The sequence below is a fragment of the Manis pentadactyla genome, chromosome 1 (assembly GCF_030020395.1).
Source record: "Manis pentadactyla isolate mManPen7 chromosome 1, mManPen7.hap1, whole genome shotgun sequence".
In the NCBI taxonomy this organism is placed as follows: domain Eukaryota; kingdom Metazoa; phylum Chordata; class Mammalia; order Pholidota; family Manidae; genus Manis; species Manis pentadactyla.
The window spans coordinates 95,262,757-95,334,845 of record NC_080019.1 but is presented as its reverse complement, the minus strand read 5'-3'; the positions used below and the strand labels follow the sequence as shown (position 1 = coordinate 95,334,845).

The window sequence follows — 72,089 nt, the reverse complement described above, 5'->3', positions numbered from 1 at the left end:
TAGTTTAAAACCTATACATGCTTAAGTAACTCTACAAGAAGATATGTCAAAGAAATAATCAATCTTCCCATGTTTTCTTCCGCCTGCTACTTCTATAGCTTTTCTTCTTCCTTCCTAATTACAACCCTTAAATAGAATTTGTGCCTCATATCGAATTTACCGAGTATCATAATTCCTCCATGTGGTAAAGATACCTCAAGACAAATGCTGGGCATAGAAGCCACAGGGCATAAATATGCAAAGAAGTAAAAAGCTAACCTTTTCAAACAATATGGCTTCTCTCTCACTTACCAACTTTACATTTCCCTGTATGGCCCCGGAAGATGACTGGTTAGCCAGAGACGGGTAAGATTCCTCAAGGGAGGAACTACCTAAGACAGGCACAGTCACAGGGGGGCCAACAGCTGAGAAATTGGGGATCAACAGAGGTGAGATTTAGAAACTCAGCCCCCCTGTTTTGAGAGAAATCTGCCTCCGTGGATGTTTTATTGCCCTTGTCTAGCTTGGATTAACACATAGTCTACAGGCACACACCTGATCATCTACATTTGCTCTCTTACAACACTAAACTATGTTTTCTACCTTTATCTTGCATCTACCTACCACTTCAGCATTTTATTAAAATAATAATAATAATAATAATAATAATAATAATAATAAACGGAGAAATGTGGGATCCACATATAAATCAAGTATAAAAATCAAACAGATATTCATATTTGACCTGATTGTTTATAGTTCATAATGTGTGATCAAAACCAAAAGTTTCTGTGATGACTGCCCTTGTACTGTTCACCATGTAAGAACTTATTCACTATGTAATAATTTGTTCACCATGTAAGAACTTGTTCGTCATGCTTCAGAAGATTGGAGACTGATGAGAATTAGGCTTGAGGTGGATTAATGATTGTGCATTGAGCTTTGTCTCCCCTATACTGAATTTTATTGTTGTTAACAACCATTTGATCAATAAATAGGAGAGATGCCCTCTCAAAAAAAGAAAATAGTTTCTTTCAAGAACAAGATTTAAAATTTAATTTTGTCTCTCTAGGTACGTAAAGACAGTAAAGTAGGTTACAAAGATGTCCAAGGTAACTAAGTCCGATAATGGCATAAATGGGATTGCCTCCATTCCTCTGACACCCACCAATACTCTTACCAGTATTCCATCATTGTCTTACGGCATGAACAGATAATGAATTTTTTTGCAGACATTGTCTGCGTCTATTGTCATCTTTCCCTTCTATTCTGTTAATGTGACAATTTTCATTGATTTTCAACTGTTTTACCAACTTGGCATTCTTTTTTAGTGCATCTTTGAGATTTTCTTTTTACCTTTGGTTTAAAATATTTTGTTCTGATTTTTCCTTCATGGATTTCTTTTTATTCAACACACTTAATGTTTGTTGAATTCCTAGAATTTGTCAATTGATTTCTTTCATCAGTTCAGGAGAATTTCAGCCATTATCTCTTTAAATATGACTTCTGTCCCATTTTCTCACTCTTTTTTCCTAAATCCATTTAAAAATATTTTATAGTTTTCAGTGTATTATCTACAAATCATGTCTATTTTCCAGCTATTTGACTCTGCATGTCTATGAATTTTCCCCTAACCTACTTAATGTTCACTGATTTCTTTCAGCATGTCACATCTACTATTAAAAGTATCTAATGAGTGTGTCTGTCAGATTCACATTCAGTAAAACACACACATTTTTAGTGTGTAGATTGATGAGATTTGTCAAACTTACATATCCTTAAAAATGAAAATCACTCATAAAAAATATCTTCCATGATCCTAGAAAATGTTCACATTCTCCCTTCCAATCCCTACTCTCATAGTCATTCAATTTCGATTTCTATCATACATTAGTTTTGCTCATTTCTGAATATTATATAAAATGAACCACATAGCAAACATTCACTTTTGTCTTCCTCCTTTTGCTGAAAATAGTTTTTGTGATTAATCCTTGCTGATGCATGATTGGTTTATTATATTTATTGCTTAATAGTGTTCCTTTGTATGACCACAACATATCCATTCTCCTGATTATGGGCAGTTGAGTGTTTTCCAGGTCTTAGCCATTCTGAAAGTATGTCTATAAAAGGTTTTAAGTCATGTTGTAGATATGGGTTTTCATTTCTCTTGAGAACTTGCTAGGTTATAGAGTAAGTGCATAGTTAAAGTTATAAGAGACAATTTTTCCCAAGGGGTCATAACATATGAAATTCCCTCCAATAATATTAAGAATTATAATTTTCCATCTCCTGGCCAGCGTTTGGTAGTGTAATTCACCTTGTGTCATCACGGTGGGTGTGAAGGGCTATGTCATCATGATGGTATCAGTTTGCACTTCTCTGATCAGCACTGATGGTGAGAACGTTCTCAAGTGCTTGCTGGCCATTCACATCTATTCTTCTGTGAAGGATTTGTTCAACTAGTTTGCCTATTTTTTCAGTTGGGGTGTTTGTCTTATTATAAAATTATGAAGGTTATTAGCATATTCTACATATAAGTCCTTTGTCAGACATAAACTTTGCAATTTTTTTTCCTCCCAAAGAGTGACTTGCCTTTTTATTTATGAAACAAATTAATTTTGTTTCAGAAAGGAGGAAGACAAAAATGAATTGTTTTTTGATTAGAAGTTTATAACTTTGATTAAGTCTGATTTTTTTTATGATAAATCCTTTTAGAGCCTGAGAAATTTTTATCTTTCCAGAAGTTTCAAAGATATTGTAAAATTTCATCGAGAAGTTTTAGATTTAATTTTGGATTTTAAATATAGAACTATAATGTATCTAGAATTAAAGATTAACATTTAGTATTTTTCTATTTAATTTTACTCCTCTAATTCATGAGAATGGTGTGTATCTCTTTGACTTTTTTAGTTACTTTCACCCAGGTTTTGTAGAGGTCTAAAAGCACACTTCATTTGTTTCTTAGAGTTTTGATGTGTTTGGTGATATTTTAAAGGTTATTTTTATTTTCCAATTGTTTGTGACTACTAAGGAAATAAATACAACTGTTAAAGTTGACTTTGGATCCTGCAAACATGTTAACTTCACTTAATTGTTTGTGTAATTTTCTATTTCTCTAACTTCACTTAACAATTTGTATAGTTTTCTTTTCCTCAGATTCCATAAGATATCCATGTTAACATTCTAGTCATTCTGAATAGAGTTTTCCTTTTTCCTAACATTTATGCCAGGTTTTTTTTGTTTTGCTTGCCTTCTTACATACATTAGAGCCTTTAGCACAATATTAAATAGATGAAAGTGGTTAGAGCTGTTGTTCTTGGTTTGTTGTTGACAGGCTTAGGGAGAAATTTCAACATTAAGTATAAAGTTAGATGTATGATTACTAAAGTCATACATTCACTCAATAAATCAATCACTCATTTAATATACAAAGCTCTTGTCTTAATGGAGCTTATACATAGTATAAGAGAAAGAAACAGGAGCACAGATGATGAACAAGTAAATGAATATGGAATAAATAATGTGGAATAAATAAATTTATGGAATTACTAGTGTGAACAGTAACTGTGTGCTTTTTACAAATTTATTACAATTTGTTTTGACAGTGGTATTTATTACCTGCCTAAATACTGCCCTTGTCATATAAGCTTCATGTGGACAAGTCTTTTCTATCTCTGTATCTGACTTGTTTATTTAATGAATGAATTAGTGACTGAGTTTTAGACTGATTTAATTAATGAGTGAATCATTTATTTTGCTTGGAAAATAATCTTATGACTTGAGAAATAATATTTTTTGAGAAATAAAGTATTTTCTATTTCTTTGGAAAGCTTTATCTGAGGAAGCATTACTAGTCACTTAATTATAAAAGTACTCAGTTTATAACATCCATCACATTTCATTACCATTTTGTGCATGTCTATTTACCATGAAACTGGACAATCTTTGAGAAATACTGGGTGCTCCATAAATGCATGTTTAATGAATGAGCAGATTAAAAACTATGGGCATTGTTGATCCACTGAACAAAATATTCAAGAAGTTCTGTGTATTATTGTGCTTATATCCCTGCAATTTACTATTTGTCAGGTTTGCTCTATTATGTCAGGATCTCATTTCATGGTAAAATGGAACTTTATGGTGTGTATGTCAGGGAACATGATTTTCTCTTTGATAAGGACACTTCTTGCATTTAGGGACAATAACTTTCTTTCTATTAGTGCCATCATTCCATCAAGACCCTAAGGCATCTGATATATATATATTACAAAACAGTAGTTCACAGAGAAAAGCATTTTAAAGTTTTCAGTGTGAATATATAAGTTAAATTGATTTATACCTACAAGTGACAACTTGTTGCTGAAATTAGATGAATGTATATGAAAGTCAATAGTTGAAATGGAAAGCTGTACTGTAACTCCGGGGGGAATATATTCTTCCAGCCCAGGGCAAAATACCTTCGAAACCAAAATCAGTCAAAGGGAGAAATAAAGTAGGAGAAACCCATTTACTGCTTACAAGCAGCCATCCACTTCTGCTGGCACATGTCCCTCACAACCCAGCTTCAAACAGGAACTCCACCCAACCTCTCTGGTCCAGATATGCCTTCACTTGCCCTTGTAATTACTTATTGATATGGAGATGAACTACTACTCTCCACCCCTGGGAAACACCTATTGATTTGGAGATGAACTAAGGCTAAACTGCAAATACTGCAATTTTACCCACATGGACCTACACTTAACATCTATACAATGACACACTGTTAGTTCACAAAGCTGTTGTGGTGGAAAGGACAGCTGTATAACCAAATGTCCAATATATCCAAAAATTAAGGATCTGCTAAAAACTGGATTGAAAAATAATAACAACCTACTTTTGTTCTGGACACTAGGAATTACATCAGGAATTATAGATTCATTTATGGTTTCTGTACATTTAAAAATAAGATGAAGTTAATACAATACAGAATCAATATAATTTTAGTTTGATTAAAAAAACTGTCATTATTTTTTAAAAATCTGTTCTTTTAACCCAATATTTTCCTACATACTCAGAATAAATTTTTGGATTAAATTCCGAATTAATAATTTCATCTCATATCTTCTCCTACATCCAAAATTAATTTCCAGGATAAATGGAAATTCAGAGATTTAGGATTTAGTCTAATCTGAAACTTAGTCAGTACCTAAATTTTCATTTATTCTGCCCACTTGTATTAATGACTACAATATTTACTCCTTACTTGTATGTATATGTTCTCTTTGAAATGCTATTGCTGGGCAGAATTTTTTATGAACATTTTTAATTAACAGTTTTTTAAAAACATACATAATTACAAACCTAAGAATTTAGGAATAAAAAGAGAAAATAAAACTTTATTGCTAATTGAAACAGTCACCTTTTAAAAAGTTAAATGTCTACAGAAAAACCTCTATACTGATGATTCATTTAAGCATTAGCAAGAATAGTTTCAGGTTCATGTTGAAAGAGAAAATATAGTCACTACTGATACAGTCATTCAGGATTGTTGGAAAGAGGGACAACAGTGAATGTCTTAAGCAACTCTTGGGTTGAATCTTAGGAAATTACTAATATTTGACTTTTTAAATCTAACAACACAGCAATTTCATGTGGTTCAAACTAATATTATTTGCCAGGGACTGTGGTAGTCATTTTGCATTTGTAACTTATTTATTATAAGTTACATCAATCTCTTAATACAAATGAGATCACATTAACATTTATCATTGATTTAAACTTTTCCCAGGGACGAAATTACTCAATTACCAATCCCCAGGAAAAAGCTAGGGGATTCTTTGGGAAGAGCATGCCAGGCGAAGAAGGGCAGAGCAGAGCAAGGCCAGTGTGGCTGGCGCTGCAATGATGTGACTCTTCAAATAGAGAGTCTTTATACCAAGTGTTGGAGACAAAGTAGATTCTTTCACATTGCTGATGGGAGTGTATTGGTTGAGTCTCTTAGGAAAAGCGTTTGGCATTATCATATAAAGTTGAGCATTTACATAACCTAAAACCCAGTAACTCTGTCCTCAGATACATGCACAAAGAAAACTCTTACACAAGTATTAAAGAAGAGGTAACAAAAAAGGTTTATCACAGCAAAATCTTTGAACCTGAACCTGAATGCACACTGACAGAATGGATTAATAAATTGTATATTTACAAGGAAATATCTTTTAGGAGTAAAAATAGAGCTCCATGCAAAAATATTGAGGAAATAGCAATATATATTTCTGTAAAAATATATATTTATATAATTTCACATTACATAGATTAACTTTATTAACTTTATTAAAAGGATATCATGAGTTTTCTTAAAGTTAAAATAGTAGTGATAAAATTACACATAAAAAAGCAGGGGAATGTTGAACACACGATTCAGAACAATGGTTAGTTTGGAATGTGGATTCGGTCGAGGTAGGGGCACATGGGTAGATGAAAGATGTCAACTGTTCAGATTTTGTTTTTATTCATCCCATGAGCATTGTATTTTTTATAAATAAGTAAATAAATCAATAAAAGATTAATTCCTGTGGACAAATTATGGGTCATAAAGGAAACGCAGTTAATCCAACTCATTGAATATGTGTTTCAAAATAAGAAAATGAATGAATAATAAAATAAAACCTCTGGGAGTTGAGTAGCATTCCCATTTTCAACTGAGAAAACCAAGATACAGGCAAGTGTATGAAGGTATCATTAATTAGATGTATTTATCATATAAACTTCTTTACAAAAGGAGTGCCAGGTGAAATATTTGATAGGTGACCAGAAATTGTGCCCCACCACACCATGTCTCATAAATCATTCAGGCATGATGTCAGGAATGTGTATCATTAGAGAAGATTTCTGCATTCCAGCTTTGCTTCAGGAAGAACCCTGACTTTGGTGAGTCAGTTGCCTGTGGAGGATAGTGTGGCACAACATTGCAGCGCGATCCACACTGGCTTTGCTCTGCTCTACCCTCCACCTGGCATGCTCTTCCCAAAGAATCCCCTAGCTTTTCTTCCATGAATTCTAATCTGCACCATATTTTCCTTAACAAAGTTTAACTGACCTGCCTCAACAAAATAGGAGCCCAACCCACCCCCACCTTGTTACTATCCATTCCCATTGCTCTGTTCTCCAGTTTTGTTTTTTTTTTTTAAATAATTATTTTTTATTGAAGGGTAGTTGACACACAGTATTACATTACATGAGTTTCAAGTGTACAACACAGTGGTAGAACATTTATATACATAATTCTAGGTTCCAGCTATCACCCTACCAGGCTGTTACAATATCTTGACTATATTCCTTATGCTATACATTACATCCCAGTTACTAATTTATTTTACCATTGGAAGTCTGTCCTTTTTTTTTTTTTTTTCTTTTTTTTTTTTTTTGTGAGGGCATCTCTCATATTTGTTGATCAAATGGTTGTTAACGACAATAAAATTCTGTATAGGGGAGTCAATGCTCAATGCACAATCATTAATCCACCCCAAGCCTAATTTTTGTCAGTCTCCAATCTTCTGAGGCATAACAAACAAGTTTTTACATGTAGAACAAATTCTTACATAATGAATAGGTTACATAGTGAACAGTACAAGGGCAGTCATCACAGAAACTATCGGTTTTGCTCATGCATTATGAACTCTAAACAGTCAGTTCAAATATGAATACTCATTTGGTTTTTACACTTGATTTATATGTGGATACCACATTTCTCTCTTTATTATTATTATTTTTAATAAAATGCTGAAGTGGAAGGTAGATACAAGATAAAGGTAGAAAACATAGTTTAGTGTTGTAAGAGAGCACATGTAGATGATCAGGTGTGTGCCTGTAGACTATGTGTTAATCCAAGCTAGACCAGGGCAATAAAACATCCACGTATGCAGAAGATTTCTCTCAGAACGGGGGGGTGAGGTTCTAAGCCTCACCTCTGTTGATCCCCAATTTCTCACCTGATGGCCCCCCTGCGACTGTGCCTGTCTTAGGTAGTTCCTCCCTTGAGGAATCTTACCCGTCTCTGGCTAACCAGTCATCTTCCGGGGCCATACAGGGAAATGTGAAGTTGGTAAGTGAGAGAGAAGCCTTATTTTTGAAAAAGTTAGCTTTTTACTTCTTTTCATATTTATGCCCTATGGCTTCTATGCCCAGCATTTGTCTTGAGGTATCTTTACCACTTGGAAGAATTATGATACTCGGTAAATTTGATATGAGGCACGAATTCTATTTAAGGGTTGTAATTAGGAAGGAAGAAGAAAAGCTATAGAAGTAGCAGGCGGAAGAAAACATGGGAAGATTGATTATTTCTTTGATATATCTTCTTGTAGAGTAACTTCAGCATGTACAGGTTTTAAGCTACTACTTAAATTGCACACACACATTAACATAATAGGAGTATAGTTACATAACCAAAGCATATCTGTAATTACCAGCCATCTGCAGTGAAACCAAGAAAACCAGTTAGGCACCTTAGGCATTTGTGAAAACTTATCTATGATATGGTGGATATTGTCCAACTGAACTTGAACAGTCTGAGAGAAATCAGACAAATTAAAACAACCCATTCCTGGGGACTGTTCACATGCCATATGTTCTTTTAACAGTAAATAGTTTGTAGTTGTAAGACTTTGGAGCGCTACAATTTGCACTTCTCCAAATTCTTGGTTGAGTTCCAACAGTATAGATCCAGTCCAATTTTGTTGTTTTACTGTATGCACAGGCCAGCTTAGATATCTCCTTCCTCATTCCCATGGCAAGTCCAGGAACTGGTGGGATGAGTGCATCTACAGCTGTAGCAGTGCGTGGATCTTTGTTGGGGTTTTTTGATGATCATCTTCTGGCATGAGTCTTCCAGAGAGTGCAGATGTTGGAAGTTCTTTTTCATATCGTATCTTAGTTCATTTTCGGGGTAGCCCAATTAGGCTTTGATCCTCTGTATAAACACAAACAGACCCTTTGCCTACACTTTTATATGCCCTTTATACCCTTGTGTAGAACTCGTTGGAGGTTACCACACAGGAACTGCCTTTTTTTTTTTTCTATCACTAATCTACACTTACATGACGAATATTATGTTTACTAGGCTCTCCCCTATAAACCCCTTTACAGTCACTGTCCATCAGCATAGCAAAATGTTGTAGAATCACTACTTGCCTTCTCTGTGTTGTACAGCCCTCCCTTTTCTCCTACCCCCCCATGCATGTTAATCTTAATACCCCCCTACTTCTCCCCCCTTATCCCTCCCTACCCACCCATCCACCCCAGTCCCTTTCCCTTTGGTACCTGTTAGTCCATTCTTGAGTTCTGTGATTCTGCTGCTGTTTTGTTCCTTCAGTTTTTCCTTTGTTCTTATATTCCACAGATAAGTGAAATCATTTGGTATTTCTCTTTCTCCGCTTGGCTTGTTTCACTGAGCATAATACCCTCCAGCTCCATCCATGTTGCTGCAAATGATTGGATTTGCCCTTTTCTTATGGCTGAGTAGTATTCCACTGTGTATATGTACCACATCTTCTTTATCCATTCATCTATTGATGGACATTTAGGTTGCTTCCAATTCTTGGCTATTGTAAATAGTGCTGCAATAAACATAGAGGTGCATCTGTCTTTCTCAAACTTGATTGCTGCGTTCTTAGGGTAAATTCCTAGGAGTGGAATTCCTGGGTCAAATGGTAAGTCTGTTTTGAGCATTTTGATGTACCTCCATACTGCTTTCCACAATGGTTGAACTAACTTACATTCCCACCAGCAGTGTAGGAGGGTTCCCCTTTCTCCACAGTCTCGCCAACATTTGTTGTTGTTTGTCTTTTGGATGGCAGCCATCCTTACTGGTGTGAGGTGATACCTCATTGTAGTTTTAATTTGCATTTCTCTGATAATTAGCGATGTGGAGCATCTTTTCATGTGTCTGTTGGCCATCTGTATTTCTTTTTTGGAGAACTGTCTCTTCAGTTCCTCTGCCCATTTTTTAATTGGGTTATTTGTTTTTTGTTTGTTGAGGCGTGAGAGCTCCTTATATATTCTGGACGTCAAGCCTTTATCGGATGTGTCATTTTCAAATATATTCTCCCATACTGTAGGTATCCTTCTTGTTCTATTGATGGTGTCTTTTGCTGTACAGAAGCTTTTCAGCTTAATATAGTCCCACTTACTCATTTTTGCTGTTGTTTTCCTTGCCCGGGGAGATATGTTCAAGAAGAGGTCACTCATGTTTATGTCTAAGAGGTTTGTGCCTATGTTTTCTTCCAAGAGTTTAATGGTTTCATGGCTTACATTCAGGTCTTTGATCCATTTTGAGTTTACTTTTGTATATGGGGTTAGACAATGGTCCAGTTTCATTCTCCTACATGTAGCTGTCCAGTTTTGCCAGCACCACCTGTTGAAGAGACTGTCATTTTGCCATTGTATGTCCATGGCTCCTTTATCAAATATTAATTGACCATATATGTCTGGGTTAAAATCGGGATTCTCTAGTCTGTTCCATTGGTCTGTGGCTCTGCTCTTGTGCCAGTACCAAATTGTCTTGATTAGTATGGCTTTATATTAGAGCTTGAAGTTGGGGAGTGAGATCCCACCTACTTTATTCTTCTTTCTCAGGATTGCTTTGGCTATTCGGGGTCTTTGGTGTTTCCATATGAATTTTTGAATTATTTGTTCCAGTTCATTGAAGAATGTTGCTGGTAGTTTCATAGGGATTGCATCAAATCTGTATATTGCTTTGGGCAGGATGGCCATTTTAACGATATTAATTCTTCCTAGCCACGAGCATGGGATGAGTTTCCATCTGTTAGTGTCCCCTTTAATTTCTCTTAAGAGTGACTTGTAGTTTTCAGAGTATAAGTCTTTCACTTCTTTGGTTAGGTTTATTCCTAGGTATTTTATTTTTTTTGATGCAATTGTGAATGGAGTTGTTTTCCTGATTTCTCTTTCTGTTGGTTCATTGTTAGTATATAGGAAAGCCACAGATTTCTGTGTGTTGATTTTGTATCCTGCAACTTTGCTGTATTCCGATATCAGTTCTAGTAGTTTTGGGGTGGAGTCTTTAGGGTTTTTTATGTACAGTATCATGTCATCTGCAAATAGTGACAGTTTAACTTCTTCTTTACCAATCTGGATTCCTTGTATTTCTTTATTTTGTCTGATTGCCGTAGCTAGGACTTCCAGTACTATGTTAAATAACAGTGGAGAGAGTGGGCATCCCTGTCTAGTTCCCGATCTCAGCGGAAATGCTTTCAGCTTCTCGCTGTTCAATATAATGTTGGCTGTGGGTTTATCTTAGATGGCCTTTATTATGTTGAGGTACTTGCCCTCTATTCCCATTTTGCTGAGAGTTTTTATCATGAATGGATGTTGAACTTTGTCAAATGCTTTTTCAGCATCTATGGAGATGATCATGTGGTTTTTGTCTTTCTTTTTGTTGATGTGGTGGATGATATTGATGGACTTTCGAATGTTGTGCCATCCTTGCATCCCTGGGATGAATCCCACTTGGTCATGGTGTACGATGGTTTTGACGTATTTTTGAATTCGGTTTGCTAAAATTTTGTTGAGTATTTTTGCGTCTACCTTCATCAGGGATATTGGTCTGTAGTTGTTTTTTTGGTGGTGTCTTTGCCTGGTTTTGGTATTAGGGTGATGTTAGCTTCATAGAATGAGTTTGGGAGTATCCCCTCCTCTTCTATTTCTTGGAAAACTTTAAGGAGACTGGGTATTATGTCTTCCCTGTATGTCTGATAAAATTCCGAGGTAAATCCATCTGGCCCGGGGGTTTTGTTCTTTGGTAGTTTTTTGATTACCGCCTCAATTTCGTTGCTGGTAATTGGTCTGTTTAGATTTTCTGTTTCTTCCTGGGTCAATCTTGGAAGGTTATATTTTTCTAGGAAGTTGTCCATTTCTCCTAGGTTTCCCAGCTTGTTAGCATATAGGTTTTCATAGTATTCTCCAATAATTCTTTGCATTTCCGTGGGGTCCGTCGTGATTTTTCCTTTCTCGTTTCTGATACTGTTGATTTGTGTTGACTCTCTTTTCTTCTTAATAAGTCTGGCTAGAGGCTTATCTATTTTGTTTCTTTTCTCGAAGAACCAGCTCTTGGTTTCATTGATTTTTGCTCTTGTTTTATTCTTCTCAATTTTATTTATTTCTTCTCTGATCTTTATTATGTCCCTCCTTCTGCTGACCTTAGGCCTCATCTGTTCTTCTTTTTCCAATTTCGATAATTGTGACATTAGACCATTCATTTGGGATTGCTCTTCCTTTTCTAAATATGCTTGGATTGCTATATACTTTCCTCTTAAGACTGCTTTTGCTGTGTCCCACAGAAGTTGGGGCTTAGTGTTGTTGTTGTCATTTGTTTCCATATATTGCTGGATCTCCATTTAGATTTGGTCATTGATCCATTGATTATTTAGGAGCGTGTTGTTAAGCCTCCATGTGTTTGTGAGCCTCTTTGCTTTCTTTGTACAGTTTATTTCTAGTTTTATGCCTTTGTGGTCTGAGAAGTTGGTTGGTAGGATTTCAATCTTTTGGAATTTTCTGAGGCTCTTTTTGTGGCCTAGTATGTGGTCTATTCTGGAGAATGTTCCATGTGCACTTGAGAAGAATGTATATCCCGGTGCTTTTGGATGTAGAGTTCTATAGATGTCTATTAGGTCCATCTGCTCTACTGTGTTGTTCAGTGCTTCCGTGTCCTTACTTATTTTCTGCCCAGTGGATCTATCCTTTGGGGTGAGTGGTGTGTTGAAGTCTCCTAGAATGAATGCATTGCAGTCTATATCCCCCTTTAGTTCTGTTAGTATTTGTTTCACATATGCTGGTCCTCCTGTGTTGGGTGCATATATATTTAGAATGGTTATATCCTCTTGTTTGACTGAGCCCTTTATCATTATGTAGTGTCCTTCTTTATCTCTTGTTACTTTCTTTGTTTTGAAGTCTATTTTGTCTGATATTAGTACTGCAACCCCTGCTTTCTTCTCACTGTTGTTTGCTTGAAATATGTTTTTCCATCCCTTGACTTTTAGTCTGTACATGTCTTTGGGTTTGAGGTGAGTTTCTTGTAAGCAGCATATAGATGGGTTTTGCTTTTTTATCCATTCTGTTACTCTGTGTCTTTTGATTGGTGCATTCAACCCATTAACATTTAGGGTGACTATTGAAAGATATGTACTTATTGCCATTGCAGGCTTTAAATTCGTGGTTACCAAAGGTTCAAGGTTAGCCTCTTTAGTATCTTACTGCCTAACTTAGCTCGCTTATTGAGCTGTTATATACACTGTCTGGAGATTCTTTTCTTCTCTCCCTTCTTGTTCCTCCTCCTCGATTCTTCATATGTTGGGTGTTTTGTGCTGTGCTCCTTCTAGGAGTGCTCCCATCTAGAGCAGTCCATGTAAGATGTTCTGTAGAGGTGGTTTGTGGAAAGCAAATTCCCTCAGCTTTTGTTTGTCTGGGAATTGTTTAATCCCACCGTCATATTTGAATGATAGTCGTGCTGGATACAGTATCCTTGGTTCAAGGCCCTTCTGTTTCATTGTATTAAATATATCATGCCATTCTCTTCTGGCCTGTAGGGTTTCTGTTGAGAAATCTGATGTTAGCCTGATGGGTTTCCCTTTATAGGTGACCTTTTTCTCTCTAGCTGCCTTTAACACTCTTTCCTTGTCCTTGATCTTTGCCATTTTAATTATTATGTATCTTGGTGTTGCCATTCTTGGATCCTTTCTGTTGGGGGTTCTGTGTATTTCCGTGGTCTGTTCATTACTTCCTCCCCCAGTGTGGGGAAGTTTTCAGCAATTATTTCTTCTAAGATACTTTCCATCTCTTTGCCTCTCTCTTCTTCTTCTGGGACCCCTATAATACGGATATTGTTCCTTTTGGATTGGTCACACAGTTCTCTTAATATTGTTTCATTCCTGGAGATCCTTTTGTCTCTCTCTCTGTCAGCTTCTATGCGTTCCTGTTCTCTGATTTCAATTCCATCAATGGCCTCTTGCATTCTATGCATTCTGCTTATAAACCCTTCCAGAGTTTGTTTCATTTCTGCGATCTCCTTTCTGGCATCTGTGATCTCTTTCCGGACTTCATCCCATTTTTCTTGTGTATTTCTCTGCATCTCTGTCAGCATGTTTATGATTCTTATTTTGAATTCTTTGTCAGGAAGACTGGTTAGGTCTGTCTCCTTCTCTGGTGTTGTCTCTGTGATCTTTGTCTGCCTGTAGCTTTGCTTTTTCGTGGTGATAGGAATAGTCTGCAGAACTGGGACGAGTGACGGCTGGAAGGACTTACTTTCTTGTTGGTTTGTGGCCCTCCTCTCCTGGTAGAACAGCGGCCTCTAGTGGCTTGTGCTGCGCACCTGCGCGCAGACAGGGTTTCTGCTTCCTGCCCGGCTGCTATGGAGTTAATCTCCGCTGTTGCTGTGGGCGTGGCCTGGCTCAGGCAGCTACTCCAAAATGGTGGAGTCGCGTTGGAGCAGGAGCGGCTGGGAGGCTATTTATCTCCGTAAGGGGCCTCCCTGCTCCCTGCAGCCCAGGGGTTAGGGTGCCCAGAGATCCCGGATTCCCTACCTCTGGATTAAGTGACCCGCCCTGCCCCTTTAAGACTTCCAAAAAGCACCCGCCAAAACAAAACAACGACCACAAAAAAAAACAAGAAAAAAAATTTTTTTAATTAAAAAAAAAAAAAAATTTTTATTTAAAAAAAAAAGGTGGTCGTTCGTTTTTCTTTATTCTCCGGTGCCAGCCTCAGGCCTCTGCTCACCGGTCTTTCTGCCCTGTTTCCCTAGTATTGGTGTCCCTGTCCCTTTAAGACTTCCAAAAAGCGCTCGCCAAAACAAAGCAGCAAAAAAGCAAAAAAAAAAAAAAAATGGTCGCGCGCTTTTCTTATGTCCTCTGTCGCCCAGCCTCCAGTGCCTGCTCACTGTTCTTGCTGCCCTGTTTTCCCAGTATCGAGGGCCCTGCACTCTGGCCCGGAAGGCTGGGGCTGGGTGTTCGGCAGCCCTGGGCTCCGTCTCCCTCCCGCTCTGCCTGCTCTTCTCCCGCCAGGAGCTGGGGGGAGGGGCGCTCGGCTCCCGCGGGGCCGGGGCTTGTATCTTACCCCCTTCGCGAGGCGCTGGGTTCTCTCAGGTGTGGATGTGGTCTGGATATTGTCCTGTGTCCTCTGATCTTTATTCTAGGAAGGGTTGTCTTTGTTATATTTTCATAGATATATGTTGTTTTGGGAGGAGATTTCCGCTTCCCTACTCACGCCACCATCTTCCGCCCCTCTGTTCTCCAGTTTTTAACTCCCTTTTTTTTTACTAAATTTTTTCAACTTCATATTTTATCTCCTATTTATATAACTGTTCAATTGTTTAATTTGTTTTTCACTTTTAATCCCATTGCTCTTTAAAGTGTAAATACCTTAACCTTCTATTTATCTTTGGAGGTAGTACCATTGTACTTCGGTTGGTTGTACTTTGAAAGTTGATAACAGAAGGCATTTTTTCTTTTCTTGTTACATTTTGTGACATTACTTTTGCCTTGTGGTCATGGAAATGTATAAAAAAATAGGGCTCTTCATCTTTAGCTTTCTGATAGGAAATTTATACTGTAAAGAATTCCAACAAGGGAAACTTAATACTTGTAAACTTGTATATTTAGCAGGGAAATCTTCATCATTGTCTTCCTTGAAAAGCATACCTACCTAGTGATTTGTAGATTTAATGAAAGTATCTTTGCTGTGTGGTGCCTTGTCTACAAATCATATCATAAAACTGCTATTTGCAGAAGCACTAAGAGAAGTAAGTAGCCCTACAAATAGCTTCTGTGTTATTTATATTAGTATCGGTTTGGCGCAAACATAGAAATATGTGTTGTCACCATCTACCATGTAAATTAAGATACTTGAAAGATTATTCTCTGGTTTCTCCCTTTTCTCCAAGTTTTCTCATCAAGTTCAATGCACTGCAGGAACTTAATCAAATATTTTATACTGACTTGAGTTTAGCTTTGCCTTGAAAAATGACATTGGCTAATAGAATAAAAATACTACAGAATAACAGCAGCAAGTTCTTCTATCCCTCAACCTGGTTGGGAAATAAACACTGTTTTAAGATTTTTACACACAAGAGGCTATCGTAATGCATTGGGTCATGTTTCTGCTGTTCTGTTTCTATTATTGCTAATGACAGCTTGCTATTCAAATTGTATTTTATACACTCAGCATTACTCCTTAATATAAATTGCCTAAATTTTAGTAGCTGAAATGTGTAGTGTATACTATAGATACAAAATATCAAATTCTTAGCCATGCTGAAAACTACTATGACTTTTCTTTCTGAGTTCTAGTTTCTCTTGAATAATACTGTCTTAGGAAATTAAGGAGATTGTTCATCTGACTGCAAAATATAGCTTGTTTTTGTGCAATCCATTGCCTTTTTCATCTCCTTTCAAAAAAAAAAAACCACAACACTGATTAGATTTGTAAGAATGCTAAGAGGGCTTTCATTAAAAAGTCATATCTAGAAGCAGAATTTTTGAGCTGGACACCTAAGATTTAATTCACCTCTCTTTTTACCGAGTGGAACTTTTATCAGTTTCGTTTTGAAAATGGAATTCTTCTGAAGTAGCAACTTTACGTGACTAGAAAATGTATTTTCTTTTCAGTCAAATGCATGCATGATCAAAGAAAACTGAGATATATTATATATTCTTAAGTTTAGCACCCCACTAAGATCTTCACAGGAGTACTTTAATTATAATAAGTTTTGTGATCATTACTTCTCAGCCCTTTCAACATTTATTTTGCTTCTCACATGCTTGGATAAGTGCCATGTAAATAGCATCTTTACAAGAAAGAAGTATGGAATAAGTTGACTGATTTCAGATCATAGGTGGAATATTGAAATCATTTAACAGCAATTTAAACTGTAATCAAATATAGTATGCCATCAATTTAATTGGCTCCAGTGAGTTTGAATGGATTTTCTGTACAGAATTGCTAAGCTGTAATACCAGCAATTGGTTGGTATTACTCCAGTTACAGGGAGGACTTTCCAAATGAAAAATGTGGAGGGGGCCTGTCAGGATTTACATAGAATTACAGTATAATTCTGGCTTTTGCTTTGTCTCTATGGTTTATTTATCAGAAATGTATGTATGTGGAGTGAATGACAGAATTTCCAGAATATCCCTCCTGGCCTTAGCCATTTACATATCAATAGGTATTTACCGCTGCAGCCTCCCACAGCTTCTGGATTAAGGGGTAGAAAGAAAATGGTCATTCTTGCCTCCCCTCTATTCCTTTTACACAATTGGCCTGGCATCTGTCAGTCACCACGGACCTGCCAATGGAGTTTCCTGGGAGGATTGGGTAGGAAGTAGTGCGCCATGGCTGCAGAGGCTAGAGGAGACAGACAGGAGCCCAACCTAGGGTAGTGAATTCGAGCAAGCTATGAGCAATAAAAACAGTTTCTTCCAACCGACCCTTAGCCTTGACTTGTTTCTTAAGTTTCAGCAGTTTCATGGGGATTCGCCCCAGGCTGGAAACACCCTTTCCTTTGGAACTACTGTATCTTTATAGAGCTTTATCAAACATTGTTCAACATGAATTACCCTAAAACATCTTGATCTCTTGAAGGCCTCCATAAAGACAAAGTAGGTAACAATTCGTATGTTCAAGTCTATGCATATTGCTAATAGAAGGGTTCCAGATATGTGCTTTACTTCAAAGAAGTATATAGACACCATTTTCAAGGATCTAGGCATTAGTAGTTAACAAAATGTAGCAATTGGCATTACTTGAACAAACTGTAAATAAAAATACATCTGTATACATACACACATATACAATGTGTATATGAACATTAGCTGATTAAAAACAGTATATTAATGCAAACCAAAAGGGTGAGGGATATGATTAGTTACTAGCAATGGAAATAAGTCTCAGACAAATTTAGAGATGCTGATAAATATTTAGTGAAGGGATGAATACAATTATGGGAGAAACAGAAAATTGTGAAACATTGCTATAAACTGTGTCAAAGAACTTCAAGACCATAGACCATGACAAAAGAGCAAGGGTTTCATTCAAACAGCCATAGGTTTGATTCCTGACTCAAGTGCTTAGTGTTGACATTTCTGACAAGTTTCAGAACCTTGGTATCCCTCTTAGCTTGGGCTGCCTTAACAAAATATCAGAGTTTGGATGGCTTATACAACAGAATTTGATTTCACTAGGTTCCAGAGACTGGGAAATCTAAGATCAAGGTGCTGGCCCAACTGGGGTTGGTGAGGGCTCCCTTGCTTACTTGCAGATGGTCTTTTACCTTTGGTGCAGGCATGTGAGGAGGAAAGAGTAAGCGAACTCTCTTCTCTTTATAAGGGTAGTAATGTCATCATAAAGGCCCCACTCTACCTGATCTAGCCCTAATTACCTCCCAAAAACATCATCTCCAAATACTGTTATATTAGGGGTTAGGCCTTTAGCATGGAATTTTGGGGAAAGGAGCACCAACATTCAGTCTGTAACAGATTCTTTTAGAAAATGGCATAAAACAGACCTTGATGGGATTTGTGAGGATCAGAAGACAGTAAACTGAGTGGTGCTATTATGAGGCTGCTGCTGTACTTTGTGACCAACCAGTGAGGGAGTCAGCAACTGATCCAAACATGATGGCCCCTATTGGCTGAAGTTCAAGGCCCATAACACTAAAATTTCAAAGGAATGTGCTAAAGATGTATTAGGAACTTGCAAAAAAGGAGCTAACAAATGGTTTCAAACTCAGCTTCTCATCTATTTTGGAGATATGTAAAGGGTAAATAAAAAATTGAGAGTGCAGGAAAGAGACCAACAGAATTACACTGACAAAAATTGTTGGAGGGCTGTTGCAGTTCTCCTCCTCACTGTACACCAAATGAGAAGTGTTTTATGATAACCACTAGCAAAGCAAAGCTTCCTATGTTTCCTCAGGTGTTGTAGGACACAGAAGTGAGTCTGAAACACATCCAATAAATATAATGGTGAAAGAATATAATTATTTGCTTATAGTAACAGAATAGATGGCAGGTAAAGGCACATATTTCCCTTGCCATCAGATGGAGGCAACAAGAGACTTTGTCAGGTTCTGAAAGGATGTCATTGAGCTAGGATTCAGAAGACTACATAATGCCACATTAGGGCCAAGGCTGAGTTAGGGTGAAGTGTGGCAAAAAATGTTAGCTGGAGGATACCTCAATAACAAGGTGGCTACAGTTAGAATTTAGCAGGGTAGGAGGGAGGTGTTCCTTGAAAAACACAGAGAAAATTGTTTCAGGAAAGAAGTCAGCATTGCAAATCTATCAGGTTGAGAGAAGGCTAATAGTGGGTCAAAATAGAATTAGGCTGCACCACTCACTGCAAATCACCTTTTCTCTGTTTGAACCCTTGATGGAAGCAGTGGAATTAGAAGGTGAAGATAAAGAGTAAGGGAGGAATTGGCAAAGAAATAAGCTGATATTTTCTTCTCATCAGGTGTGGACTTCTAGACCTGTAGCAGCATTCAGTGGCAGAAAGGAAGAAGCTTTAATATAATTGAGGTTCACAGTTCTGAATATACTAACTTGTGATCACACATCATTAAATGAAACTCTTCTGAGGCTTGGATATACCTGAAGACCTACCCATTAATTTATCCCAGAAGCATACAGAACCAGGCTAATGAGTAAATCTGAAGAGAGAGGGAAAAGAAAGAAAGTTGCTTCATGACTTGTATATGTGGACCAATATGTTTAATTAAATGGTTACATTTCTGCATAGTGGTTAATATTAATATTTCTATATTAAGCAGTTTATAGTATGCCAATATTCTTTTTATAATTTCAGGAAATGTTACAAAATGTTTCCCATCTTGTAAAATTGAAAATGAACCTTTTAAGGTTTTGGCATATAAGTGTATTGTGAAAACTTTATTTATATAGTAATTTGAGTCTAGTTTTCATTCCCCAAAGTTAGGTATTATTGTCTCTGGCCTATCTTCAAAATTTTAAAGAATACACTACTCAAGGATCTAAAAAATACAGATTTCATTAACTTTCAATATTCTACTGGGCTTTGAGATCCACTGAAGTGGATATGCAAGTTTTATTATATTTGCATTTATGATGCTGTTCAAGAACAAGTCCCTCACAGGAATATCAATTATTAATGAAGTGTCTTCAGTATTGCAAGATTATCAGTTAGGCAGCCAACAAATAAAGCAACCCCAGGGATATGTTCTTTCAGCCTCCTATCTGAAGTCCAAGGTATTTATCTGGTTTACAAAGCAGCTGTTGTCAGTGTCACTAAGAAAAAAGTAACAAAGATACCAGAATTATTTGAAGTGTATTTAATTTTCCCTTTTTGAGTATGATGGGGAAACAGCATTTGTTTTCTTTAGTGTTAAAAATATGAAGAGAAAAAAGGGCATCAATATAAGTTCCTACTTCTTTACTAAGCAGGAAGAGTAAAATGTTGAGTTTTAGAATGAGATCAAACTTAGGTTGTTGTCAACCTGAAAAAGACTGTTACAGATATCAGTAGTTATATGTATGCTTTATGGTAACTACAAAGCAAAATCCTATAGTAGATACACAAAATATAAAGGGAAATTAATCTAATCATATCACTAAAGAAAGTTATAAAACCAAAAAAGAAGAGAGCTAAAAAGAAAGTAACAGAAAGGAACTACAAAACTGCCAGAAAACGATTAAAGTGGCAATAAGAACTTACCTGTCAATAATTCTTTCAAATGTAAATGAACTAAATTTTCCAATCAAAAGACAGAGTGGCTGAATGGGTTTAAAAATAAAGACTGATCTATATGCTATCTACAGGAGACTTAATTCAGATGTAAGGACCACACACAGACTGATTGTGAAAGAAAGGAAAAGCTACTCCATGAAATGGAGACAAAAAGAAAGCTGGAGTAGCTATACTTAGACTTTAAAACAAAGACTACAATAGAAAAAGTCATTACATAATGATAAGGGGGTCATTCCAATAGGAGTATATGACATTTATAAATATTTACCCTATGAAGGAATACTTAAATATATAAAGCAAATATTAACAAACCTAAAGTTAGAAATACACATCAGTACAATAGTTAGCTTACAACAACGGAGAGAGCAACCAGACAGAAAGTCGATAAGGAAACATCAACCTTATGTGCCATATTAGACTAGATGGACTTAGGAGATATTTATAGAACATTGCATCCAAAAGCAACAGAATATACATTATTGTCAAGTAACTGACACAGGAATATTTCCAAGGTAGATCTTATGATAAACCACAAAACAAATCTTAATAAATTTAAGAGTATTGAAATCATATCAAGCATCCTTTCTAACCAAAATGGTATGAAGTTAATTATACAAAGAAAACCTGAAAGGTCACAAATATGTGGAGATTAAACAACATGCTACTGAGCAACTTATGTCTCAGAAAAGAAACCTAAAGAGAGATAAATATGTGGAGACAAACAAAAATGGAGAAGTAAAATACCAGAGTTTACGGGATGCAACAAAAGCAGTTCTAAGAGGAAAGTTAATAGTGATAAATGCTTACCTCAAGGAAGAATAAAATTCTCAAACATCCTAACTTTACACCTTAAGAAAAAAAAATAAGAACAAATATAGCCCTAAGTCAGTAGAAGGAAATAAGAAAGAGCAGAAGTAGATAAAATAAAAACTAAAAAGACAATAAAAGAAATCAATAAAACTAAGAACTGGTTCTTTAAAAAGGATAGATAAATTTGAAAAAAACTTAGTTAGACACACAAAGAAAAAGAGTCAAATAAAATCATAAATAGGAAGGACTAGATTAAAGATGATTAAGTGAGAGGTGAGACAGAGGCCTCCTCCTAAAACTGCGTATAATATGAAAACATAATTAATACAACTAATCGTGAAAGAGTGACAGGAAAGAAAGCTGAGCCAGACTGCATAAACCTGGAGAAAAGAACAGACCTCACGGAGCATGGTTATGTACCAAAGCCATGACCCGGCAGGACATAAGCCCTTCCCCGACCCCAGATCACCAGTGGAAGGTAAAGAAATGGAGCGGAGAGGCAGTAGAGGCCTGGGACTGCTGAACACCTAGCCCTGGCGATCTGCTCTGGGAGTGCAAAATGACATTGCATGGTGATCTGGTGACTGGGGCAGGGTGGAAAGCTAAGGCAGGCAGAATACCTGGAGAGACTGAGATTCTAGCTGCTTGTAGAAAACAGGGATTCATATCCAGCTGCTCTGGGACAAAAGAAAGGCAGGCAGTCTGAAATACATCCTAACAGCAAGAGGGCTGCTACAGGGGCAAGGATTGCACAGAGCTTACTGCTCAAGAGAAAGGACAAGTAGACAAAATTGTCTGGGTTCACTCTGCCTAGCAGTTTGGAAACTTTCATGACCTTCAGGCATGGCAGCCCCCTGGCTGCTTACACAGTTCCAAGGCCCCCACTGTGATATGCAGCCTGCAGTGACTTTCTCCCAGCCAACACACACCTGGCTCACAAAACTACAAACCCTGCCTGGCATCAGGCCAGCTAGAGGGAAGCCCCACCTATAACACCTACAAACACAAAGCATAGAGGCTTATACCTGTGTGCTCAGCCCACTGGTTCTGGCAGTGGAGATGGACATAGCAGCCAGGAAGCAGGATACACCTCTTTCCTCCCCCAGGCACCAATACTGCTCCCCTGCAACCCCCAACATTGCTCCAGGGGCTGAGCAGCTCAAAAGAAGAGCTTCAGGGCACTACAGGGTGCCACATACAAATGTGAAAAGTCAAAGGAAACTGATTGAAAACAAAATCCTACATACACCAGAATAAGAGTCCAATGAAACCAATCTCATGAATCATCCTGAGAGAGATTTCAAAATAAAACCATAAACATGCTCATGGAGGTACAGAAAAATATTCAAGAACTCAGGAATGAATTCCGGTTGGAGATCCAATCATTACAGAACACAGTATCAGAAATGAAACATACAATGGAACATTTAAAAGCAGATTAGATATGGTGGAGAAATGATAAATGAAATAGAAATTAGAGAAGAGTAATACAAAGAAGCTGAGGCACAGAAAGAAAAAAGGATCTCTAAGAATGAAAGAATATTGAGAGAACTGTGTGACCAATCCAAATGGAACAATATTTATAGAATAGTCGTACCAGAAGAAGAAGAGAGAAAAAGGGTTAGAAAGTGTCTTTGAAGAAATAATTGCTTAAACCTTCCCCAATCTGGGGAAGGAGATAGTCTCTCAGACCATGGAGATGCACAGATCTCCCAACACAAGGGACCCAAGGAAGACAAAAGCAAGACATATAATAACTAAAATGGCAAAAATCAAGGATGAGAACAGACTATTAAAAGCAGCCAGAGAGACAAATAAGATCACATACAAAGGAAAGCCCATCAGGCTAACATCAGACTTCTCAGCAGAAACCTTACAGGCTAGAAGGGAGTGGTATGATATAGTTACTGCAATGAAGTACAAGGGCCTCAAACCAAGAATACTCTATTCAGCAGGATTATCATTTAAATTTGAAGGAGGGATTAAAGAATTTCCAGATAAGCAAAAATTGAGAGAATTTACCTCACAGAAACCGTCTCTACAATGTATTTTGGAGAGACTGCTATAGATGGAAGTGTTCGTAAGGTTTAATAGCTGTCACCAGAGGTAATAAAACTACAGTAAATTACTATGCACAGTTAATTACTAAGCAAATGCAAAATTAAATCAACTATCCCCAATTCAGTCAAGGGATACACAAAGAGTACAGAATATGATACCTAATATATAAAGAATGGAGGAGGAAGAAAAAGGAGGAGAAAAAAAGAACCATTAGATTCTGTTGGTAATAGCATAATAAGTGAGTTAAGTTAGATGCTTAGACAGTAAGGAAGTTACCCTTGAACCTATGGAAACCATGAATCTAAAGCATGCAATGGCAATAAGAATATACCTGTTGATAATCACCCTAAATGTAAATGGTCTGAATGCACCAATCAATAAACAAAGTCACTGAATGGATAAAAAAACAATACCTATCTATATGGTGCCTACAAGAGATTCAATTTAAACCCCAAACATACACAGAATAAATGTGAAAGGATGGAAAAAGTTGTTTCATGCAACTAATAGGGAGAAAAAAGCAGGAGTTGCAGTACTTGTATCAGACAAAATAGACTTCAAAACACAGAAAGTCACAAGAGATGAAGAAGGACATTATATAGTGATAAAAAGGTCAATCCAACAAGAGGACATAACTGTTAGAAATATCTACTCACCCAACACAGGAGAACCTACATATGTGAAACAAATACTAACAGAATTAAAGGGGGAAATAGAATGCAATGCATTCATTCTAGGAGACCTCAACACACCACTCACTCCAAAGGACAGATCAACCAGACAGAAGATAAGTAAGGACACAGAGGCACTGAACAACACAATAGAACAGATGGACCTAATAGACATCTATAGAACTCTACACACAAAAGCAGCAGAATACACATTCTTCTCAAGTGTACATGGAAAATTTTCAAGAACAGATCATATTCCAGGCCACAAAAAGAGCCTTGGTAAATTAAAAAGATTGAAATTTTAAAAACTGGCTTCTCAGACTAGAAAGGTATGAAACTAGAAAAAAAATTACACAAAGAAAATGAAAAATCCCACAAACATATGGAGGCTTCACAACATGCTCCTTAACAACCAATGGATCAAAGACCAAATAAAAACAGAGATCAAACAGTATATGGAGACAAATGACAACAATAATTCAACACCACAAAATCTGTGGTATGTAGCAAAGGATGTGCTAAGAGGGAAGTATATTGCAGTACAGGCCTACCTCAAGAAAGAAGAACAATCCCATATGAACAGTCTAGACTCACAATTAACAAAACTGGAAAAGGAAGAACAAATGAGGCCCAAAGTCAGTAGAAGGAGGGACATAATAAAGATTAGAGCAGAAATAAATAAAATGGAGAAGAATAAAGCAATATAAAGAATAAATGAAAGCAAGAGCTGGTTCTTCAAGTAACTGAACAAAACAGATAAACCCCTAGCCAGACTTATGAAGAAAAAAAGAGAGTCTACACACATAAACAGAATCAGAAATGAGAAAGGAAAAATGACAACAGACACCACAGAAATACAAAGAATTATTAGAGAATACTATGAAAAATTATATGCTAATGAACTGGATAACCTAGAAGAAATGGACAACTTTCTAGAAAAATACAACCTTCCAAGGCTGACCCAGAAGGAAACAGAAAATATGAACAGTCCAATTACCAGCAACGAAATTGAATTGGTAATCAAAACACTCCCTAAGAACAAAACTTTTGTACCAGACTGCTTCACTGCTGAATTTTATCAAACATTTAGTGAAGACCTAATACCCATCCTCCTTAAAGTTTTCCAAAAAGTAGAAGAAGAGGGAATACTTCCAAATTCATTCTATGAGGCCAGCATCACTCTTATACCAAAACCAGGCAAAGACACCACAAAAAAAGAAAATTACAGACCAATATCCCTGAAGAACATAGATGCAAAAATACCCAACAAAATATTAGCAAACCATAATACAAAATATATCAAAGAGATCATCCACCATGGTTAAGTAGGATTTATTCCAGGGATGTAAGGGTAGAATATTAGAAAATCCATCAACATAATCTACCAGATCAACAAAAAGAGGGACAAAAACCACATGATCATCTCCATAGATGCTGAAAAAGCATTTGACAAAATTCAATATTCATTCATGATAAAAACTCTCAACAAAATGGGTATAGAGGGCAAGTACCTCAACATAATAAAGGCCATATATGACAAAACCACAGCCAACATCATACTGCACAACGAGAAGCTGAAAGTCTTTCTTTTAAGATCAGGAACAATACAAGAATGCCCACTCTCCCTACTTTAATTCAACATAGTACTGGAGGTCCTTGCCACAGCAATTAGACAACACAAAGAAATAAAGGGCATCCAGATTGGTAAGGAAGAAGTCAAACTGTCCCTGTTTGTGGATGACAGGATATTGTAAATAAAAATCTACTTCAAATTTACTAGATCTAATATCTCAGTTCAGCAAAGTTGCAGGATACAAAATTAATACACAGAAATCTGTGGCATTCCTATACACTAATGATGAACTAGCAGAAATACAATCATAAAAACAATTCCATTCACAATTGCATCACAAATAATAAAATACCTAGGAATAAACCTAACCAAGGAAGTGAAAGACTTATACTCTGAAAACTGCAAGAGACTCATGAGAGAAATTAAAGAAGATACCAATAAATGGAAACATCCCGTGCTCATGGTTAGGAAGTATTAATATTGTCAAAATTACAATCCTGCCTAAAATAATGTACAGATTCAATACAATTCCTATCACAATACCAACAGCATTTTTCAATGAATGAAAGCAAATAATTCTAAAATTAATATGGAACCACAGAAGACCCTGAATATCCAAAGAAATCCTGAGAAGGAAGAAGACAGCTGGGGGGATTATGCTCCCTAACTTCAAGCTCTACTATAAAGCCACAGTAATCAAGAGAATTTGGTACTGGCACAAAAACAGACCCATAGACCAATGGAACAGACTAGAGAGCCCAAATATAACCCCAAGCATATATGGTCAATTAACATACAATGAAGGAGCTATGGACATGCAATGGGGAAAGGACAGCCTCTTCAACAACTGGTGGCAAAACTGGACAGCTACATGCAAGAGAATGAAACTGGATTATTGTTTAAACCCATACACAAAGGTATACTCGAAATGGATCAAAGATCTGAATGTAAGTCATGAAACCATAAAACTCCTAGAAGACAACATAGTCAAAAATCTCCTGAATATAAACATAAGCAACTTCTTCCTGAATGCATCTCCTCGAGCAAGGAAAACAGAAGGAAAAATAAACACATGGGACTACATTAAACTAAAAAGCCTCTGTATGGCAAAGGACACCATCAACAAAACAAAAAGGCATCCTCCAGTATGGGAGAATATATTTGTAAATGACATATCTGACAAGGGGTTAACATCCAAAACAAATAAAGAATTCAGATGCTTCAACACTCAAAAAGCAAATAAACCAGTTAAAAAATGGGCAGAGAATATAAAGAGACAATTCTGCAAAGAATAAATTGAGATGGCCAGCAGACACATGAAAAGATGCTCCACATCAGTAATCATCATGTAAATGCAAATTAAAACCACAATGAGATGTCACCTCACACCAGTTAGATGGCCAGCATCAAAAAGATTTAAGAATAACAAATGCGGGCAAGGATGCAGGGAAAGGCAATCCCTCCTACACTGCTAGTGGGATTTTAAGCTAGTTCAACTATTGTGGAAAGCAATATGGAGGTTCCTCAAAAAACTAAAAATAGAAATACCATTTGACCCAGGAATCCCAATCCTAGGAATTTACGCAAAGAATTCAAGTTCTCAGACTCAAAAAGGCATATGCACACATGTTTATCGCAGGACTATTTACAATAGCCAAGAAATGGAGACAACCTAAGTGTCCATCAGTAGATGAATGGATAAAGAAGATGTGGTACATATACACAATGGAATACTATTCAGCCATAAGAAAGAGATAAATCCTAACATTTGCAGCAACATTGGTGGAGCTGGAGGATATTATGCTCAGTGAAATATGCCAGGCAGAAAAAGACAAGTGCCAAATGATTTCCCTCATTTGTGGAGTATAACAGCAAAGTAAAACTGAAGGAACGAAACAGCAACAGACTCACAGACTCTAGGAAGGGACTAGCATTTACCAAAGGGGGAGGGGTGTGGGAGGTGGGTGGGGCATGATGGAGAAGGGGATTGAAGGTATTATGTTTAGTACACATGGTGTGAGGTGTCACAGGGAAGGTAGTGCAGCACAGAGAAGATAAGTAGGGACTCTGTGGCATCTTACTACTCTCATGGACAGTGACTGCAATAGGTATGGGTGGGGACTTAATAATATGGATGAATGTAGTAACCACATTGTTTTTCATGTGAAACATTTGTAAGAGTGTATATCAATAATACCTTAATAACATTTTAAAAAAGGAAAAAACATCATAAACAGGAAATGTTATAACTAATGCCCACAGATACAAAGGATCATATACACAAATCAGTGTGATATACCACATTAACAAAATGAAGGATAAAAATCATATGATCCCCTCAATAGATGCAGAAAAAGCATTCAACATCCATGTATGATAAAAATTTTCAACAGAGCAGGTATAGAAGCAACATACTCCAACAACAATAAAGCCCATATATAGCACGCTCACAACTAACACCATACTCATGGTGAAAAGCTGTAAGTTTTTCTCCAAGCTCAAGACAAGGATGTCCACTCTCACTACTTTTATTCAGCATAGTACTGGTTTTAGGCAAGGGTATTTAGGTAAGAAAAAGACATAAAAAAAGACATCCAAATCAGAAATAAAGAAATCTGTCACTATTTACAGGTGACATATATAGAAAATCCTATAACTCCATGAAAAAACTTAAAAGTAATAAAGGAATTCAGAATAGTTGCAGGATATGAAATCAGTGTACAAAAATCAGTAGAATTTCATTAATAATGAATTATCAGAAGGAGAAATTAAGAAAATAATCTAATTTATAATTCTTTAAAAAGAAAAAAACATCTAAGAATAAACTTAACCATGGAGATGAAAGACCTATATATTGAAAACTATAAGACACTAATGAAAACAATTGAAGACACAAATAAGTGGAAAGATATTGTATGTTCATGGTTTCAAAGAATTAATATTGTTTAAATGTTCATACTACCCAAAGTAATCTATAGATTCAATGCAATTCCAATCAAAATTCCAACAGTATCATTCACAGAAATTGAATAAACAATCCTAAAATTTGTATGGAACCACAAAAGACCCTAGATACTCAGAGCAGTCTTGAAGAACAAAGCTGGAGGCATCACACTCCCTGATTTCAAATTATATTACAAATCTATAGTAATTAAATAATTACTATAATTAAAGCACTGCGGTAAAAACACATAGATCAATGGAACGTTATAGAGAACTCAGAAATAAACACACACATCTATGGTCAACAAAGGAGCCAAGAATATACAATGGGAAAAGTACAGTGTCTTCAATAAGTAGTGTAAGGAAAATTGGAAGACCAGAAGAAAAGCAATGAAACTGGATCACTATCTTATATCACACACAAAAATTAACTCAAAATAGATTAGACTTGAATTTATAAGACCTGAAATTATAAAACTTCTGGAAGTGAACATAAGTGGGGAGCTCCTTGACATAGGTCTTGGCAATGATTTTTTAAATCTGACACCAAAAGCAAAAGCAACTAACTCAAAAACAGGTGATACTATATCAAACAAAAAAGTGTCTGCACAGCAAAGGACACCATCAACAAAATGAACATGCAACCAAATGATTGGGGGAAAATAATTGCTAATCATTTATTTGATAAGGGAATAATATGCAAAATATATAAAGAACACATATAACTCAATAGCTAAAACATAAAGAACAATCCTATTAAAAATGGGCTGATAGACATTTTTCCAAAAACATATTGATGGCTGACAGATCAGGAAAATATGTGCAACATCACTAATCCTCAGGAAAGTGCAAATTGAAACCACAATGAGATATCATCTCGTGCCTGTTAGAATGGCTATTATCAAAAAAACAGGAAATAACAAGTGTTGGTGAGGATGTAGAGAAAAGGCCTTTCTGCATTATTGGTAGTAATTTAAATTGATACAACCACTATAGAAAACAGTATGAAGATTCCTCAAAAAATTAGAGCTACCATATGATCCAGCAATTCTGAGTATTTGAACAGAAAGGAAAACACACTAACTCAAAAAGATATCTTCACTCCCATATTCACTGCAGCATTATTTACAATAGCCAAGATATGGAAATGACCTAAGTAAGAATCAGGAGATGAATGGATAAAGAAATTGTGAGTATGTATGCAATGGAATATTATGCAACCATAAAAAATAATGAAGTGTGTCATTTGCAACAACATGGAATGACCTTGAAGACATTATGCTAAGTGAAATAAGTCAGATACTGCAAGATGATCTCTCTTACATGTAGAAGCTTAAAAAAAATCCTCAGAACAAATTGGTGGTTGAAAGAGGTGGGGTTGGCAGAAATTAGTGAACCATATTTTTGTTAAAACAAATTGAATTCAAGTTTTAAAATAAATATGTAGAGAAAAATGGGCATTAATTTAGGCTAGGTTCCTACTCTTTTGAAAATAGTTTCCTTCATAATGTTTATACATTTATTTTTAAAGATACACTGTCTCTACAAATATTTTAAGTCACTTTAATTAAACTTTTATTTTATTACAAAACTCTAGGTTATATGAGGAAGTTATAGACTTCAAGGTTGCTAAATGTGAACAGATAATAGCAGTAGTAATATTGTGCATGAACTATTTTCATACTAAATATAACATCTTAGAATGTATTGGTTAGGATTTAAATTATTGCCAATCATAAGCATACATATATAATTGCTTTTCATTATTATATCTATAGCATGTGAGAAAATGTACAATTTTAAAGCTGAATTTTAGAAATAACTGAATTTGAAATGTAATAGCATTGATTCTGCTATAGGTTCTAGAGATTTATACATGGGTTTATAAAACCTATGGCTCAGGAAGTTGTTAAAATATTTAGTCACAGCATGTTATTTAATATTTAAGAATCATGTAATGTTATAATGTTAAACTCAGAGTAATTCAGATTATCACTCTTAAATGGACAGGAGTTTCTATTTTTTCACTAATGTGTTCCTAGTGCTTAGAACGGTGGCTGGTTTTAATAGTGTTCAATAGATATTTATTGAATGAATAAAAATGGGAAGCTATAACTGATAATACAGTATTCATATCAAGTACTATTAAATACCATTTGCTTTGGAGTCAGAAAATGGTTTAAATCCCAGCTCAGCCACTAACTACCTTTGTTACTTAAAAATAAATTAATCTGGAATTTATTTCCATCAACTCTAGAATCGTAAACACCACCTAATTTATAGTGTCATGTGATTGGAGCACTTGGCATATAACTTAGTATTAAGAGGAACATATGGAGTTGTTTCCAGTACATTTCACAGCAAGGTTCCCTCAGGGCTCAGCTTTCTGCCACTGTCCCAGGGCTGTACCACTTGAGTCAGTATGCACTGATGTACCTCTGTCCTTGCTGCCTCTTCCCACAGGCCACTGCCCCTCCATTAGCGTTCTCACATGTACCATAACAAAGAGAAACCCTTCAACCAGGCTGGCCAAGTAGAATCTTTTTGTATACAACCTGGCCACTGGAGAGATCTGGGTGTAACCACCAAGAGCTGGGTTTTGATTTTGTTCTTCTGCCTAGTTTTTGTAGGTTCCTGCCTGCACCCTTTTCATTCACAAGTGGCCTGTGCTTTGGACTCTGAACAGTGAGGTTCCAAATTATTGCAACCAGATTCCTAGCCCAGGATTTAAAATTTTTCCAAATCCAGTGATTGCATTGGGATATATGTTCAGCATGTCTCACCCAAATTCCAATAGAGGATACATTGAAGAACTTAAGAAGTCTCTAAAGTCACATAATTTAGAACAGAAGAATCACACATTCTCTCCTGATGGAGCAGTTTTTGAAGAGAAAGGTCCTATTAATGTAGCATGTCAGTTTCCTATATTCTTCAAGCATGCAGTGGTGTAGATGTTATTTTGGCTGTTCCAAAGGAAACCCTTATATATTTGGAAATGAATTAAAAAATTGGATTAGAGCCTCTAGGAGAACCAAGGATTGCATGTATTTCAAAGAATGAAAACAATTCTATCAACTTATCCTCCCAGTGGAATTATAGACTAAAAATACTTTCCACATTATGGGGAAAAATACTACATGGGAGTTATCTAAAGCCATTGGCTGCTGTCCAGTTCTTCTTTGATTGTGACAGTACTAAAATAACAGTAGATTATAATATTCAAGGACCACCCCAAATAAAAAAGGATGATGGTGAAAACATTTTAGGACTAGTTGTGTTCAGTGTCACAGTATGTGTGCAAGATGAATGAAATATCTCCACAGAGTAAATACTCTTCTGGACCTTGTGAGCAGCTGGCCTGGCATTCTAGAATTGTGATACTACCTTGGAGAAAGGTGAGGTTATTAGGACAATGGTGTACATTGTAATATGCTTCCAGATCACAGTGTTCAATGTCCTTTGAGTAACTGCCTATTGCTTCTGCTATAAGCGGTGTACATATGTGAGGTGTGTACTATCACTAGATAAGGATGATGAACACCTGATTCTGAACATGTAGAATGGGAGTCTTATCCTATTTTATGTGGTTCAATTGTCAAGTGTCTAAAGCTTAATGTGTTAGGCTATATAAATATTTTATGAATTTAATACTGGCTGTCTACTTTTCATGTGTAGAAAGTTGAGAGATAAAATGGTACCTGGTCAACGTCAAGTGACTTGATAGCTACAAGAAATGTGGTATGTGGAGAAGTTCTGTACATGAGGAGGAACAAAGGAAAATGGTTTTGAAAGTGTCAGCTTGGATTTTTTATAAAATATTTTTTACATACTGAATTAGTCTGTGGATCTTCACAAGAATACAAACTTTTTGTTGTTAAACATGTACAAAAGGATTATTTTTAGTGCTAGAACTAAGTCTCTTATATTGTAGACCAGGGATAAAACACAGCATTTTTAGGTTAGCCTATATGAACATGCATTTAACTTTTTATGAAATTCATAATATTTAAATTGTATAATACTTTATAAAGTATCTTCTATTTTTATTTAGTAGATTATGCACTCTAATAAAAATATAAATTGTGAAATATAAAATAAATATTTAAAAAATTTCTAAAACATGACTTTGAAAGCAATATTTCAGTACATTAAATAATATAAGACATAATTGTTCTCTTAATTGTTTTAATGTAAGACTGCTTTATTGATCAACTATCATAATGACTGACAAAATTTGATAAGAAATGATTTAATATAAACTTATCAAATTATGCTAAATGGGCTATTAATTACTATTCTAACCAAAGATCTTTTTTAATAGAATTTTTGACAACTTCTTAAAGATTCTTCATTAAACTAGAATTCGCCTGCAGCTATATACTTAGAAAATATTCCTGAGGCTACGTCACCATTTTTGTCTTAATTATATTATTGTCTATATTCCAATATTTTATATGTAGGACATTAATTTCTTTTAAGTAGAGGTTAAATTTTGATACCTTGAGGGAAATAAAACTGAAAATCATATATTTCATAATAGTCCTGAAAGTCTTACTGTCAGGCGATATTTAATGTAAAAAGGCAAACTTATATTTGAATTCTATCCTTTGAACTTGGACGATTTACATTAACTCTACAAACCTTGGTTTTTTTAAATCTTTAAAATAAAAGCACCTAATGGGGTCTTATGGAGATAAAATGTGACAATGTTGATTTAACACAGTTTCTGACACAGGTAGGTGCTCAATTTTAATGTATTTTTTTTTTTTGAAAAGACTTCTTTTGCCCATATAGGTGATCTCTGTTGACTATGTTTTTCTCTGTGGGAGAACTGTTAAAAAATAATTAGATTTGGTAAGCTATGAATACTTTTATTACACTTTTCTGTCTCAGTGTGTGTTTCCCTTTGATCTGCTATTTCTTGATGAATGATTTCTTCTGGGAGAAAACTGAGGCACTTTTTTGGCTGCTTGTTATCTCAAAATTTTGTCTAGTATGTTAACATATACAGGTAAAATACCATTAAATTTCAGAAAATACAAGAATCAAGATCTTTGGGGTATAGCTGGAACATTCAGCATAAATACCCCACCCACTCATGGGTTCTCACAACTTGTAAGGAAGAGGCTTGGGGAAAAAGGTGAAGTTTAATAATCTCAAATATATTATTCATGATACCTTGCAATATTCCTTCACCATACATGTGAGTTTTATTTAATTTCATCTTTCCCCAAACCTGGTTAATTGCCAAGAACTGTCAATTCTACCTCCTACACTTGTTGAATATATGTATGTTCATCTTCACTATCACCACCCTAAGCAAATGCTTTCCTCCAAGTTGTTCTGCTCAGACCTGGAGCACAAATGGACTTCCTAACAGGTCCATCTGACGACATTTGCTATTGACGCATATCTGGGCTTACCTGCCACCAGTCGTTATGGTGAAAATCTAATCCCTAATATGATGATATTTGGAGGTGAGGCCTTTTGGGAATTAACTAGGTTTGGATGGGTTTGTGGCGTGGGTGCCCCCGTGATGGGATTGGTGCCTATGGTGGTTACTTTTATGAGTCAGTTATAATGAATCTTAGGTGCCAGATTTTTGGTTAAACACTATTTTGGGGTGTGTCTGTGAGGGTATTTCTGAGTGCATTAGCATTCCCCTCACCAATGTGAGTGAGCATTCTCCAATCCTTTGAGGGCCTGAATAGAACAAAAGAGGAAGAGGAAGAAAAAAATTTAGTCCTTCCTGCCCAATTCTTGAAAAGGGATACAATCTTCTTCTCTTAGCATTCCTGGTTCTGAGGTCTTCACGACCAGAACAGACTCTACATCCCTGGCTCTCCTGGTTCTGAGGCCTCTGTACCTGTACTGACACCACTGCTTCCTGAGTCTTCAGCTTGCAGAGAGCAAATCATCTTCTCAGCCTCCAGAATTAGGTGAGCCAATTCCTTACAATAAATCCCTTTATAAACATATCTCTCTATCTATATGCATACACTTATCTATCTATATATATATAAATATAGAGAGAACCCTGACTAATACAGATTTTGGTACTGGAGTGGATTTAGAAGAACAGACTTTAAGGATGAGTTTTCTGAATTAGTTCTGAGGTTTCTGGAATTGGCTTTCTAACCTGATTACGTTTAAAGATTCTAATGACTATTTCTAGCAGTAAGAAGAGTACTGATAGTCCATGGTATAAACTATTTCTAGAAATAAATAAATTATCTATATTAAGTACTCCTAATCAACCACTGAAAAGAAACAAGGAGCTAGCCAATTCTATTGAACATTTTTTTGAAAACTAATGAATCCAGTGACTTTGTTTGATAGCCCTTAATGTCCTGAACTAAGTGGTAAGAGGAAAGGATTGGCTCCGGGATTCAAATTCTTAGCTCAAGTTTAGCATAAATGATATCAGAGCTTCTATGTATGCCTTTATCTCCTGTAGCAACAGGGCTGAAGGTACTGAAAATTGAAGATAGAGCTTCATCCTGAGGCATAAGGTGATCTCCTATTCCTTAAAGTGTGTCTACTGATAAAGTGAGGGCATCAATTAAGAAAGAAAAGGTCTTATAAGTAGAACGGGGATGTGTGGAAAAGCTCCAGTGAAGAGAAGGTCATAGAGCCCCTGAATTCTAATGAGCCATCTTTGTGGAAGAGGTCTCCCCAGGGGAATTAGCTGTCCTACCTCCAACGGACAGACATGGCCTTCCCAACTCAACCCCCAGTGGCAGAAGCATCCTACCATAGTGACATTGATTGCTACCCCACTGTGGGCTTGGCCTTCCCACCTGTCCTAGAGGATAAGGAAACAGGGGGCTTTCCCTAAGGCAGGGACCAGGCAAGACAATGTTGCTTGTCCTCAGAACCCTCCCCTCCTACTCCTTTTCATTTTTAGGCCTATGACTAGACTCAAGTTGCAGCAGGCCCCTAAAAGTGAGCTACAAAGTGTCACCTAGGAGGAGGTATGCTACACTCTAAAGGAATTACTTTTCTGATTTATACAGACAGAAATCTGGTGGACATGTGTGGGAATGGATGCAAAGGCTGTGGGATAATGGTGGAAGGAACATAAAGTAGGATCAGGCTGAACTCACTAAGTATATGGACTCACTAGGTAGAAATCCTAAATTTAACATTGCAGACCTCAGTTTCCTTGGCTGGTTGGCTGAAATCTGGACCAAAAGATGGCCCACCATGAGCCAACTGAAAACACCCAGCAAGCCTTGGTTTAATGCAGAGGAAGGAATTCAAAGTCTTAGGGATAATGGATTGTTAAAGTGGCCTTATTATTTAAGACCTACTTACCCACATTGAGAAGTTCCACAAGACATAATTTATGAATACTGTGTGAAATTTGTGAGTGGAGGCCCAGTATACTTCAAGTGCTCTCTGATTGCTATTTTTGACAGGCCAGATCTTACATTAGGAACTGAAGCCACTCAGTTGAGAAACCTAAATACTTTAGGAGTAAATTGAATCTGGAGGGGCAGGAGCCAAATGGCATCATTCAGCCACCAAAAGCAAGGTGGGCCAGGTTGCTATAATCGATGGCAGAGTCAAAGCAGCAGTCAGAATAGTATGGTTTGTATAGCTCTATGACATTAGCAAACTGGTCATAGTATTCCTGGAGTGAGACAGGAACAGGAAGCCTACTAGATTCTTTATCTGTAGAAGCATAAAAGTTCTAGGTCAAATGAACAAAATAAACAACCTGAATCATAAAACAGTCACAGCTCCTCAATCAATTCCCAGACATGAACCATTTACAGATGTAGAATTCCTTTAATGAAGGGAAGGCCTTGAGGAAGGACCCAGTACACTACCAAAAATATGCAATGCTAATCTTCCTTCTAGGCTTCCCCAAAGGGACCTACGGCCTTTAGTCAGGATAATTTTATATTAGGAAAAGGAAATACCCAGAACTTCAGGTCTGGACAATGGCTCTGAAATGACACTAATTTAAGAAGGCCTCAAACATCACTATAGTCCACCATTCAGAGTAAGGATTTACAGAAGTTGGGCGATCCATGGAATTTCAGTTCATGCCTGGTCTCACAGTGAGCCCGCTGGGTCCCTGAACCCACCCTGTAATTTCCCCAGTTCCAGATGCATGATTAGAAGACATATATAGAGCACCTCACAGAATCCCTACATTGTTTCCCTGTTTCCCTGACTGTGGTGTGAGAGCTATTATGGTGGAAAAGTCAAGGTAGTAGCTACTAGAACTGCCTCTGCCTAGGAAAATAATTAATGCAAGGCCACTTTCCTGGAAGCATTGAAGATATTATTTCCCCCACCAAGGACTTGAAGGATGCAGGGGTGGTGATTCCTGCTGCATGTCCATTCAGTTTGCCTATTCGACTTGTGTAGAATATGGATGACTCCTGGAGAATGATAGAGTATTAGCTTAATCTTAACTATGTTATGATTCCAATTGTGGCTGTTGTGCCAGATGTGATTTCATTGCTTCAGCAAATAAACACATTCCTTGGTGTGCAGCTATTGATCTGACAAAGGTCTTTTTCTCCCATCCCTGTTCTTAAGACCCACCAGAAGCAATTTGCTTTGGACTGGTAAGACCAGCAATATACCTTTACTGTCCTACCTTAAGGGTATAACAGCTCCCTAGGTTGACAGTATAATTTAGTTTACAGGGACCTGATCACCTTTCCCTTCCACAAGCTATCACACTGGTCCATTACATCGATGACATTATGGTGATTGGACCTAATGAGCAGGAAATAGGAAGTACTCTAGACTTATTGGTTAGATATTTGCATGACAGAAGGTTGGAAAGAAAGCTGACTAAAATTTAGGTTTTAGATTAGGATATGTCTACTACTTCAGTGAAATTTCAAGGGTCTGTTGGTGTGGGGGGTATGTCAAGATCTCCCCTCTAAGGTGAAAGCTAAGTTGCTGCATCTGGCTCCCCCTGCAATTAAAATAGAGGTGCAATGCCTCATGCGCCCCTTTGGATTTTGGAGACAAAATATTTTTCATTTGGGTGTGTTCTTCAACCTATTTACTGAATGATCCAAGAAGCTGTTAGTTTTGAATGAGGAACCAAATAAGAAAAGGCTTTTCAATAGATGTAAGCTGTGCAAACTGCCCTGCTCATATGATCTAGATTGTATGATTGACAGATCCAATGATGTTTGAAGTGTCAGTCACGGATGGGGATATTCTCTGGAGACTTTGGTAGGCACCTGGAGGTGAATCACAGTGAAAGATCTTAGGCTTTTGTTTTGTTTGTTTGTTTGTTTTGTTTATTTTTTCTTTTCTCTAGATCTTAGGCTTTTAGAACAAAGCCCTGCCATCCTCTGCAGATGATTACTCTCCTTTTAAGAAAGTTACTGACCTGCTACTGGGCCTTAGTAGAGACTGAATGCTTGACCATGGGCCACCAAGTTACCATGAGATTTGAGCTGTAAACAGTTGTTATCTTTTCCACCAAGACATAAAGTTGGGCATGCAGAGTAACACTCCATTATCAAATGAAGTCGTATGTGCTTGATCAGGCCCTGAAGACACAGTAAATTACATGAAGAGGACCAAATGCCTCTGGTCCCTACTCCTGCTATACTGCCTTCTTTCTGTCAGCTTGCACCTGTAGCCTCACAGGGGAGTTCCCTGCAACTCATCAGTTGACAAAGGAAGAGAAGACTCAGGTCTGGTTTACAGATGGTTCTGGATGATATGAAGGCAACATCCCAAAGTGGAAAGCTGTAGTGCCACATCCTCTTTCTGGAACAACCTTGAAGAACAGTGGTGAAGAGAAAACCTCCCTGTAGGAAGAACTGAAGATACTAAACCTGGTTGTTCAGTTTGCTTGGGAGGAAAAATGGCCAGATATGTGGTTATAGAGATTCTTTGGCTATGGCTAATGGTTTGGCTAGATTGGTCATGAACTTGGGAGGACCATGGTGGAAACTTGGTTACAAAATTGGGGAAAAGATATGTTGATAGACCTCTCTGAATAGGCAAAAAAAGAAAAAAGAAAAATTTGTATCCCATGTGAATTCTCACAAAAAGGATAACTTCAGTAGAGGAAGATTTTAATAATGAACAAGATCATCCATTATGTGTATACCAGTCAGCTTCTCTCCCCAGCAACCCCTGCAGTTGTCAAATGGGCTCATGAAAATGTGGCTGTGATGGCAGGGATGGAGCCCTATGTAGAGGCTCAGTGACATGCACTTCCATTCACCAGGGCCGACCTGGCTCCAGCTGAGCCATTGATCAGCCAGCTATGTGGTGGCAAGTTGTTTACACTAGACTACTTCCATCGTCAAATGGGCAGTGTTTTGTTCTATCTAGGATGGACAATTCTTTTTTTGGTACAGATTTGCCTTCCATGCACACAATGCTTCTGCTAGAACTACCAGCCGTGGACACCCATGCAGCATTGCTTCTGATCAAGGAACTCATTCCATAGCAAAAGAAGTGTGGCAGTGTGCCAGTGCTTATGGAGTTCACTGGTCTTACCATGTTCCCCACCATCCTGAAACAGCTGGCTTGACAGAAGGGTAGAATAGCCTCTTGAAAACTGCTACAATGCCAGCCATGTGGCAATGCCCTGTATGGCTGGGGCAAGATTATCCAGAAAGTTTTACATACCTTGAATCAGTGTCCAAGATATGTTGCTGCTTCTCTGATAGCCAGGATTTATGGCCCAGCAATCAAGGGGTTGAAATGGGAATGGTACCATTCATTATTACCCACAGTTATCCACTAACAAAATTTTTGCTTCCTGTTCCCATGACTTTATGCTCTGCTAGCCCAAAGGTCTTAGTTCCAAGAGGAATTATGCTCCTACCAAAAGAAACAACAATTTCATTGAACTGGAATTTAAGACTGCCACCAGCCACTTTGGATCCCTCATGCCTCTGAATCAACAGAACATGTAGTGAGTTACTGTGCTGGCTTGGGTGACTGATCCTTACTAACAAGAGGAAATTGGACTGCTTCTCCACAATGGAAGTTGGGAAGAACATGTCTGGAATACAGGAGATCCCTAAGAGTGTCTCTTAGTATTACCATGCCCTGTGATTAAAGATGGTAGCAAACTACAGTTCTCCAATGTAGGCAGAATTAATAGTGGCCCAGAACTTTTAGGAATGAAGGTATGAGTCACCCTATCAGGTAAAAGCATAGGCCCGCTGAGATGCTTACTAAAGGCAAAGGGAATACAGAATGGACAGTGGAATGAAGTAGTTATAAACACTAGCTACCACCACATGACCAGTTAAATAAATAAAGACTGTTATTTTCATAAGTATTTCCTCCTTATTTTGTTATGAATACACATATGCACATGTATGTGTAAGGTATATATATATATATTTTTTTCCTGTTGTATTCCATTACCATGTAACATAGGACATACTGATTTTATGTATCAGATTGCTCAAATTATAAGATACCAAGAAGAACAGACATCACTCAAGGACTTCAACTCCTCTCCTTGAGGGAGGGAAGGAGTTAGTGCACTTTTGGTTGTACAAAGAATAATTGTACCATGTTAGGCTTTGTTACTGTCTTTATTTGAAAATAAAGTATGGTTTAAGGGCATATAGGTGCCAAGTTGACAAGGGATACATTTGTGATGGTTAGTTTTATGTATCAGTTTGAATTTGGCTAAGTTTTATTTTTGTATGTTTCTGTGGGGATATTTCTGGATGAAATTAGCATTTGAATCAGTGGACTCAGTAGGGAGTTTGCCCTCTGCCACGTGAGTATCCTCCAATCCATTGATGGCTTGGATAGAATAAAAGAACAGAGAAAGGAGGAATTCAGCCCTTCCTGCCTGGTTGCTTGAGCTGAGACATAGGTTTTCCCCTGCCTATGACACTACCAGTTCTCAGGCCTTCTGACTTAAAACTAAATTACATTATCCAGTTCTCCTGCGTCTCCAGTTTGCAGACAGTAAGACTTCTTAGCCTCAGTAACTGTGCGGGCCAATTCCTTATAAAAAAAATATCTTTATTTAAATATATGCTAGTAGTTTTGTTTCTCTAGAGAACCTTAATACTGTGCCCTTATAAAGGGATGAAGAGATCAGAGCACACTCTCTACACCACGTGAAGATACAGTAGGAAGGCAACCATTTACAAACCAGGAAGAGAGTTCTCACTAGGAACTGAAATGGCTGGCCTCTTGATACTGGACTTTCCAGCCTCCAGAACTGTCAGAAATAAATATTTTGTTGACTGAGCCACCTAGTACCTTATATTTGCCATAGTAGCTTAAACTAAGACAATGTTTTTCCACTTCAAAAAATGTTCCTACAGCTTCCTATTCCCTATCATGTCTGTCTATCTATACCGCTTGCCATTCTTCCCTTTGTAACTTGTCATGCAGAATTGCTTTCCCCTCTGAAAACACCAGGTTCTTTCTAGACTTTAACTCCCCATACTGAGTGTATTCTCACCCCTTCTTAACCTCTGCTTAAAGTCAACTGTCTCTGGGAAGTCTTTCATGACCCTGTTAGACCACGTAATTTTCAATGCCTTTCATTCCTGCCATATGGCAACCCAGATTTCCTATATTTTAATATATGTATTTCAAATGATTTTTTTGTCTCATTTTTTTTTCTCCACTGGACAGTAAGCTCTCTGAGGCAAGGATCCTTGTCAAGCAATATTGTTCAATTTCTAGTATAGTGTCAAAGGCTAGGGAGAACTACAAAGGACAATTATTTGATTACAAAAACATAAATGCAAATCTTGTATACAATATCCATACACTGGTTAGTGAATGGTGAGGATAATTTTAAAATGTGGTCTCTGTTTCATCAGTCTCTGGTTGATGCTGTGATGAGATCAAAATATAAATGTGGTCGTTTCCCCTTTCTTCTCCAAGTTCCCCTCATGAAGCTTTTCTTTCGTGCCTTTATGATTCACATTCTAAGATCAGACAAAAAAGGAAGGTAAAATAAATAAAGGCAGGGGGACTGGGGCTACAGAGTTTCTCTGAATTGTTAAAGAAGACCAAAGTCATTTTGAGGTATGGGTAAAGGGAAAAAAATTCTTTTAAGTATTGCCATATCCTTACACTCTTAAAATGAAATGCTTATTATCTTAAAATAAAAAATCTCAATTTTCCTAAAATAAAAAACATTTCAATATATAAATATAACTGAAATACAGGAATACTATAATATTAAATATAGTTATTTTAAATATATGAAAACATGCTACACATACATTCAAGAGCAAGTCTGGGGAAGAAGGAAGAGCAGAGGGAGCAGCACTATAATTATTTTGACAAACTGGAGCAAGTATGTACACATCTGAGAGCTGGGTGCATGACTCCTATTTTTGCTATATTTCTTATATTTGTGAATATAAGTATTTCCACCTGATTCAGCAAACATTTCTGAAAGTCCTACCTATGCTGGACACTGCTGTTAGTACTGGAGCTAAAGCTCTGAAAAAGCACATAGAATTCTTATTTCCATAGAATTCATATTCTCAGGAATCAGTAATGTTACCTTTGAAATTACCTTACCCAAGAGCATGGGACCAAAAGAGCAAGTGACAGATTTTTTTGAATAAATATTCCTAATTGTGCACAAATTTTTATTGAGCACCTGCTATCTTCCAAACATTGATCTAGGTATTGAGAATATAAAGCATATTAGAATAAAAGTGCCTTTGAATTAATAAGTGTTCTTTGGTCTGTAAAATTGGCTATGAAAATATTGAGTTTCTAGTATAAAATATTTCTAAGATAATTTAGCAAATTATAATTAAGCATATGATCCCTATGAGGGCATGAGTGATTAAGTGAATATGAAGGAAGCCTAATGAAAACCTTAGAGATGTGGGCTGGAAAAAGTGAACACTGAATTAGAAAAAGGAATCTCTCTTGGAAGAGGGGCTAAGAAGTAAAGCATTCCCTAGGATTGTTATGGCAGACTTAGCCTTCCTGTTCTAATAATTTCCAGAATGTGATCTTACATTTCAAACTTTACTGTGACCAGAATCTTCTTGGCAAACCATAATGATCAGGTTATGTAGATACTGAGAACTCATCTGTTCCTGCTGCATCAACTCTGAGGAAGACTGCTAGAATGACAGTGTCCCTGTGTACAAACCAGGGGCAGGAGACTAAAGAGAACCTGCTGCATCTATCTCTTTTTTCTTTAGAGGCAGTTAAGCAGGCTGCTGCTTTTTCTTTTTGACTGAGATAGAATTTACATAACATTATTTTAGTGTCAGGTGTACAGTGTAATTTGATATTTGCATATAATGCAAAATGATCACAATAAGTCTAGTTAACATCCATCACTACACAGTTACAGTTACAAATTTTTTTCTTGTGATGAGAGCTTTTAAGATCTCTCTTAGCAACTCTCAAATATACAATAGAGTATTATTAACTATGGTTACCATACTATATATTACATCTTCATGGCTTATTTTATAAGTGGAAGCTTGTACCTTTGACAAACTTCACCCATTTCACCCACTTCCCACCCCTGCCTCGGCAGCCACCAATCTGTTCTCTGTAGCTATGAGCTCAGGTTTTTTTGTTTCTACATTCCACATATAAGAGAGATCATGTGGTATTTATCTTTCTCTGACTTACTTCACTTAGCATAATACTCTCAAGGTCCATCCATATTGTCACAAATGCAAGATTTCCTTTTCTGTGGCTTAATAATATTCCACTGTATGTATATACCATATTTCTTTATCCAATCAGCTACTGATGGACACTTAGGTTGCTTCCGTGTCTTGGCTATTATACATAATGCTGTAATGGACATAGGGGAGTATGTACCTTTTCAAGTTAGAGTGTTTGTTTCCTTTGGATAAATACCTAGAAGTGGAATTGCTGGATCATATGGTAGTTCTATTTTTAATTTTTTGTAAAACCTTCTTAATGTATTCCACAGTGGCTGCACCAATTTACATGAGGCCCTACCAACAACACATAAGGATTTTCTTTTATCCATATCTACACCAGTATTTGTTATTTCTATCTTTTTGATACAAGCCATTCTAACAGGTATGAAATTACATCTCATTGCGGTTTTGATTTCCATTTCCCTGATGATTAGTGATGTGGAGCACCTTTTCATTCACATGTTACCCATCTGCATGTTCTTTGGAAAAATGTCTATTCAGATCTTCTATCCATTTTTTTACTGGGATTGATTAATTTTTGGTATTGAGTTGTATGAGTTCTTGATATTTTTTGGATGTCAACCTCCTATCAGATATGTGATTTGCATTATTTTCTCCTATTCAGTAGGCTGTCTTTTCATTTTATTGATAGTTTCCTTTGCTATGCAGTAGCTTTTTAGTTTGATATAATCCTACTTGTTTACTTTTGCTTTTGTTTCCTTTCCTTTTTGTGTCAAGTCAAAAAAGAAATCATCCCCAAGTCTGATGTTAAGTTTACCACCTATGTTTTTTCCAGGTGATTTACAATTTCAAGTCTTATGTTCAAGTCTTTAGACCATTTTGAGTTGGTTTTTGTGTATGATATAATATAGGGATCCATTTTCATTATTTTGCATATGGTCCAGTTTTCCCAGAATCATTTATTGAAGACACTGTCCTTTCCCCATTGTATATTCTTGCCTCCTTTATTGTAAATTAGTTGACTATATCTGTATGGGTTTATTTCTGGGCTGTTTTGTTCCATTGATCTCTGTGTCTGTTTATGCCAACACCATATTATTTTGATCACTAGGGCTTGACAATAAAGTTTGAAGTCAGGGAATGTGATGTCTTCCTTCTCAAGATAGCTTTGGCTATTTCAGGTCTGCAGTGGCTCCATACAAATTTTAGGGTGGTTCTATTTCTGTGAAAAATACTAGAATTTGGATTGGGACTGCACTGAATCTGTAGACTGCTTTTGGTGGTATGGACATTTTAACAATATTCTTTCAAACCATAAACACAGAATACTTTTCACTTATTTGTGTTATCTTCAACTCCTTTCATCAATGTCTTATAGTTTTCAGGATACAGGCCTTTCACCTCCTTGGTTAAATTTATTACTAGGTATTTTATTCTTTTTGGTGCATTTGTAAATGGGACAGTTTTCTTAATTTGTCCTGTATTTCATTATTAATAGAAATATAACAAATTTTTGTATATTGATTTTGCATCCTTCACTTTACTGAATTTGTTTATTCTAACAGTTTTGTGTTGGAATCTTTAGGGTGTTTTATATAATATTATGTCAGTTGCAAATAGTTAGTTTTACTTCTTTCTTTCTTATTTGGATTCCTTTAATTTTTTTGCCTAATTGCTCTGGCTAGGACTACCAATACTATGTTAAATAAAGGTGTTGAGTGTGGCTGAAATAAATCCTGAGAATAAAAAGCATCCTTGTCATGTTCCTGATATTACAATAAAAGCTTTCAGCTTTTTACAACTGAGTATGGTTTTAGCTGTGGGCTTGTCATATATAGTTTTTATTATTGTTGAGGTATGTTCCCGCTATACCTGCTTTGTTGACAGTTCATGGATGTTGAAATCTGTCAGTGCTTTTTCCGCATTTATTGAGATGCTCATATGATTTTTATCCTTCATTTTATTAATGTGGTATATCACATTGGCGTAGCTGAAATTAATCATACTCGATCATACTGTATGATTCTTTTAATGTACTGTTGAATTTGGTATGTTAATATTATGTTCAGATTTTTCATCTATGTTCATCAGGGATATTGGCCTATAATTTTCTTTTCCAGTGGTGTCTTTGACCAGTTTGGTATAGGGGTAATACTGATACTCCTATAAAATGTGTTTGGATGAGTCCCAATCTCTTTGATACTTTTTGAAGAATTTGCATAGGATTGGTATTCATTCTTTTTAAAATGTTTCACAGAATTTACCAGTGAAGCCATCTGCTCCTGAAATTTTGTTTGTTGGGAGGTTTTTAATTATTGAGTCAATCTCCTTATTAGGAATTTGTCCATTCAGATTTTCTATTTCTTCATAGTTCAGGTTTTATGCTTCTAGGAATTTATACATTTTTTCTAGCTTGTCCATTTTGTTGGCATATAGTTATTCATAATAGCTTATGAATCATTGTGTTTCTGTGATATTAGTTTTAACATTTCCTCTTACACATTTGATTTTAGCTGAGTCCTCTCCTTTTCTCTTGGTGAGTCTAGCTAAAGGTTTATCAATTTTATCTTTTCAAAGAACCAGCTCTTAGTTTCATTCAATCTTTTCTACTGTCTTTTTAGTTTCTATTTTATTTATTTCTGCTCTAATATTATTTCCTTCCTTCTACTAACTTTGGGATTCATTTGTTCCTTTTTTCTAGTTCCTTGATAAATAAAGTTAGATTAGTTATTTGAGAACTTTTTATTGAGGTAGGAAGCTATCCCTATGAATACACCACTTAGAACTGCTTTTCCTGCATCCCATAGTTTTGGTATGTTATATTGCTATTTTCATTTGCCTTAAGGTATTTTTTTTATTTCTCTTTTGATTTCTTCTTGGAATCATTAGTTTTTCAGTAGCATGTTGTTTAATCTTCACATATATGTGAATTCTCCAATTTTCTTCTTTTAATTGATAATCTAGTTTCTTATGAATACAGATGGATAAGATGCTTGATATGAATTCAACTTTCTAAAACTTATTAAGACTTGGTCCATGGCCTAATGTATGTTCTATCCTAGAGGATGTTCCATGTGTACTTGAGAAGAATGTATATTCTGTTACTTGTGATATATGCCTTTCACTACATGCATCTGCAAATTTGTATGTTGATTTTTATCTTCCAGTTTGTTTAGTAAGGAGCACAGTATACTTTTAGTACAGATGGAGGTAAGTTAGAACTATAATGTGCAATTTAAAGTTCTGCTTAGCACTACGAGAAGAAATATCATATCTGAGTGATTCCATTTTGTTTCACTATGATAGGTATATACCATAATCCATCCCTCTGCATACTTTCCTTTTAGAAAGATACAGGGTTTTTTAATATGTAGAAAGGATACAGAGTCTTCAGAGATAGCATAACTTCCTACATTGCCTACCAGGGCATGTATGCTCCTGACATGCTGTGCAACTGGGTATTGAGGACCTTGGCTTTTTATTTCCAGCATCACTATAGTGGTTTTATGCAGGGATTTCATACTGATTATCTGAACTGCTAGATAATCTTGACTGCTTCCTCCCTATTCATAATGGAGCCTCTGGGACTCAAAACATTAGCTGCTGGTTCCTAAAGGAATCTCCATATCCTCTGCCTACTTCCCTCTCATCTAGTGGAGGTTCCTTTAAGATTTTCTCTCTCTCTTCTTTTTGATGAAGTTTTCCTTGCATTTTTAATGATTTCTGCTTTGTGAATTTAGCTGCTATTAGATTTACACAAACGTACTTTTGTTTCATCTTCTTTTTAAATTATGCCTTTCTTCATCACAGAATATACTTTACTCTGTTTCATGCCTTTAACCTTAAACTACAGCATGTTTATACATGATGCTAACAAACCTGGTTATGTTTCTTTTTGTCCCCAGGTACCTCTTTGACAACCTCTTCATTTTCTACCTCTCTCCATTACTGGTTTTAAGCTTGTTTCTTATGACCTGTGTTTCAACAGATACTCTGAAACTCTGTCTTTTCACAGAAATCATAACTCTATCACACACAGGGCAAAGGTTGCATATAGTTGTCATGCTTCTTCCATCTTATTTTATGTTCACTGCTTATTTCCTTTATTCCCTTTCCTTTTACATTTTTTAATCAAGTTGCTATTCATTTCATGTTTTCCACACATATTTGGATATTCTAACTATAATTTTCATTTTATTGCCTTACCTGGTAATATTTTTCTACTCTTGTTTGAAAAGGAAGTATTTCCCTGTGACAGCAACTGATTCCCCACCGATATGGTCTGTGACCCATCCCACTAAGATGAGACATAAAAAAAGGTTACCATGCACATACAATGCAGAAATGACAGCCTCTTCAACAGCTGGTATTGGCAAAACTAGACAGCTACATGTAAGAGAATGAAACTGTATCACTGTCTAACCCCACACACAAAAGTAAATTCGAAATGGATCAAAGACCTGAATGTAAGTCATTAAACCATAAAACTCTTAGAAAGAAACATAGGCAAATCTCTTGGACATAAACATGAGCAACTTCTTCATGAACATATTTCCCTGGGCAAGGGAAACAGAAGCAAAAATGAACAAGTGGGACTATATCAAACTGAAAAGCTTCTGTACAGCAAAGGATACCACCAACAGAACAAAAAGGCATCCTACAGTATGGGAGAATATATTCATAAATGACAGATCTGATAAAGGGTTGACATCCAAAATATATAAAGCACTCACGCCCCTCAACAAACAAAAAGCGAACAATCCAATTAAAAAATGGGCAGAGGAGCTGAGCTGAAACTTCTCCAAAGAAGAAATTCAGATGGCCAACAGACACATGAAAAAGATATTCCACATCGCTAGTCATCAGAGAAATGCAATTAAAACCACAGTGAGATATCACCTCACACCAGTAAGGATCGCCACCATCCAAAAGCCAAACAACAACAAATGTTGGTGAGGTTGTGGAGAAAGGGAATGCTGGTGGGAATATAAATTAGTTCAACCATTGTGGAAAGCAGTATGGAGGTTCCTCAAAGAGCTCAAAATAGAAATATCATTTGACCCAGGAATTCCACTCCTAGGAATTTACCCTAATAATGCAGCAGACCAGTTTGAAAAAGACATATAAACCCCTATGTTTATTGCAGCACTATTTACAATAGCCAAGAAATGGAAGCAACCTAAGTGTCCAACAGTAAATGAATGGATAAAGAAGATGTGGTACATATACACAATGGAATATTATTCCGCCATAAGAAGAAAACAAATCCTACCATTTGCAACAACATGGATGGAGTTAGAGGGTATTATGCTTGGTGAAATAAGCCAGGTAGAGAAAGACAAGTGTCAGATTATTTCACTCTTTGTGGAGTATAAGAGCAAAGAAAAAAAATTAAGGAACAAAACAGCAGCAGACTCACAGAACCCAAGAATGGACTAACAGTTACCAAAGGGAAAGGGACTGGGGAGGATGGGTGGGAAGGGAGGGATAAGGGGAAAAAAAGGTGGGTCATTACTATTAGCAGACATAATGTAGGAGTAGATGCCGTGGGGAGGGCTGTACAACACACAGAAGACAAGTAGTGATACTATAGCACCTTACTAAGCTGATTTACAGTGACTGCAATGGGGTTTGTGGTAGGGGACTTGGTGATGTGGGGCGTGTAGTAAACATAACGTTCCTCATGTAATTGTAGATTAATGATACAGAAAAAAAACCGCTTACACTTATCCTGTCTCCCCTGCTCTGCCCCTACTATGGGACCTTTAGAATGCCACCATTTCTGTCTGAGTTAAAAATTTTAATTCTTGACTATATTTAAAAGTTTTCTTATGGTTTAGTGTGTTGCTTCTGTTTCAACTGTTCTTTAAGCATGGCTTTTTTTCTTTTGAATTATTTCTTATTTGGTTTAAGTATTTCCTCAATCATCTCACTCAGATAGAATATAACATATTATTGTCCATTATCAATCAACTGCCTGAGAGATGTTGACCATAATCAGTGGACATAGGATTATATAAACATGATTTTCTCTAGGCATATGTAATACTGGCCTCTTCAAGTTTCATATATTACAGATTAGAAATTCGATGCCAGTCCTTTTTCTTGTGTATGTAACACTTTATTATTAACAAGAGCATAACATTTTAGTATGTTCAAGTAACTTGAATTTTAGCCTCATCTACAAAATTCAAAAATTTGTTACATTATAACTAGGTACATATTTTTCATTAATCCTCCTTAGTACCTGATAGGTGCATTCATATCCAGAGAGGATCCTTCCTAAACCTCCGGTAGATTCCCTTCCTTTATTTGTTTAATTATTATCTATCATTATCTATCTGTTCTTTTCTCTTTCTACTTAAATATTATTTTCACATTAAGTGTGCTGGATATCCTTTTCATGTTTTTTTTATTTTCTTATGTTGTATCCCTTTATATTTTTCCTCTGCTCTTGGCAATATTTTTTCTATTGTCAAGCCACTAATTTGGGATGACAGGGATGATCATCATCTTCTTTTACTACATAGACGTCATATTTAAAAATTAATAGAGGTTTTTGTCTGTTCAACCTTCAGAATGACCTTACATGATATTTTTGTTTGGTTTTGCTTTTAATCATCCTTTCCTTCCTGCTATAATATGCTGAACTTGTAACAGGTCTTCTCTGTAGCTACAGGACCTGTTTAGACATGCTGTTGCTGTTCTTTGTTGAGTGAGTTGGCTCACTGGGGCTCAGGTTTGGTTCTTTCCTTACCCTGTATGGTGACAATTCTTCAGTAGAGAGTGTAAATACTTTCTTATATTAGCCAACATTTATGCAAAGTAACAGAATATGTCACTCCAAAATATATCATTTGGCATATTGATTATTCTGAATTAAATGTGCTTAGGGAACAGCCCATGCCAGGGCACCCTGACTCTTCCTTGTCCCCTGAAAGTAGGAGATGCATCTCTCATGTGAAAAGTACTCTCTTTGTACCAGAAGGATAGGACACCCTTATCACCAGAGGCAGGGTATTTAAGGCTGAGAAAACTATATACTTCTTCACTATTTATGCCCGTAGCCCAAACCCCTTTGTTTTGTCAATTATTTGCAAATTATTATTTCTTTGTCTAAAGGGTATAACAGCTTTCTGTTTTGGTCACTTCTTTAGGTCTTCATTTTCTTGTGTGGGCTCCCAGGTACGTGTAAAAATTCATTAAAAAGTGTATGCTTTTCTCCTGTTAATCTCTTTGTCAGTTTAATTTTCAGACCCAGTCAGGGACTCTAAGAAGATCAAGGAAAATTTTTCTGTCCTGCTCTCATAAGGCCATGGAACATTGTGTATTCTCCTTATTTTGCAACCCCTCAAACTTTCACAGTCCTTGGATGGTCTCCTTCATTTTCTTACTGATCTTAAGGAAACACTCTGGTGTCCCCAAATTCACCCAGGCCATGGAGGAGAAAGCAAAGTACCAGTTTCCTCTACCTTGACTATACTGCAGAACAAACAGCTTTCTTTGCACCTATATGCCTTCAAATCTCAGTGGTCCTTGGACTAGGCAAGGGAGAGAGCTTGGAATTCTCAGTGGTAGGAAGAAAGCTGGGTTCCTATAATCATCCCAGAATCCTCTACTCCTCCTAGTGAATTCTTCCAAATATTCTAATCCTTGCTTTGATCTCAAGTCTCTAGAAGCAAGGATCCTCTCCCATTGCTTTCTGTCTAACTTGGTCTATTTATCCAGACCTACATATAATGTTCAAGATCGCTTTCAACATTTTTTTTTCAGAGTCTCTTGGTTTATCCTTCTAAACTCCCTTCTGTGCTCTTTTTCTGATATATCAGTTTAGACTGTTATTGACTTAAATGGTTAATCCAGCTGCTGATTGACTTGCTCAATATACAAATTTCCAGGAAAATTTTATTTAATTGATGTGCACATGATTTATCTTTTACTTAGAAAATAAGATTGTATGTACATGTGCATACATTTCCATTTTTTCAAAAAATATTTTAAGTGCATATTAAATCTCCCCAAATCACACAATAAGCTTTAAATGTCACTCTGAAAAATGCAACACAACTGTAGTGTCTACATATACTTTTTTATAGTCTTTGTGGCTGAATTCATAACATTTCTAGGATTATTCTTTTTTGTCTTTGTAATTAATTCCCTTTGTGGGCCACTGATGGAGGTTCCATGAGTGTGCACATAACAGATGCTGCAAGAAACAAAATGTAGAAGTTCTAGCTTGTGAAGTGCAAGCAAATCAATTGTGACCAGTTCAAATTAAATTATTTTACCCACTGAATACTTAGAGAAAAATATACCATAGTAGTTTATTCTAATGGAATACCTTGGTGAGTCATGATGTAGCTTTTTCAGTATCATATTTTAGTTCTTAAGGTAAAAGACAGTGTACAAAATAACTATGATAAAATAAAGATTTATTATGTGTACATTCTGTGCCATATAGTCACTTACTGATGCACTCACTGTATGCTTTAATAAACATAACTCAAATTAGTAGTGAGTTACTGTTTTCTCATTTTATGGATATGAGGTCACTGGAATGTAGAGAAGTTAAGAAAGTTGTACAAAATCTAACTTATCAAGCCTGATTTTAAAACTGTTTGAATCCAGGTCCCTCCCCCTTAACTATAGTGATATGGAATTTTAAGTTTATTCATAAATATCTATATAAAAAAAGGAGACTACAAACAAAGAATTTTATTTATATTCATCTGAAAATATCTTGAGTTATTAAATGTGATTTCATATAATAAATACTTTAATAACCCTGAATATTTCTAAATATGAGTCTTTGGCAGCTGGCATATGAAGAAAATTATGTATACTTGGTGCTCAATTATTAGTCATACCTGCATAAGTGTATTTTCTTATTTTAAGACATTTCACAATTTTATAAATTATGGAATGGAACTCTCCAGAAACAGCTAATTTTATGTGGACTTAATGATAATACAAATAATTAACATTAAGATCTGTATATGGCTTTGTTATTCAATCCTTTTGTTATATTAATTCAATATTGATCAGTAAAAGCTCCTTTAAGCATGAGCAGAAAAATATTATTATAGCAGATGTAGTATATTAAGAATGTCCTTACTCTAAGCCAAAGCAGACATACTTGAGACAATAAAATCAACATACTTAATTAAATGATATTTGTTTTTGTTCTATCTAAAACTATACAATGGCTATATAAATAAAGCATGTACGATTTATATGTTAAACCTTAAGACCTTTTGTAATTAATTATTATATGGACAGAAACATTTTAGAACTCTTTATTCTAAGATTATGCATCTTTTAAAATTGTGGATTTAAAAAAAATTCCCATAATTAAACAAAGAATATTTGCAAATGATACCTTTGCTTTATTTTACCCTGTGTTCATATAAAAACCCAAGTCAGCTCCCACCTTTTTTCAGCTTGCACATCCCTACATTGTCCTGGTAGCTAAGCCCTGGCTGGGCCCTGGAACAGTCTTCATAATGACACTCATATATACATAGGTCCTGAAAAAACGGTTTCATCTGGAATTTGTCTTGCTGCCACTGCCTTGTTCAGAGTAATTTGGTGTTTTATTTAATTGTTCATTTTGGTTCAAAAAAGGTGATAGAAAAATAAGAAAAGGTCAAAATTGATTGATCACTATGCTTTCTTATGGCCTAAACCCTGTATTTGGATTTCAGTTAAAGAAAAAAGAGAACACTCATTTCAGAAAAAAATTTCCACATGGTTGTTACCTGAATATTTTTATTCCCAATTTACTATCAGAAAAAATGAGACAATTTGGTAAATACTGAGACTATAAATAATGACACTTCCAAATTTGGAAGGGGATAAAATAAACTTTGTATATCCATTATTTGGGTCCCAATTTGGTATCAAGTGTGGCATGTACTTCTGTTTCCACTGGTCATTTCTTTAGACAAAAGTAGAGAAATCTAAACAAGAGCAAGATAGATCCCTATTTATTTATTTATTGAAAATTTGTGGTGTATGTGTGTGTGTATAATTGATGTTCTTTTATTTTAAAATGTTATGTAAGGAATTTGGTTTGGTTATCTGTTATCCTAAGAGTGTGTGTGTGTGTGTTCGTTCTTTTAGGGGGAGAATTTCAATGTCACTCTGTCATGTGATTCTATACTTGGCAGGTGTGCTTAAAGATTTGGCTACATAAGACTTCTCAAAATGCTCCAAGACAGCACGGCCAGGTGGCATATGCCACATCATATACACTTTGTGATGCCCTTCAGCATTCAACAAGGAGAACGCATCCCTTTATACTTCATCCTCGTAAGACATATCCACCCAGAACAATATATGCTTAACACAAAATAGGAAGGAAACAATTGATTATATCAGCCACACAGAAACAATTAATTGTTTGGGTATTATTGAATTATTAATAGCAAGATGATTAATAGCTAAAAGATGGTGATTTAAATATTTTAAAAACACACTAAAAGATTCAAGATTAGAAAATGTCCTTTTTGTTTTCCTTTTTAAGTACCTTTGTTGTAAAGCTATGTATGTAATTTTATAAGCAAAGGAAAATAATTTATGTCATATGTGACATAGCAAATCAAAAAAATTCACTTAGGTTATATATATTTCCATCAGCACTTGAAAAACTACAGATGAATTTGTGATTACTCTCAGGGATTTCGTCAGCTTCTAAGTCACTGAAAGTGCCATTAAGAAATAGTGGCAATGAAGACTGATAACATTATAGATACTATTGCCAACTTTCTGTTAAGTTAAATAATGTCTATAGGTACATGAGTATATTCTACAGCCAGAATTCATACAATATTGAAATCTGTTGTAATAAAATTAAAGGTTATTGTTACTGTAACCTAAAATTTATTGTTAACTTTCTGTAAAGTTAAATAATGTCCAGGGGTACATGAGCATATTGTACAGACAGAATTTATACAATATTGACATCTAGTGTAATAAAATTTAAGGTTATTATAATTGTGACCTAAAATTTAGGGTTTACAAAATCAATACTAGTTATATTTTATCTGTGATAAAACTCATATGAATCAAGGGAAACTTCAAAAATTGATAAATCATCATATACATTTGTACTTTATTAAAATAAAGCACTAAGAAATTACTAACTGAAAATAAATACTTAAAAAGGGATTCTGTGCATATGTAATTTAAGAAACACTAACTCCGTATGACACTTTGATATTTACTCTGTCAGACAAATCTAAAATACAACAAAAACTATTCAATTGTACTTCACATCTTAAAGTTTACCATTTAATTAAAAAAATACTATTCATTAGCATGTAACATCTATTAGATGTTTATCATTGAATTTTATTCAATCACTGCCTTCTGGTGGCTACTTAGAAACTAACAAAAAATAATTAAAACTATGATGTTGGTAGTTGTGAGCTTTGTTTTATTTTGTGGATTTTTTAAGATACTGACATCTAATTTGTTTCCTAGAAACTACTCATCATAAGGAAATGCATCTCTTTATCTGAAATGTATTTCAAAAATCCTGAGCAAAATACATTTTATCTGCTGATATCCTTTGCTTGAGGTGTCAACTTTCCCTGTAATGTGTTTTTGAAAATTACAAGATTCACCGGCAATACATGTATCATTTGCACATGAGTCAATCTCCAGGTAATAGAAAAGAACAGTGATTTACACAAATAGTGTTTTATTTACTTCACATGTAACAAGAAGTCCTGGAGTTCGGGGTTGCCAGAGTCATCTTACGATGCCAGGGCCAATATGTTTGCTGTTCTTTTGTTTTTGTTTGTTTGCTTAAATAAGTGGGCTTGTTCTCTTATGCTCATGAAATTGTTGTGTAATCTTAAACATCCCAGTTTCTGTCAAAGTAAAAAGGGAAGAGGGAAAAAAGGATCAGTCTATCTCTGTTTATGTGTCACAGAACCACTAGCAGCAAGGACAGCTGGTTATTTGACTTTATAGCACACACAGGCATGTGAAAAAGGGAACAGATATTGGGTATGAGAATGAGACCAGCTACAATAACTCCAGCATATTCTTTGAAAATATTTATAAATAGTTCAGAAAAATGTAAATTAACAAATGGAAATCCTTTTTGTCTGTTCCTAATGGGTTGAATCAGATACCCCCAAAAGATATATTAACTCCCAGTACCTTAGAATGTGACCTAATTTGCAAAAGGGATCATTGCAGATGTAACTCCTTAAGATGAGGTCATACTGGAGTGGGCTGGGCTCTAATCCAATATGACAGGTGTCCTTATAAGGAGAAGGGACAGGTACAGAGAGAAGATAAGCACGTGAATACAGAGATACAGAGACACATGCGAGAATGGAGCTAAGGCTGGAGTTCTGCTGCCACGAACCACGGAATGTCTGGGGCTACTAGAAGCTGTAAAGGCAAGGAAGCGTATTCCTCTGGAGTCCTGGGAGGAAGCATGGCCCTGCCAACACTGTCATTTCAGTCTTCTGGTCTTTAGAAAAGCGAGAATAAATTTCTGTTCTTTTAAGCTACCCAATTTGTGGTACTTTGTTCCTGTGACCTTTGGAAATTCATATGCCTACTTCCTCAGTGTCACTCTTTCAAAGAAATAATGTTAAAATTTAGTGAATTTTTCCCATAAATTTCCCTATTTGTATATCATATGTGTATTCATATACATACACACACATATGGATATGTATTAGTCATCACTGTGCTCTTCCTCCTATCTTTTACCATCACCTGCAACACAAGCAGTTAGAGCCAGGGCTTCAGCTGACACTTCTGAGTGGCTTTGACCCATTCACTCTGACGGCATTCCTGTGAGTCACCATCACTGCCTCTTTCACTTTTACTCACTAGGGCTTTTCTAATGCTGCTTTAAGAGATGCCAGAGGGATCCTGCGTGTCTTATGGGCAAGTTTGCCTGCAAGTTCTGGGGCATTGATAACCACCCAGGAAACAAACAGTGGGAGATGGAAATTAGTGAATAAATTCTTCTCTCAATTCTCAATTTTTGTTAATTTTTCTCAGTTGTACTGATATATAATTGGCATTCAGGACTTTATAAATTTAAGGTGTACAGCATAATGACTTGACATGCATACAGTGAAATGATTACCACAATAACTTTAGTTAACATTCATCATCTCACATAGATATCAACACAAAATGTTTCTTTCCTTTTAGGATCTACTCTTAGCAATTTTCAAAAATACCACACAACAGTGTTAACTATAGTCACCATGTTGCATATTGCATCCCTAGCATTTATAACTGGAAGTATGTGCCTTTTGACCATCTTTATGCAATTCCCCAACCTCTTAAAACCCTTCTCTGTTATCTTAGACCATAAATCAGATCTCTTCTATGAGTTTCTGTTGTTGCTTTTAGTTCCACATATATTTGAGATCATACAGTAGTTCGTTTTTCTCTGACTGTATACATATACACCACATATCTTTATCTATTGATGGACACTCAGGTCTTTCACATGCCTTGACTATTATAGATAATGCTGCCACAAACAGGGTAGAGATATCTCTTCCACATACTGTTTACATTATCTTTTGATATACACTCAGAAGTGGAATTGCTAAAATCATATGGTAGTTCTATTTTTAATATTTTGAGGAACCTCCATACTTTTTCCATAGTGTATGACTGTACCAATTATAATCCCAGGCTTGAATAAGGGCTTCTTTTTTTTCCACATTCTTTCCAGCATTTGTTGTGTATTTTTTTTTTTGTAATGTCCATTCTACTATGTATAAGATGATATTTTATTGTGGTTTGGATTTGCATTTCCCTAATGATGAATGATGTTGAACACCTTTTCATGAACCTGCTGGCCATGTGTATATCTTCTTTGGAAATAAGTCTATTTGTGTCCTTTGCCCAATTTTTTAATTGTATTATCCCTTTTCCTACTCAGTTGTATGAGATCTTTATGTATTTTGGATATTAACACCAGCAGATATATGGTTTACAAATATTTTTTCCCATCCTGTAGATGGTCTTCACTTTGTTGATGGATTCTTTGGCTGTATAGAAGCTTTTTAGTTTGATGGAGTCTCACCTGTTTATTTTATATTTTGTTGCTTGTACTTGGGGTGGCTTAGCCAAAAAATCATTGCCAAGACATATGTCAAAGAGCTCTTTTCCTGTTTTCTTCTAGAGACTTTATAGTTTCTGGTCTTATATTTACATCTTTAATCCATTTTGAATTAATTTTTGTGGATGGTATAAGATAGAGGTCTAATTTAATTATTTCACACATGAATATCCAGTTTTCCTAGCACTGTTCATTAAAGATACTATATTTTCTCCATTGAGTGTATTGGCTTCCTTGCCAAATATTAGTTTACATAGGTATATTCATGGGTTTCTTTCTGGGCTGACAAGTCTTTTCTATTGGTCTATGTGTCTATTTTTTAGCCAGTAAAATACTATTTTAATTACTATAGCTTGAAATAAAGAGATGCGATGCTTCCCATTTAGTTCTTCTTTTTCAGGATTGTGCTGGCTGTTTGAGGTCCTTTGTGGTTCCATGTAGATTTTAGGATTTTTTTATCTTTCTGTAAAAAATGTCATTGATTTATTGTTAGAGATTGCATTGAATATATAGATGGCTTTGGGTAGTATGGATATTTCAGCACCATTAATTCTTCCATGAACATGGGATACTTTTCCATTTATTTGACTTCAGTTTCTTTCACCAATGTCTTACAGTTTTCATTGAAGAGATCTTTCAACTCCTTGGTTAAATTTATTCTTAAGTATTCTGTTTTTGATGCTTTTATGAACAGGATTGTTTTATTTCTTTTTAAAATAACTTCTTGTTAGTGTACAGTAATGCTACTGGTTTTGCATATTGATTTTGTATCTTGCAAATTTACTGAATTTGTTTATATCAAACAGTTTTTCTTGTAGCATTTTGAGGATTTTTCATCTATATAAAATCATGTAATCTGCAAATTGAGATAATTTTACTTCTTCCTTCTGACTTTTACCTACTTTCTTGCCTGATTGCTCTGGCAAGGACGTCCAGTACTATGTTGAATAGCAGTGCTGAGGGTTTGCACATTTGTCTAGCCTCTGATCTTAGAGGAAATCTTAATCACCATTAAGTATGATGTTAGCTGTGGGCTTCTCATACATGTCCTTTATTTGTTGAGGTACATTCCTTCCAAACCTAATTTATTAAGAGGCTTTTTTATAAACTGATGAATTTTGTCAAATGCTTTTCTGCATCTGTTGAGATGATCATAAGATTTTCCTTTCATTCTTTCAGTGTTTTGTATTATACTAATTTCCATATGATGAACTTCATGAGTGATCCTTTTAATGTGCTCCTGAGTTCAGTTTCCTAGTAATTTATTGAGAACTTTTACATCTATATTCATCATGTATATTGGCCTTAATTTTCTTTATTTTGTAGTGTCCTTCTCTGGCTTTTGTATCCGGGTATGCTGGCCTCATACAATGTGTCTGAGTGTTCCCTCCTCTCTGATTTTTTGGAAGAGTTTGAGGACTGACATTTATACTTCTTTAAATGTTTGATAAAAATTTACTGGTGAAGCCATCTGGTCCTGGAATTTCTTCACTGGGATATTTTTTTTTATTACTGATTCAATTTCCTTACTTATTATTGGTCAGTTCATACTTTCTGTATCTTCATGATGTGATTTGGTCTTGGTAGGTTTATAAGAATTTTTCCATTTCTTCTGTGTTATCCAGTACTTTGGCATATAGCTGGCCATAGTAGCCACTCATGATCTTTGTATTTCTGTGGTATCAGTTGTAATGTCTCCTCTTTCGTTTATAATTATGTTGACTTGGATCTTTTCTCTTCTTTCTTTGTTTGTCTAGCTAAAGGTTTGTCAATTTTGTCTATGTTTTCAAAGAACCAATTTGTAGTTTTTCCTATTATTTCTTACATTTACTTCTATTCTAATCTGTATTTTTTCCTTCCTTCTGTTATGTTTGGGATTAGTTTGTTTTCAGTCTATATTTCTTGATGCTTAGAGTCTGGTTTTTTAATTCTTGTTTCTCAATGTGTTTGTTGCTATGAACTTCTTTCTTTTGGTATCAGTATGTTTTACTTTTTTAATTGTGTTCTTGTGTATAATAGGTACAGGTTTTTCTCTTGTGGTTACCATGAGGCTTACATATAAAATACCTTAAAATTATAACAGCTTACCTCAAACTAATACAAATTTTACTTTAATAGAATTTCTATATTTTTACTTCTCCTTCCCCTTATATCTTAGTATATAGTTGTTATAGTTTATATTTTTTTATTTTGACTATCCAATAACAGATTATTTTTACTACAATTATTTTTTACTTTTAAAACAGCATTTTAAGTGAATAACAGAGCCCATATTACAGAATCTATCATTTTTAGCATTTACCATTAACAATGAGTTTTATGCTACCTTCTTATGTTTTTATGATGTTAATCAGCATCTTTTCACTTCCACTCAAGAACTCTATTTTAGCATTTTTTGTCAGACACATCTATTGTATGAACTCCCTCAGCCTTTGTTTGTTCAGTAAAGTCTTTATCTCTTCTTCATTTCTGAAGGACAGCTTTGCTGGATACAGACATTGGTTGACAGTATTCTTCTTTCAATATTTTGAATTTATCATCCCATTTTCTCCTGTTCTAAAAAGTTTATTTTGGGAAATCCACCCACACACTTATGGTAGTTATGTGTATATAACTTTTTTCCTCTTTCTGCTTTCAATTTTTTTCTTTGTCTTTGAGTTTTGACAATTTAATTACATATGATGTGTCTCAGTGTAACTCTCTTCAGGTTCAATATACCTGAGGTCCATTGGGCCTCGTATTCCTGGATGTCCATATCCCTCCCCAGGTTTGGGAAGTTTTCAGTCATTATTGCTTTAAATATACTTTGTGTCTCTTTCTCTTTCTCTTCCCCCTCTTGAGGTCCCATAATGTGGATATTGTTTCTTCTGTATCTCTTAAGTCCCATAAACTGTCTTCAATATTTTACTTCTTTTTTTTTTTTGCTGAGGAAATTTGCCTCTGGGAAATTTCTATTATTGACTTTTGGGTCATTGACTCTCTTCTGCATGGTCAAGTGTGCTGCTGAAGTTCTCTATAGAATCTTCAGTTTATCACTGTGTTTTTCAACTCTAACTTTTTTTGGCTTTCTCATGAATTCTGTTTCATTGCTGAACTTCTTTTGTGTACACATTGTCTTCTTAATTTCATTTAGATGTCTTTGTGTTCTTGTAGTTCACTAAAATTCTTTATGGAAATTATTCTGAATTCTTTGACAGCTCATATAAATCCACTTCTTTTAGAGTCAATTATTGGATATTTACTATTTTCCTTTGGTAGTGTCATGTTTACCTAATTTTTATTATCCTTGATTCTTTGCACTGGTATCTGCATATTTGAATAAGCAGTTTTCTTTTCCAGACTTTACAGATTCACTTTGAAAGAAACTTTTCTTTACCAGTCTGCTCAGCTTGCTGTTCTGTTGTGTCAGCTGGTGATATCCTTGGGCAGATGGGGCTTAGTATCTGGGTCTATCTGGAGCTAGGCCACTGCCTGAGCTCTAAAGTTGGCAGGGAGAGGGTATGCTACTGGCTTAAAACAGTTGAGTAGGAGTACTGGCTTGATTCCCTGCCCATGTGAGAGTGTAGAATGGGTTTTATGGTTGCCTGGGCCCTCTGGACAGGCTTCCTAAATGGTTAGACTGGTACTATACTGAGCAGTAATTAGGGCTATGAATTAGCCTTCCTGCCCTAACAGGCCAACAGAACTGGCTCCAAGGCCTGCACGGCTTATTGTTTGGGGATCTGAATCATGCTACACTATGCCAAACAGGACCACTGGTTTCCTTTGAAGTCAGGAAAGCCATGAACTGTGTTCAAGTGCCCCTGTAAGTAGGTCTGCAGGATAGCTATGTAGCCTCTTGTGTGCTCTGGTTAGGTCCTCCTGTTAGATCTCCTGGTGGATGGTCTAAAGGCTGTAGTCAGCAGTGGGTGGGACTATAAATTAATTTCCTTAGCCAGGTGAGGCCCCAAAGCTAGCAAGACTCTTGTTTGGGGATCAAATTATGCAGAACTTTGTACCACGTTCCCTGGCCTGATAGGCCACCATCCAAGTTCTGCAGATGTTTAGGATGTCTAGTCAGGTTCCCCATTTAAGTGCTGCTATAATCAGGGTTGCAAGATGGGTTACGCAGATTCCTAGGAGCTCTGGCTAGGTTTCCTGTCTGGGTCAGCCTGGAGGCTGTATTCAGCATTTGATAGTGCTATATGTTGGCTTCACTGTCTGATTAAAGAAGAAGAACAGGTTCCAGAACTGACAAGTCTTATTTTTGGGGTATCAAATCAGATAAACCTACTCACCAAGCTCCCTGGACATAGGGGGCCACCATCTTGAATCTGAAGATCACAGAACAACCCATCAGGTTCTCCATTCAAGTGCTGCTGTAATTAGAGCTGCAGAATGGGCAACTGAGATTCCTAGGAGCTCTGGTTAGGTGTCCTGGTTAGCATGATTGCAGGCTGCATTTAGCATGGACAAGACTACAAATAAGATATCCTGCATTGGGGGATGGCAGTGGTGTTGTGTGCAGAGGAGGCCCCCAGACTGACAAGAGGGCAAATAAGACAGATCTATGCATCAAACACTGGCCAGACTGGGATGCCACATTGTCTTTGTAGACATAGCTGGGCTCTTTGCTCAGGTCCAGGAGGTCAAGCCATTTCCCAGATGCTCATGCTAGGCTTTCTAGTAAGAGGTGGCCAGGAATAACACTCAGCAGTGAGCAGAGATATGTGTTAGCTCCTTTGCCAGGGTGGAGTGGGAGATCCTGCTCCAAGTGGATTGCCACACGTTATGCTCAGGCTTCCAGGTTGGAAGGTTCACTCAGCAGTGGATGGGGCTATGACTCTGCTCCCCTATGTAGGAGGAGGTGAGAGGGCAGTCTAGACTCCAGCGCTGGCAAGGCTCTTCATTTGAAGTCCCCAGTCAGATTTGTGCCAAGTTCCCTGATCAGACTGTACCAGTCCTAGCTTTACAGATGAACAAAGCAGCTAGTTGAGATGACTGTTTAGGTGCTGCAGGAACTCCCTCTGCCAAGATCTGAGCACTGGTTGTTGCAAACCCCTCCCCACTTCTCCTTCACAATGAAATTCCCAATCCCAAGCTCCATAGATTCCTCTGTGATCCTGTAAAATGAGACCAAAATGAGGATTTCCAACAATGCTGGGGAAACTGAATGTCCACCCTGAGCTTGATTTTCCCAGTGGAGGAATTGTGGAGTCAGGGGAAATCTCCCTTGGGGTCGTGGTGTGCAGCCTCAGGGAAGGGCAGTCCAGGCAGCAGGCAGCGGCTGCTCGTGCCCTTCTAGTGGGACTCATTCCTTATGGTATAAGTTTGGGCACTTCAGCCTTGGCCCCATGTTCTAGGATTTTCTCAGTGCTGCTGGCTTATTCATGATTCGGTGAATAATTGTTCTTGTGAAGGAGAGTGAAGCTGAGAATGACCTACATTACCTTCTTGTTGATGTCACTGGAACAGAGACAATTCTAAAGGCATTTTTCTTCTGTAAAGTTCCCAGAAGTATTGAGCTCCAATTGCCCACAAGTGTAACAACTTATTACTGTCTCATTTTATGATTTTTCATTCTATCTAGTTTCATTTGCCTTGTATCTCACTTCTCTGTATCTACTGCTGTTACCATGAGCAACAAAGTCTTTTGTTTCTGACCATCAAAAATCTCTCTTCTGCCAGAATTCTAAAAATTAACTTGTTAGCTTATAAATAGTTTCAACTCTCAGACCTTTATAATTAATTCTTGACAAAATGAAATGAAAAAAATAGTTAAGACATACATGTGTCTTACCACTTCTGGTCTTGATAAAATAATTAGAAGAATCTGAGTCATTAATTATAAATCATCAATTTGGACTATATCATAGTATCAAGTACTATAGCTTTTACTTCATTAATGCTCTTTTGGTGCCTGCTGATGAACCATGGCAGAGAAAAGTAAAATTAAACAGTCCGAAACAAATTCCCATATCTTGGAATAAGGTATTGCTCTAATATAGTGTATATTCTAACAGTGAGTCAATTCCAGCCTCATATTTATTGTTTTATTGGTGCATAGAAACATACATACACATGAACATGTATATAAATGTTCACTCATGACACATCAGTTCATCCCTATATTGGTTCACTAATTCATTTTCATGGACTCATGTTAAACCTTTCTACAATAACAATTTAAGATATTTGGGGAAAATAGCAGTAATATGATGTTCCCCTACATAGCAGAGTATATATAACTTTGTTATTAAAATATTTAAATGCATTATATAATAATAAACATGGAATATCTGGGAGTTTTGTGAAACTTAAGTCAAGAATGAGGCAAAGTACTTGATTAAAAATTTGAAAGAATCAGGACAGAATAAAACTCTGGAGTTTTATTGTACCTCATAGAATGGGATGAAGGACTGTGAGAGAACTGAATGTTTATTATTTTCCACATCACAGAATTCTGACAAAGGAATGAACTCTTCAGTCTGCTCAACTGTCAATCCATAGGCTTTGAAAGTACTATTCACTGAACAAGTTTAAGAAGAAGAAAACAGAAGAAGGTAAGATGTTGTGCAGAAGATTGATGGGGAAGGTAAGAGAAAATGTATTGCCATAGATCTTTAATAATTTCCACATTAATATAGGGGGTAAAATATGTCCAACAAATTAGCAAAAAGTCAATATTGGTGCTTTTTCAATTTTCTCAACTATATAAAGTACAAAGATTTTTCCCTAAAGCAATTTATTTATTAAAATGAGAAGTGGAAAATTTCATAGCAAATATTACCAAAACTTGGCTACTGTACTCAGGATAAATAAAATATTAGAATCAAAACCATATTAGAAATGTGATCAGTATGAGAGTACTGAAAAGAAACAGTGTGCATACATGTACATGCTTTTCTATGCACTACCTAACATTCATGGATGCTTTGTATTTACAGTTAATACAAATTTCTCATATACATGATGTTAAGAATTTTTTTGTACTAAATACTGATCCTCACTGCATATTAAAGTCTCTGTACTATATGTATACATATATACACATATATATACACATATATATGTAGTATATGTATATACACATATATATAGCTGTATAGTATTTTCACAATAATGCTAACTCTTCAGCATTTTAAAGCTGATACAAGCTGAGTAATTCCAAGCAAATTGAAACCAGAACTGCATTTTGAGCTAAGCATAGACAAATCATTTTTGAAAGGATATTTTAGATTTAAAAAAATCCAAATTTTCATGAGTAAAAATTTCAGTTCATAGTAAGAGCGGTGAGAGTGCTTAATTACCATAGCTGAAAGGATCTTAATCCTGTGCAATGTGGGGAAAGGGGGAGAGGGAATATTCAGTTTCATTCTGAAAAAAAATTGATACTCTACATTTTGAGAGAATATTTATTCAGGATCTTACTATGTAATTTATTTAGGCACAACGGACATACTAGTTTCAGGTATACAGCATAATCATTTTTATATATCTATATGTTACAAAATGATTTATTTCCATTTTTTTTGTTTGGTGTTTTTAAAATTTCTTCTTTGATTTATTCTTTGACCCATTGGTTGTTCAGTTGCATGCTGTTTAATTTTCACAAATTTGTGAATTTTCCATTTTTCTTCATGTAATTAATTTCTAGTTGGAAAAGATGCTTGACAGGATTTCAATTTCCTTGAATTTATTAAGATTCTTTGTGGTCTACAAGGATATATTGTAGAATGTTTCATGTGCACTTGAGGAGAATATCTATTCTGTTGCTTTAGAAAGGAATGTTATGTGTATATCTGTTAAGTCCATCTGGTCTTAGGTGTCGTTTAAGGCCAATGTTTCCTTTCCTCATTGGTTTTCTGTGTATATGTTCTATCCATTGATGTAAGTGTGGTATTAATTTCCCCTACTGTTACTTTATTGCTATTTCTCCATTTATGTCTGTTAATGTTTGCATTATATATTTTGGTACCCTTATTTGGGGTGCATATATATTTACAAATGAATCCTCTTCTTGGATTGATCCCTTTTTAAGTATTATATTGCCCTTCTGAGTCTCTTTTTACAGTCTTTTAGAATCTATTTTGTCTGATATATATATATCTCCCCAGCTTTCTTTTGGTTTCCATTTGCATGGATTATCTTTCTCCATCCCTTCACTTTCAGTCTGTGTATATCCCTACATTTGAATTGAATGTCTTGTAAGTAACATATAGATGGGTGGGTCTTTTTTTTTTTTTAATCTATTAAGCGCTCTGTCTTTTGATTGGAGAATTTAGTCCATTTACATTTAAAGTAATTATTGTCTGGTATGCAATTATTGCCATTTTGTTTAATTGTTTTCTAGCTGTTTTGTCATTCTTCTCTGTTCCATTCTTACACCCTAGTTCTCTTTCTTTGTCATTTGGTGACTTTCTTTAATGGCATGATTAGATTATCTTTTGTGTATCTACTATAGGATCTTACTTTGTGGTTACCATGAGGCCTACATACAAGAATTTATTAACTTAAAATAGACTATTATAATGTCTGATCATATTCTAATGGTCTACAATTTTATCTTCACCCCATTGTTTTTTATGTCACATTTTACAACTTTTTATATTGGGTATCCCTTAACTAATTATATAGTTATTTTTACTACGTTTGTCTTTTAACCTTCAAATTAGATCTGTAAGAGACCAATCCATTATCTTTACTATTTACTTTCCCAATTGGTTTTTATTTTTCAGCTTATAGAACTCCTTTTAATAGTCTTCTAATGAATTCTTTTAGCTTTTGCTTGTCTGGAAAAGTCTTTCTCTCTCCTTCACTTCTGAATGATACCTTTGTTGGGTAGAGTTTCTTGGCTGCAAGTTCTTTTTCTATCCACACTATAAATATACCCTGCTTCTCCCTTCTGGCCTGAATGTTTATGCTAAAAATTTAGCTGATAGTATTATGGATGTTCCTTTACACATAACAAGTTGTTTTTCTCTTGCTGTTTTTAAGATTCCATCCTGACCTTTAATTTTTGACATTTTAATTATAATGTGTCTTTGTGAGGTTCTCTTTGTATTCATCTTCTTTGGAACTCTGGGGGTTTTTGGGATCTGGATATATGTTTTCCAGGTTTGGGAAGTTTTCAGTCATTATTTCTTCAAAGAAGTTTTCTGCCCTTCTCTTTCTTACTCCTTCTGGGAGCCCTATATTGTGAATGTTAGTATATTTGATATTTATATTGTTCCATAAGTCCCTTAAACTAGCTTTACTTTTTTTCATTTTTTTCTTTTTACAATTCTCATTGTGTGAGTTCTACTGCCTTGTCTTTGACTTCAGTGATTCTTCCTTCTGCTTCATATATTCTGCTGTTGAAGTCCTCTAGTATATTTTCATTTCAGTTATTGTTCTTTTAAGCCTTGTCTTTGGTCTGGTACTTTCTTAGCATTACCTCTGTTGCAGTTCTCATTGTGTTCATCTATTCTCTTCCTGAGTTAAGTGAGCACCTTTATGCATATCATTTGAAGGCTTTATCAGATAAGTTATCTCTATTTCATTAAGGTTTTATTCTGAGGATTTTATCTTGTTTTTTCATTTGGAACATAATTTGGTGTTGCTTCATTTTGTTTAATTCTCTGTTGGCTTTTATATGTTCTATGAAACAACCACCTCTCCCATTCTTGAAGGAGTGGCTTTGTGTAGGAGATGAATCTTGTTGTTCAACCCTGCTCTAGCTCTTTGTTGCCTCCCAGTCAAGTGTGATTATCCAAGTAGCCTATAATATTCTCAATAGCTTGTAATAGTTGAGGATGTGCCAAGACCTGTCTCAAAGGGGAGGATCTCACCACCTAAATTCAGGCTGATTAGAAGCCATTCCCTCAGATAGCAACTTTCAAAATATGTATAGTCTTCTGGGACCCCAAGCTAAGCCTCGATGGCCAAGAGGTGTCCTCTGGGAAGAACTCACAAAAACTGGGACTCTAAATGAGCATATAAGCTCTTCTCTGGTGGATACCAGTACAGTGCGGTGAGGAAGGAGAGTGAAATGATGACATCCACAGACCTATGTTCCCTTAGAGTAACTCTTCGGGCCCCTAGGTGTAGCCAAACTTGAAGCCTGTCTTACAAGCCAAAGCTGCAGAATAAGTAAACAGGTTTCTTTAACAGAAATACTGGTGAGGTGTTTCAATCTATTGTCTATGCAGTACCCTGGGGATGGTAGCCTGCCAAGAGCCATCTCTCTTATTGTTACAGTCCTGTGGGACCCAGGAACATATGCTTCCTGGCCACAGGGCCAGAGCATCAAGGGGTGTTCCCTGGGTGCAACTGCAAAAACTGTGGCACCGAATGCATGTAAAAGCTCCCCTCTGAGAGATACTGGTGTTCTGGAATATGGCAAAAGGAAAGCATGAGGATATTATCCACCTTCTGAGTTGTCTGGAAAATTATTGTCAGCCCTTAGCTGCATATTCATGGAACTCTTGCCCTCGGTCTGCATCTTTGATGATTAGCGAATAGGCCTTTCACAGAGAGACTGAGCTCCTGGGTCTCTTTCCTCTTGCTTTGCCCTACGAACAGAAGCTGCTTAAGAACTCTCTTTACATTGTGTCTTCCTACATGACACACAAGCATAAGCTCAGCTGGCTGTCAATGCTAGTCGATATAGAGGTTCCATAATAGCAGCCACAAATACCAGGGCACAAGACAAAGGTATATGCTCCTTTCTGGGAGATACCAGCAAGCTTTAGTGAAGCAGAGAGAGAGAGAGAGAGAGAGAGAGAGAGAGAGAGCTCAAAGGTTGTGTCTGCCAACCTCTGATCCCTGACAGCTCTTCATAGGTTACTAGATGTCTGTCAAACCAGAAACTACTAGATAAGCAACTAGGCCTCTTTCACAGCATATCTGGGGTTGTGATTCAGTCAGCTGTCTGCAATGCCATGGGGTGGTAGCTTGCCAAGAACTGTCCAATTGTAAAAGTCTCAAGGGACCCAGGAACAAAAATTCCCCTGGCCCCCTGATCCAGGCAATGAAGAAGTGTCCTCGGTGCTAGCTGCAAAATCAGGTACTACGTGCACACAGAAGCTCCCTTCCAGGAGATACTGGTGCTCAGGAGTGTGGCAGGGGTAGAGTATGAAGAAGTTACCTGGTGGCTATGGTGAGGCAGAGGAGGAGCATAAAGATGGCATCCATGAGAAAAAGATGACAAAAAGTAAATTAAAAAAGAATAAAAAGAGAACTAAGAGGACACCCACCTTTTAGAGTGAGGCAGTGGGGGAGCATAAAGAGGGTACCCACTGACAAGAGCAAGGCAGAGAGAGAGTACAAAGGTGGTGCCCACCAGACTCTGTCTCCCCAGAGTGTTCCAGTAGTTTCTTAGGTCTGTGTGCTAAATAAGATGCTTACCTTTCAGGCTGATGCTTTAATATAAGCAAATAACCCTCTAATTTGAATCTTAGGCTGATTGGCTGCTTCTGAGCTGGGCCCTGGGGTGATTGAGACCAAGAGCACAAGACATTTCAGAACCATTTCTCAGATCACTATAGACTCTGGATACAAGTCATATAGAACATTTGGAAAATTGGATGTTTTAAGGGGTTCAACTCTCAGGTACAGGTCTTAACAATGGGGGTATCCAATGCAGAGTTCAAGCTCTTCACTCTTCAGAGAGAAGCTCTAGGTTTTAAGTTCCCTCTCATTTATAGATTGCTGCATTGAGAGTGAGGTTCATGGCAAGATTGTGTTCCAATCTTTCCTACTTGCTTCCTTGTGGTTTTCTTATTGTTTAACTAATGTGTAGTTGTCACTCAGCTATCCTTTAGGTTTTTTTCAGAGGAAATCATTCCATATGTAGCTGTGGACTCAGTGTGTCCATAGGTGAGAAAAGTTCAAGCTCTTCCTGTATTGGCCATCTTGAATGAGAACCTTTTATTATCTAATTTGTATGACTTTTAAAATGTATGGTATTTCTATTAACGTATCTTCAAAATTGACATAAAATCATTTAAAACTTTTATTGAGATATAATTGATGTACTACCCTCAGGTGTATAAGATAATGGTTCAATATCTGAATATAGTGTGAAATAACCCACAATAACTCTAGTTAATACCCATCACTGCACATAGCTACAAATTTTTTTTCTCATAACTTTCAAGATACTCTCTTATCAATTTTAAAATATATAATAGAGTATTATTAACTATGGTCACCATGCCATGTATTGCACTCCAAGGATTTATTTATTTTATACTTGGAAGTATGTGCTTTTGAATATGTACATCTATTTTGCAAACCCACCACCCCCCTCCTCTGGTAATCACCAATTTGTATATATATATATACACACATTTTCTTTATCATTCATCTATTGATAGACATTTAGGTTGCTTCCATGTCTTGGCTATTGGAGAAGATGCTGCAATGAATATTGGGGTGCAGATAGCTTTTTAAATTAGTATTTTTGTTTCCTCAGGATAAATATCCAGAAGTGGAATTGCTGGATTATGTGAAGTTCTATTTTTAATTTTACGAGAAATTTTCATATTGTTTTCTATGGTGACTGCACCAATTTTCATTCTCATCAATAATGTATAAAAGCCCCCTTTTTTCCTCATCACTCATACCTGTTATTTCTTTTTGATAATAGCCATTCTAGCAGGTGTGGAGTGGCATCTCATTTTGGTTTGATTTGCATTTTCCTGATTATTAATGATATTGAGCATATTTTTATGTCCCTGATGGTCATCTGTATGTCTTCTTTTGAAAAATGTCTATTCAGGTACACTGCCCATTTTTTATGCATATAATTTGGTCTTTTTCTGCTATGAAGTTGTGTGAGTTCTTTATATAATTTGAATATTAACCCATTATCAGATATATAATTTGCAAATATTTTCTCCCATTCAGTAGGTTGCCTTTTCATTCTTTTATGGTTTCTTTTGCTGTGCAGAAGCTGTTTAGTTTCATGTGATTCCATATGCTTATTTTTGTTTTTATTGCCTTTGATTTTGGAGTCAGGTCAAAAAAATCATTGCCGAGACTGACATCAAGGAGCTTATTGCTTGTGTTCTAGGAATTTCATTGTTCAAGTCTTACATTCAAGTTTTTAATCCATTTTGAATTAACTTGCATGTATCATGTATAGTTTCAGTCTTTTGCATGTGGCTGAAGAGACAATGTTTGGTGACATTCATTGAAGGACTGTCCTTTCCCCAATGTGTATTCCTGCCTCCTTTGCCATAAATTAATTGATCATATATATACATGGGTTTATTTCTGGGATCTCTATTCTGTTCCACTGATCTGTGTGTTTTTATGTCAATACCATATATATTTTTAATGACTATAGCTTTATAATATTATTTTGAAATTAGGAAGTGTGATGCCTCCAACTTTGTTCTTAAGATTGCTTGGGTACTCAGGGTCTTTTGTGTTGCTATACAAATTTTAGGATTGTTTGTTCTATTTCTGTGAAAAAATACTATTGGAATTTTGATAGGGATTGCATTCAATCTATAGATTGCTTATGGTGGTATTGCAAATTAAATAATATTCTAATCCATGAGCCCCAAACATCTTTGCATTTATTTGTGTCTTCTTCAATTGTTTTCATCAGTATATTATAGTTTTTAGAGTACAGATCTTTACCTCTTTGGTTATATTTATTCTTAAATAACAAATAACAGTACTTTGTTCTTTTTGCTGCAACTATAAATGGCATTGTTTTCTTAATTTTTTCTGATTGCTTATTAGTAGTGTATAGAACTGCAATACATTTTTGTATGTTGATTTTCTATCTTGCAACTTTACTGATTTCATTTATAACTGCTAGCAGTTTTTTGTTGTCTATGGATTTTCCATGTGTAGAATCATGTCATTGCAAGTAGTGACAGATTTACTTCTTTACCAGTTTGGGTGTCTTTTATTTCTTAATTGCTTTGGCTTCCTAGGACTTTCACTTCTATGTTGAATAAAAGTATTGAGAGTGGGCATCCTTGTCTTGTTCCTGATGTTAGAGGAAGAGCTTTGAGCTTTTCACCATTGAGTATAATGTTAGCTGAAGGTTGTCAGATATGGCCTTTATTATGTTGAGGTACTCTCCTTCTGTATCTGCTTGTTTAGAGTTTTTATTATAAATGGATATAGAATTTTCTGTATCCATGGAGAGGATTCTGTTAATTTTGTCATTGTGGTCAATCACACTGATTAATTTGCAAATATCAAACCATCTTTGCATCCTGGAATAAATCCCACTTGATTATGGTGCATAATTCTTTTAATGTGCTGTTGAATTTAGTTTGCTAATGTTTTTTGTGGTTTTCTGCATGCGTTCACCAAGATATTGGACTGGTTTTTTGTGTGTGTTTTTTTGTGGTATCCTTTTCGGATTTGGGGATCATGATGATGCTGACCTTGTACAATGAGTTTGAACATAGTCCCTCTTCTTCATATTTTGGAAGAATTGAAGGATTGGCATTAATTCTTTTTTAAATGTTTGGTGACATTCACCATAAAGCTGTCTGGTCCTGAAATGTTGTTTATTGGGAGAATTTTGATTACTGATGAACTCTCCTTACTAGTAATTCTATTTCTTCATGATTCATGTT

General features: G+C 36.1%; 1 pseudogene; it reads left to right on the top strand.

The window, feature by feature from the left end:
• Positions 1–21,979: 21,979 nt before the first annotated feature.
• LOC130679510 (sodium/potassium-transporting ATPase subunit beta-3-like) lies at positions 21,980–32,110 on the top strand (annotated as a pseudogene).
• Positions 32,111–72,089: the final 39,979 nt, after the last annotated feature.